The 72,089-nt window shown below is 36.3% G+C and overlaps 1 protein-coding gene across 1 annotated transcript; it reads left to right on the top strand.

Moving 5' to 3' along the window:
* Window positions 1-31,099: 31,099 nt before the first annotated feature.
* Window positions 31,100-52,656, top strand: MS3_00010253 (uncharacterized protein). Its single transcript, XM_012941310.3, has 4 exons — window positions 31,100-31,997; window positions 46,475-47,409; window positions 48,502-48,716; window positions 51,453-52,656. The coding sequence occupies exons 1-4, from the start codon at window positions 31,134-31,136 to the stop codon at window positions 51,521-51,523; spliced, it is 2,085 nt and encodes a 694-aa protein (XP_012796764.2). The 5' UTR covers window positions 31,100-31,133; the 3' UTR covers window positions 51,524-52,656.
* Window positions 52,657-72,089: the final 19,433 nt, after the last annotated feature.

The raw sequence follows: 72,089 nt of genomic DNA, 5'->3' as shown, positions 1-72,089 counted from the left end.
TAAGCAGTCTCAATACTTGATCACAAAGTGGTCGACATCTAATCCTAGGGGACTTTAATGCACCAGCGGTAGACTGGGAAAATCTGTGAACTGAATCGTCAGAAAATTCCTTCGAGCAGGAACTAGTTGATGCGGTTATCACATGTGCTCTAGTGCAACATGTGAAAGAAGCGACAAGGTACGACCCGGGTACTGGATCATTCTTACTAGATCTTATATTGACTCACTATGTGGATGATATTGCGAACCTCTATTACGTGCCATCCGCAGGTAAAAGTGATCATACAGTTTTAATTTTCGACTTCCATATAACAGTCAATCACGAGCACGCGTCAGCCCAATACAGAATTAACTTCTGTAAAGCAAATATACCAGATATCATGCACTCATCATCGTTAGTAGATTAGACAATAGACCCAGAGTCCTCAATTAAAACGGCTTGAGACGAATTTCGAAATTTATACTTAGGAGTTAACACACCCCATATTCCTTGGACTATACCAAGGGGCCGAAAAACTTGTGCCTCGACCCTCCGTAAGTCTAGAAAGCTGTACGAAGAGAAAATTTTAAAGGAATCCATTGAATGCCCTAAACTCTAGTATTCCTATATAAACCGAAAGACAAAAAGGAGAGGAAATATTTCTGCTCTATGGGGAGACAGTACTGCCGCGTCATTAGTGGAGGATGACTTTGGTAAAGCTCAATTGTTCTCGAACTACTTTAGCAATCCTAGACTACTTAAAGAATTATATAACTTCGTTGCGAACCCTTTAAGTATATGCTTTAATCTATCCGTATCGCAGGGTCGTTTACCAAAAGATTGGAAAAACGCCATGGTAAGTCCTGTCTTCAAAACAGTTACGGATCCTTTCTGAGAAGCGGCATGGTTTCAGAATAAGTAATTCTTGTCTCACTAGCTTAATAATGGCTCGTGAAAGCTGATGCGCTCTGAAGGACAAAAAGTTACCTGTAGACGTAGCCTTCATTGATTTCGTCAAAGCTTTTGACAAAGTTCCGCACAACCGGCTGTCATATAAGCTAAGAAATGTCAGAATTGGAGGCAATCTATTGATGTGGATAAAAGACTTCTTAGTTAGGCGTCAACAAAGAGTAAAGGTGAACTCAAAGTTATCGAGCTGAGGAACTGTGTTTAGTGGATTGCCCCAGACTACAGTTTTGGGGCCAGTGCTATTCCTCTTGCATGTAAATGACCTTCCTCGTCTCCTATCATCATCGGTTTTGCTATATTCTGACGATGTCAAGATATGGAGAACGATACGATGTGAGGGTGATAGCTCAGAACTTCAAAATGACCTGAAGAAATTATCTGAATGGTCTCAAACCTGGCAGTTGTCGATAAATACTTCCAAGTGTGTTGTGACGCATATCGGTCGTCAAGGTACAGATACATACACGATGAATAACACTGAGCTACCTGTCGTCCAGACACACAATGACTCAGGAGTCATCGTTAGCCAAGACCTAAAGACTACTGCACACTGCCGTGCAATAGCTGACAAAGGTTTTAGAACCTTATGGTCAATACGTATGGCTTTTAGTCATGTCGACGCCAAAACGTTTTTGACTTTCTATACAGTGTTCGTACGTCCTGAACTTGAGAACTGCATACAAGTGGCTAGCCCCTGCTTAAAATAAGACAGAAAGTTTCTGAAAAGAGTTCAGAGAACGGCAACTAAACTGATTCCCGGAATCGCGAAGCTTCTGTATGATGCTCGACTGGCCAAGCTGGACCTTTTCCCGTTGTCATATCATAGAAATAGATGCGACTTGATTATAGTTCTTAAATTGCCTAATGATGAATTTGCACCTGATATGCCCTCATTTTTCTTGTCTTCCAAAACAGAGAATTTACGAAGACACTCCAAAATGTTCACAATCCCAGAGAAAATTACTTGTCAGCTGACTATCGACTTTCCCACCGAATCATCAACGATTGGAATTCATTAGCTCAGCACGTGGTTGAAGCTCCATCCATCGACTCTTTCAAAAGAAAGTTGAATCAACTGAGAGGCCACCATTGCCAAGACTGACACAGCCCGTCAAGCCTTCTGTCCTTTCCAAACTGAAACTGAACTGGCACGTACTCTTCCCGTAGTCGTGATCATTGCCAACTGCGACTCGACACCGCACTACAACTGGTGAGCCAAATCCAGGAGCACGACATTTGCGGTGAGTCTGAAGAAATACGATCTACTATGATATTAGTACTACTCTAATAATAGACCTGATCCTAAAATTGTGGATTTTTCATGATGTAACTGCCTAATATGTGAGATCTTCCGTGGATGTCACATCATTAACTACCCTGATTCATTCGTATCGTATCAATCACCAATACATGTTGAAGAACAAGCTTAGGCTGGAGATAGAACAATATATTTAATATGAATAAGAGATGTAAGATAACATTCAATAGGGACCACGTCGACGACAGTACCCTACCCGATATGTTGAGACTCAATGCTAGACCCATCAAACCTGTTAACGGGATCTCTAAATCTACTTCGGATCTCACGCTGGATACAAGAGAGACCTCACTCTCACGTCTCGGTCAACACCACGTATCAACTGCATCATCTGCGGACGAAACGTCAATCTCATGTTCAGATAAGCAGACCAGGCCGTCTTTGACTTCAGATGAAGTTGCAGGCTCGCAAAGTACGAACGAGACTACCGTCACACGTTCTGATCACCGAGTACGCTTACTCGTACGCTTTCGCGACTAACCGCCCAATCAACAACGCATACGGTATAGGACTCTATGCCTATACTACATGTGCGCTAAACCATATACTGAGCCCACGCCTCTGACCATCGCCCGTCGACTTCAGTTAATTTTAGCGAAAGCTGACCTGATCACCCATGCTCTTTTCAGTGCACTCAGTCGACGTTCTGGTTTCTGATATATCTGGCATATGTTTTGTCTCGCACTTGGTTGTAATGGTGGCTTCTGATTTATTGGCTCAATGTGGTTTCGTCCTACGTCTGCAGCGTTTTCTGATCAGCACCACTATGAACGCAATCCTCAGATCCTGGATACAAACCACTCCGGTGTGGTACGCTAGCTCGAACAAAAATACAGCACGTTTCTTATCGTAACATTTCACGTAAAAGACCTTCGGTGGCAACTCGAGGATCAACGGTCGCTTCCCACGAACGGAACCCTTACGTATCGAAAGTGTAAACCCTTTCTAGCGGGGGTTCCTGTAGTTGATTTAGATTTTACATTTAGATTTAGATTTGTGTAGTAAGGACAGAAGGCCTACGGCCTATATTATTCCTTCTCTAGTATCCTTATGTGAGTCTCCAGTCTTCTCTTGAAAGAGTCAAGGTGCGGACACCACTGCTTCAGGCAGCAGGTTCCTGTATGCCTGCACATGCCACGGGTATTTCGTTCGTTCTTGGCTTTTCTACTCGCCTGCTATGTCTTCTGAGATGTCCCGATCTAGTGGAAAGAAAAAGAGAGAATAAGTTAGGTCCAAAATCATTTCTCAGTATTCTGTACATCAAAATTAGATCTCCCCCTAGTTTGCGATAGGACAGAGTAAAGAGGTCCAGTTTTTCAAGCCGCTCTTTGTATGATGAACCCCGGAGTTCCGCAATTGCACGGGTAGCTGCTCTCTGTACTTTTTCTAGTATGTCCGGGTCACCCTTTAAGCAATGGCTTGCAGCCTGAACGCAGTTCTCTAACTTAGTTCTCACTAAGGATGTGTTTCGTGCCTTAAAGTAACCCTCGTGCTATTGATAGAAGAAACCAGAGAAGTAGTGAATAGGTGTTTATTTCGATCTCAGCGCGGTAACAGTGGAGCGTGGGACTATCTGTTCAGACAAACAAAGGCTCTCAACATTCAATATAAGATAATAGGGAATATAACGCTTATACAAAACAAGGAAGTGAATGAATACGTGAACAATACTGTTTTGGCATATGCTTGGTTGTTTGAAGTCAACTCTTAACCAACCAACCTAAGCTGTTACATGTGTATGCTGTGGTGAACATGGTAGTATCTAACTTAGTGAATGACCGTTTTAAAGCTTAGAGTGTTCTAAACCCCTAAGCTGCGACCTCCCGATAACGGGCCGTCGTCTTAAGGTTACGACTCACTGTCACTCCTAGATCCTTATGAGACCGGACTACGGGTAATGACACATCCCCTATGTTGTACGTATTAACCTTTGAATCCCCTAAGTGCATGTAGACACACTTTTCCGAGTTGATAGGCATCAGCCACTCTTTAGACCAGTTGATCATATTATTTAAGTCTGCCTGAAGAGTAGGTGCGTCTTTGTCTCCAGTTATTACCAGCCAGATTTTTACATCTCAGCGTATAATAACATTGGTGACTGTACCATACTTGGAAGATCATTTACATACATTACAAAAAGTAAAGGACCTAGGACGGAACCTTGAGGTACTCCACTAAGTACTGGTCTCCAGATGGAGCACTTGGAATTTATTCTTACTTTCTGTCTACGACCTACTAGGATATCCTTAAGCCATTTTAAAAGAGGTCCGGCAATACCAAGGTTTGCCAACTTCAATAGCAGTCTATTAGTTGGCACCTTGTCAAAAGCCTTACTGAAATCTATGTAGACAACATCCACTGAGTTTCCGTTGTCCAGTGCATTAATTCAGAACTCCCTTGCTATAAGGAGGTTCGTTGTGCAGGATAGACCCTTTCTAAAACCATGTTGTGCCATGTTCAGCAAGTTATTGATTATTCTTTCCAGTACTTTAATTACAACACTGGTGAGGCTTACAGGTCTGTAATTCGATGGAACTTGTCGTGGACCTGTTTTATGTATGGGAGTGACGATCGCGTCCTTCCAGTCTATAGGTAACACACCTTGGTCAAGTGACATATTGAATATCATAGTCAGTGGGGCCGCGATATAATGGGCAATATGTCTGAAGATTTTGAGGTGTAGTTCATCTGACCCTGTTGACTTCTCCATGTTTAGGGTGCTAAGAGCCTTAAGCACATCGTTTTGGTCGAAGTCCACGGTGAGAAGATGGTTTGCTGACTCTGTATTTGCGTCTGGTTCTTTGTCTAGAGGAGGTTCCTGAGTGAAAACTGCCCCAAAATATTCAGTCATAGCCTCTGCTTTTTCCTGATCTTGCTCTATCATTTCGGATTCACTTCCTACTTTAATTAGGTTGGGAATCCAATGATGACCTACTCTTATCAAGAGAACGCGATTGGTGTAATGGAAGCAATTATTATTATGACCAATTGTACAAGGGATGTTTTCGCCGTACTTGTTGCTTTAACTGTTCCAAGAACATATATTCTTCCGTTGATTGTGACCTTGCACGAATTCGGTTACCCTCAGTAACAACACTTGTAACCTGGCACGATCTCGGTACTCTTTTGATAACTGAAGAAAGCCAACAAATACATCTCGACGCCACACAACCTAGTCATCACTAACTTTCTGAACTAAAGTTTTATTATTTATTGCGAAATACGTTGTACCCTATAACTCGTTGTAAAAGAGAAGGCTTTCTGAATAAAAGTTCTCAATCTTAATATTCCAATATCTACTTTAAAAATAAGCCAGAATTGTGACTGAATTTAAACTATTGTGCCCACTTAACAACAACTGGTTAGTTGCACATGTACAAACCAGATATATATACAAAAGCGAGCTCTATTTAAAAGGACAGTGGTATTCCTTCTCGTTGAGTTAATTAACTGTTTTGATCGTAAATTACGCATCAAAACTACTGTTTACACTTTAATTGCATCTACCCCAGTTAAAGTGATACTGTATTGAGTTTTTCGATTTTGCTTTTCCGTATTTATTGCATTAAGGCATACTTGGTCGACTTTTACTTGATTTATTTGGTTGATGATGTCACAGGTATTCAGTGTTTGACAACGCTTCTACCAGTAACACCTTCTAATATATTTCGTTCCCGCCCAGAGAAATCAAAAGACAGAGTCGAGGAGATTGGAAGAGTATATTTGGCGATGTTGAGCACGGCGTTACCACACGTGATCTGGTGCAGATGCCTGACCGAGCGCCTTCAGCTAGATGAGTCCACTAAAACATATGGTCAGCATCCAATGTCGAAAACTTAGTGCTATTTATTTTGGGGATTTATTTACCGCTACAGATCACTCCCCCCCTAGTGGGACAGTGACGACTCTAAGACGTGGCCAGCCAGAAGTTTAAACCCAACGAGTTTGTCGTTGGTAAACACTCTTCTGATAGCTTACTAAATTTAGCAGCGTCTGGTCGTCTTTCCTTACTATATGGGACGGAGGTACAACATAGTAAAAAAAGAAAATGTACAATGAAAATTTCGGATCCTCGTAAACGTCATCGTTCTTTTCCAGCCGTCCTGGAAAAGAAAAAAGAAAATGTAAGTGCATGTCGAAGATACACTCGTATGTGCGTGAAAGCACAATGTCGGCGGGAAAAAAAAATGGAAAATAAACTCATGAACACGTAATAGCGTTATAAAAAATTGTTTTTTTTAAATAGAAATAAAAATATATAAGCATGTTAAAATTGTTTTGTTTTTTTTTTAAAAAAAAATAATATAAAATTTCTAGAAGTGCCTTACGTGCAATAGTCGTTTAAATGTTCTGGAAATCTCACTCTTCTTCCAGAACGCGTCGTTTTAAGTTTATTTTCGGATACTGTCGAAGTATCATCGTGTGTGTTGGTTGTCGGGTGAGGTATTATAAGTGTCGGAGTCGTGTCGTTCAATTGTACCGAAGGAAAATCGACGTGGATAGGATTTCCTTCTAAATACGCTGCTTTTAAGCGATCGATGCTGATGCTATCCTTGGTTCCGTTCTTATCGACTATATAGTACTTAGATTCACGTTGAAGAACTTTGAAGGGTCCTTCGTATGCTGATTCGAATGGTCGTCGATGCGAGTCTCGACGAACGAAAACGTGTGTACTATGTCGTAAGTCAGGTTGAACGAAAACATCAGTTGATTGAGGTCGAGTGGAAGCAGGTTTAACTGAACGCATTGCGTTTGTAAGCCTGTTCGTGTAGGAGGTTAGATCCATGTTCATTGAAGAGGATGAAGGATCCACGAATTCTCCTGGTAGTCGAAGTGTCGTATCATAAACGAGTTGAGACGCAGTGTATCCAATGTCAGCTTTCACTGCATCGCGGATACCTAGTAAGACGAGTGGAAGAGCGTCGGTCCACTGTGAAACGTTTGCAGCTGATAGCGAAGCTTTCAGTTGTCGGTGAAAACGTTCTACCAACCCGTTTGCTTGTGGATGGTAGGCGGTCGTTCGGAAGCGAGTGCTTCCTAAAAGAGTGGTCAGGCGACGGAAAAGATCAGATTCAAATTGACGTCCGCGGTCTGTAGTGATGGTTGAAGGGCAGCCGAAGTTTGCTACCCATCGTTCGACGAAGGTGCGGGCCACTGTTTCAGCAGTGATGTCCTTGATAGGTACTGCTTCTGGCCATCGAGTGAAACGGTCAACGCAGGTTAAGAGATAAGAGTATCCATTTGAATCTGGTAAAGGTCCTACCAAATCCAAATGAACATGGTCGAAACGAGCATCGGGAGTTTTAAATGAGCCTAAGGGACATTTATTGTGTCTGATAACCTTAGATTTTTGGCAGCTTACACAGGAGCGTGCCCACTCCCTCACGTCTTTATTCATTCCAGGCCAGCAAAACCTTTCTGCTATGAGCTTGATGGTTGCACGAACACCTGGATGCGAAAGTTTGTGCAATGTGTTGAAGACATTGCGTCGATAATGTTTCGGCACGATTGGGCGATCCCTACCTGTAGATGTGTCACAAAGTAAGGTTTCCTTACCTGTTCCCATCTGTTTGATACGTAGTTTAAGGGTTGTGGACGATAACTCGTGCTGAAGATCACCGTCTTCTTTTTGAAGCTCGGCGAGTTTAAGAAGGTCGATTCCTTGGAAACTGTTCAAGGAAGTTATACGAGATAAAGCGTCTGCAACTACATTGTTTGCTCCAGAGACGTGTTGAATATCTGAAGTAAACTGCGAAATGTAGTCCAGTTGTCGAGACTCACGGGGAGAGTACTTGTCAGAAGGAGAGCTCAACGAGAAAGTGAGCGGTTTATGGTCCGTGAAAAGAGTGAATTCACGACCTTCGATGTAGTGTTGGAAATGCCGTACAGCACAATACATAGCTAGGAGTTCCCTACCGAATGTGCTGTACCTCGATTCGGTGTCTAGCAACCTTCTAGAGAAAAAGGCCAAGGGTTGCCAGGAGTTGTTAACCCATTGTTGTAAGACTCCTCCGATTGCTGAGTCGGATGCGTCTACTGCGATGCTAATGGGTGCTCGGGTGTCCTGATGTGCGAGCATTGTTGCTTTAGCAATCAGTTCCTTAACTGTGAAGAATGCTTTTCGTGCGTTGTCGTCCAAATTAATGGATTTCGCATTTCCACGAAGTTGGTCGGTCAGAGGTTTCATAAGTAATGCGCATTTGGGTATGAAACGTCTATAGAAACTTACCAGGCCGTTAAACGTGCGCAATTGCTTGACGGTGGTCGGTTCTGGGTAATCCAGAATGGCCGCCACTTTGGTCCTAAGAGGTCGAATGCCTTGAGCATCGATAGTGTGTCCTAGGAAGTCTAACGAGTCGGTTCCGAATTGGCATTTCTGAACGTTTACCGTTATGCCATGTTTTTGAAGTCGTTCGAATACAAGATCCAGATGCTTGAGATGTGTTTCTCTGTCCGGACTTGCGATTAGACAGTCATCAACATACGCGTGTACGAAGTTGAGACCTCGAAAAACGTCGTCTATGAATCTTTGGAATGTTTGAGCAGCATTCCTTAGACCGAAAGGCATTCGCAAAAATTCATAGAGTCCGAAGGGAGTTATGATAGCCGTTTTCGGTATGTCGTCAGTAGCCATAGGGATTTGGTTATACGCTTCAACCAAGTCGATTTTCGAAAAGGCAGTTGTACCTTTCAAGGTAGCTGTCAAATCGTGAATGTGAGGCAACGGGTAACGATCGGGAATGGTTTTCGCGTTCAATCGCCGATAGTCACCAGTTGGACGCCAATCCTTTTTAGGGACCATGTGCAACGGAAATGCATATGGGCTACTTGACGGTTGTATGATTCCTAAGTCCATCATGTGATCGAATTCGTTTTTCGCTAACCTTAGCTTTTCAGGAGCTAGTCGGCGTGCTTTAGAAAATACAGGTGGTCCTGTAGTCGTGATGTGATGTGTAACATTGCTGGTTACACACGGTAGTTTCGTTTGAGTTTGTTGTATCTCAGGGTACTTATCGAGTAGTGGTTGATAGAGTGGGTCTATCATATGTTTAACTGTGACTGGGGATACTCTACAACCAGTAAAAGAAGTTACGCAAACGGATAAATTAGTGTTTCCGTCTACTAGCCTCCGTTTGCGCGTGTCGATGATCAGATTGTGGTGTTGTAGAAGATCCATACCAATGATTGGCATAGAAACATCTGCAACAACGAAAATCCAGTGGATGGGTTTGCGTAAACCCACGTTAAGGTAAACGTACCTTTTGCCATACGTAGCGATCGGTTTTCCGTTTGCCGCCTGTAAGTTTAGGGTCGATTCGTGTAGTCGGTCGTTAGGATTTGCTGGGAGAACGCTAACTTCTGCGCCAGTGTCGACGAGGTAGCGAACTCTCGTTGTCACATCTGTGACGAATAACAGACGGCTTTGTTCGCCGGCTACGGTTGCCGTTAACGCGTGCCGGCTTGGAAGTTTCCCGAATTGCTTTTCGAATCAGTCGGTTTCGTGTTGGGAAAATTGCAGGGTTTCCTGCAATTTCTGGAAAACTTTCCATACTGGTTATGATACCAGCACCAGTCGGGATTATCTGTCTCTCGTGGTCTAGAGACAGATCGCTTACGAGAAATGCTTCTACGTGGTGTGCGCGATCTCTTACGGTCGGTACGAAGACTAAGATAACGCGTGAGTGTGTGACATAAGTCGTTTATATCATTCTGAGTCGTTTGAGGTTTTTCTTTGACTGAAAATACCTCGGTAGTAGATTTCGTAATTTCTAAAATGCGGTCGGCAGATGCAGCTAGCTCGTCTAAGGCGTTGTTCTGGAACGAGACCAGAACTGCTTGCACCTGTTGGGGAAGTTTTGACAAGAAGAGTTGTTTGAATAGGCCTTCGTCGAAAGTTCTTGGGCCTATAACCTCTCTCATCCGTTGCAACATGTCTGTCGCAGAACCGTGTTGCAGGTCGATATTGTTGAAGAGTTGATCTAACCTTTGTCGATCGGTTAGGTCTCCTCGTTTAAGAATCGAGCGTTTTAAGATTTCGTAAGGATCGGAAACATCACTAGTAAACATACTAGATGTTACGTACCTGTTGAATTCGCGCGGTAGTGCCTTGACTACTGCGAGGAATTGTGCACGTGTGTCGATCACGCCGTGCTCGGAGAAGTCGGCTTCGGCGTAGCAAAACCAGGCTTCGATGTTGTCGGGCCAGAAAGGCATCAGTTGAAACGAAGGCGGGGACAAAGTCTTAAGCTTGAGTACTTTAGGTGTCTGTTCAGTCATGATGAAGTATGAAGTACGATAATGAACGAGGGGAAAATATATATATCCAGGAAAAAACACGAAAAAATCACAATGTTTAAAAAAATAAAAAAATAAGGCAATGATATATAAAAATCCAAAAAAGGAACAGACTCACAGTTGCAATTAGGTGTACCAGATCACGTCGGTTTCACCAATGATGATGTCACAGGTATTCAGTGTTTGACAACGCTTCTACCAGTAACACCTTCTAATATATTTCGTTCCCGCCCAGAGAAATCAAAAGACAGAGTCGAGGAGATTGGAAGAGTATATTTGGCGATGACCAATATATCGGAATTCTCTGATCTAATCTGGCTAGCGATTGTGGTTGATGTTGAGCACGGCGTTACCACACGTGATCTGGTGCAGATGCCTGACCGAGCGCCTTCAGCTAGATGAGTCCACTAAAACATATGGTCAGCATCCAATGTCGAAAACTTAGTGCTATTTATTTTGGGGATTTATTTACCGCTACATGGTTAAGGTTTGAAAATCCTTTTAGATATCATGTTTTTGTCACCGTTCTAGTTGATTTTCAAGATGGCTAGGTCTACTCATAAATGTGGACAACCATACTGCTTATTTCCCGTGGATGAAGGGATGCAATGTAATGAGTGTAATAAGTGGTTCCATAAGATGTGCACCCGATTAAGCCCCACTGCATATAAAAAATGTTCAAAGCCCAACTCACATTGGCTTCATAGTTTTTGTTGCTCGAGCAAAACATTGCTTATCCAGGAGGCAATTAGTCTCCTGGTGTTGGCTAATAAGAAGGTTGATGAGGGCTGTACTGATAACATTGGTACTGATGCCGAAGATTGCGTTAGTGTCGTAAGTGCTATCACGGCGCAAGTCAGACATCTACCTGTGCAACCCGCAGTTAAACGTTCTCCCCCGAAACGATCAGTGAGTGATACCTCATTAAACGTTGGTGGCCATATTGCTACAGCAGCAACCGGTGACCCAGATAAAACAATTACTGTCCCGAGTTGCTCTAATGTAGACGTTTCGACTGATGGAAAATGGATGACGCGAAAACGCAGAAGAGTAGGAAAGATAGCTAAAACTAATGACTGTTTACTTGATAAGTCCTTGGTGGACTCTCAGACCAATCCGCCAAAGTCCCATAGTAAAGCTTCGTCTGACATTGTTGTGAGTCATTCGCTTGACTCCCAGGGCTCTGTAAAAATAAAAACTAATCGTAAGCTACCAGTAGTCAAAATACAAGATCTAACGTCACGGTCGAAAGCTGTGAACACAGTTTCCAAAGAAGCTAAACCCCTCCCTAGTTTAATTATTTGGAATCTAGAGGAGTCGAAAGACAACAACCCTGCTAGAAGACATGCACATGACCTGCAGTTAGTGGAGTCTGTGGTAAGGAATGTACTACGTGAAGAGGTTTCAGGGGTATATATTACAAAAGTAATACGCCTTGGTGAGTGGGTTGGAGGCGAGACCCAACCAAGAAGAATCCTGAAGCTGGTTCTCGGGAGTTTTGAAGAAAGAGACATATTATTGAAAAGTGCACTAAAAATTCGTGCCTCAAATATCCGTATTCGACCAGATTGGCCGCTTGAGGATCAAATCAAGTGGAAGAATGCTCTTACGAAGTTGAGGACTCGCAAATTAAATGGCGAAAATAACCTTACCATTAAGGGTTTTCGGGTAGTCAGGTCTTGGAAGCCAACGCTTCTGAGGCCAGTATAGGTAGAACGATTGATTTCCAAAGCACATTAAGTGTGTGCTACACGAACGCTCGTAGTCTTAGAAATAAAACGTCCGAGCTAAGTCTGATGGAGCAAGAATTATGTCCTGATATAATCGTTGTTACAGAAACTTGGTTCACCGTTGATATAGACTGTTCTCCTTTCATTGCTGGTTATATCTGTATTAGAAGTGATAGAGTTTCAAGTCGCAAAAGGGGAGGTGTAATATTATACGTTAGGGATCACTTTCATATACAATCAATCATATCGGAGGCTCATGCTAGTAGTACATGTGAGGTAGCATGTTGTAAGATTAAATCTAGAAATGGGTTAGTGACTATAGGGGGAATCTACCGTATTCCGTGTTGTCTTGCTGACGACTTTATCCTAAGACACATCTGTTCTTGGAGTGTGGCAGAATGTTGTCTCATCATTGAGGACTTCAACGCACCGCATATCAACTGGATAGAGCTTACAGCTCCAGGTGGTGGTTTCGATAGCGACCTTTTATCTACCGTTATTCAGTGTGCACTTGTACAATGTATCACAAAACCGACACATATTAATTTGCAACATGATCCGTCACTGCTGGACCTCGTTCTCACCCCCACTCTGAGGATGTCTTTGATATCCAGCACCTTCCCCCACTAGTGAACAGTGATCACGTTGTACTTCGCTTTAAGTTTAGGACACATGGTGTACGATTTGTATCTGCTCCACCCCGTCCCAATATCTGGCGAGCTAATATTCCGGCAATCAGAAACTGTGCTATCCCGACCGATTGGTCGGTCGACGTGGATGGATTGATCGAAGATGAGTGGAATAAGTTTAAGGCTACATTCGAGTCCGTACCGTCGCTGTTTATCCCATGGTCAGCACGTAAGCTATCACATTGCCCTCCATGGATTAATAAGGAAACCAAGAAGCTGTTAAAGCGTAGGAAACATTTCTGGGACTTATTCTTGTTGACAGGTCATGCACCATTTAAGCGTGAGTACCAAAAATACCGTAATATCTGTAAGAAAACCATAGCCAAATCCCGTACCACTTACGAACGACAGTTACTATATGATAGCCGTACTTGTCCGAAACTATTGTTTTCGTATGTTAAACGGCGAACGGAACGTAGTGATGGTATTCCCCCGTTACTGTTACACGAAAATTCAGAATTACTAGCTGAATCAGATCGGGCAAAAGCTGAGTCTTTTTCAGATTATTTTAGCGAAGTCTTCTCTACGTTTATTGTAGCAAATACTTGTCCCACTCACACCGAGATACCAACCATTGAGTCTGTACAGGTGACTGAGGACACTGTCCATCCGTTTATAACTAACCTCAAACCTGGTAAGATACCGGGTCCTAACGAGTTACATCCACGGTTGCTGTCATCTCTTGCGGACATTATTTCAAAACCGCTTGCGACACTCTTTAACATGTCCCTTTCACTCGCTCAACTCCCTAGAGATTGTAAGGACGCTATAGTTAGTCCTATATTTAAGGACGGTCAGCGACAGATAGTATCTAACTACCGGCCTGTCAGTCTAACTAGCATAGTCGTTGAGTTACTCGAAAAGATAATTCGGGTTAGGTTGCTAAGACACATATATTTACACAATCTGTTAGCTACTGAGCAACACGGATTTCGTAACAAGCGTTCATGCTTGACTACCTTGCTTATTGCGAGGAAGGATTGGACAGCAGCCCTAGATAACGGTCTATCTGTCGACGTGATATTCATAGATTTTAGCAAAGCATTTGACAAAGTTTCACACTTAGGTCTTATGTAGAAGCTCATGAGCTTCGGAATAATAGGTACTGTACAGGAGTGGATAGGTAACTTCTTATGTGGCCGCAGACAGAGAGTGGGGGTCAACGGAACGCTATCCGATTGGAAGCCGGTCAAAAGTGGTGTACCCCAAGGCACCATCTTAGACCCTCTGCTCTTCCTTCTCTACGTTAATGAGTTACTGCTGTTACTTAGATCGTCGACATTATTGTTTGCGGATGATGTAAAAATCTGGAAAACAATAAAAAGTGCGGCTGATCATGTGGATCTTCAAGCTGACTTAGACGATTTAGTTAGATTGGCTCGAGAGTGGGGCTTAGAAATCAATGCTAGGAAGAGTGTACTAATGCACATCGGTCACGGTAATAGTTACCGTAACACTATTGAGGGTAATCCTCTTCCATGCGTTCAAGAGCATAAGGACTTAGGAGTAATATTAAGTCATGACTTAAAAACAACTGCGCATTGCAAAGCAGCAGCTGTCAAAGGTTTTCGTGCGTTATGGTCACTTCACCGAGCGTTCAAATCTTTTGACGAGGAAACGTTTTGAATTTTATATCCCATATATGTTAGACCACATTTAGAGTACTGTATCCAAGCAGCTAGCCCGTGTCTAGTAAAGGATACTAACTCCCTTGAGCGTGTCCAGCGTGTGGGAACGAAATTAGTGAAGGGTCTTTCTAGACTCCCTTACGATGAGCGTTTAAAATGCCTAAATCTTTTTTCCTTGTCGTATCATAGGACACGAGGTGACCATATACTGGCTTTTCGTTTCTTTAATTATGATTTGGGTGTTAATATGTCTTACCATTTTGCTCCCTCCAGCACTAATAATCTCCGAGGTCATAACAAGAAGGTTCATAAACCACGATCTAATAAACTTAAAGTGGGGTTCCGTTTTTCTCATCGAGTAGTCAATCATTGGAACACCTTACCCGAACAAGTGGTATCAGCCCCATCAGTGAATACTTTCAAGGAAAATCTAGAATTTCACTGGAAAGCAATGTGTCAGGATTAACACAGGTTCATCAACCTACTATCCTTATTACTGAAGACTGAAGTCAATCCACTGACTAAACAAGAAGCCATTTAAAAGAATACAAACGTTCAAGCTAAAGTCGATGGAAAACCTGAATCCAGAATTAATTTCTACCACTGTTTCGCTGAAATTGAAACAAGACGGCTTCTCACTAAGATATATTAAGAGAATAGTAAGATGAAACGAGGGTTTCGTCAACTATAATCGTTGGATTCCATTGATTAGCGAAGGAAATAAAACCCGTTTTCTCTCTATGTGTCTTAGATGAATATGGATGAAGAACACAACCGACCTTAAACTTAATAATTTTGATAAATACTTGAGGAACATGTCTTTCATCCAGAGGTATTGACAGTAGTCTGGAACTGAAATGTCAAACTAAAAGTACCTCTGATGTTCTAGAGACAATTTTATTGATGAAATTTCAATCTAAACGGGATACACCTACAAAGATCCTTAAAAACCAATTGTTGAAATTTCTGAGAACAGCTTTTGTCTGAAGAAACTCGAGTTTGTGTTTTCGTCGCATATCTGATTCTCGGACATTTCAGGTATGAACTTATACATCGATTTGTCTCAAGTATAATCGATCAGCTTACTTGCTCTCGTTCATCAGGATACGTTGGTTAGAAAAGACATATGCTTCCCAAAGAATGTAGGTTAGTCAACGATAATATTGCTAAACACACGAGTGAAGACCTTAGATCTAATACCTGATAGGGTTGTGGATGTAAAGCTTCGTTGTCCAATACCATAGGAGCAGTATAAGAGTTTGTGGTTGCGTACTACTGAGCTGTCACATGCAAATAGTTGATTATGCAAATGCTCTCAGTTACGTTACACGATGGAACGCAGTCTATTTCAAAGGCTGCCGAAGGAATCCAGTCAATACTTGAAAGACTAGACAAGCATCATTTCGGACGTTAATTGGTAGTCAATCAATCGCGACCCGAATATTTCAATAGTAAAATCTGAAAATATCAAGCTGAATGTTATTGAGAGCATGAGTATCCCCAAAGATTACAATTAGGCTTTCATGTTGAGTGCTGGCCAGTGTGAAACGTGCGTCAAGAAGGGTTTTCTATTTACCAAGTCCAAGTAACTAACAATTCAACTGCCGTGAATTCTGTAGTTATTACTTCCAGAATATAAATTATTATTATTACACTAGTGGTCATATTGATAAGATTCGATGATTAGTAAAGAATTAGACAACCATAACTTTTATCACTACTCAACCGTTATTCACTAGTATAATTCTATTTCGTTAAAAATAAATACTCTTCTACAGAAAGACTAATCAAATTAAACATGGATTTGTGTTGGTTATTTACAGAATTCATCTGAACATTTTGTATGGTATTATTGATCAAGTCGACTTTATCATTCCATAGTTTGCATAAAGATCGTTCAGTTTTGAAAAGTCTGTTAGTTAGTCATTAATCATGACAACGAAACTCTGTGTAACTTTATTTCTTCAAAGGAGTCTTGCTTCAGTTTATGATTCTGTTTTTCTGATTTATAAAACAGTTCACTACAGATTTACATACACTTCATTGTACGATTTGATTATCATGTGTCTCGCTTACTATATAGAAGTCTTCATAGTCCAGTCAACGTTCGAATGAAAGTGAAAAGAAGAGTGTCAGCCGTCTTGTCTGATGCCGGTCCTCACTTGGAATGTGAGCAGGAATGTCAGCTGCCCTCCATGCGGACCTTTCAGTGTAGCCTGTCGTATGAATTTGTTGGGGACGATTGATCCCCAAAACTCAAATTTTGTAATTTACTTATCGATTAAATGTGCAGATAGGTCAATTGATGAACTATCGATTAAATGTACAAATAGGTCAATTGATGAACTATCGATTAAATGTTCAAATAGCAGTCAATTGTTGATTAATGTTCAAAAATCTTCCATGACAATATCGATTGTAAATATTTGTATAAATACGCTTGATTTGTGTGCTTGACTTGACTGGTTATCTGCTGTTTGTCTGTAGAATACACTTTCTACACCTTACAAGACTTCTTGATCGAGTTAGCAGAGTTGGGGACAACGGACCAGAATAGACTATCGAGATTCTGAATCCTTGATCCGATCGATAAGTCACTGTCATATAATCGGCTGTCCAAAGTCAGCCTTCAGCATCCAGATTTGTCATCAGTGTCCTTCAGCAACATTGGTCATTAATCAAACAGTAATTTTCATTACCGGTGCTGAATAAAAAAAATGACTCTCCCTTCCGATCGAGTGCAGCTGCTATTTGAAAGACAGTTGGAGTTTTTAGTCAAATTACGCACGCAGCTGTTAAATCACTCATGCTTTGGAGATGCAAAGGAAGTGGATGGATTGATCTCTCAACTGCACACAGAGCTGGAAAATGTCTGCAGCCCCAATGAATCCCCGATAAACCGTATTTCAAACGGTACAACAGTCACTCAAGATTCGCCCAGTGGTCCAGCGAACGACTTTACAGTTTCAAAGAATTTTCCGTAAGGATTTACCGTCCACACTGTAAAACGCATTCTCATAGTCAAGGGACTTGATGAATAGTGACGCGTTCCACTCAATTGATCGCACAAAGATGTTGGGTAGTGTCGCGATTTAGTCTGTGTATGATAGATCCTTACAGAATCCATTCTTGATTTATTCCCTATCTATTAGTCACTGCCTCCCACATTCACAGACACATTTGGCCAAATATTGTACAAATATTATTTTCTTTTTTATGGTGAGTTGTGGTCTGTTTGATTGTTATATAAACTCAGTATGTTTGGGATATAATGATTCATATCGCAGAGGCTCGGATTGGTGTTCTGGACTCAACGGGCTGGGTTAGACGGAAAGCAGGACCAATCAGAACTGTAAGGTGCTCGCACGTGTTTTACGCGTCATTGGTCTGATCGATAATTCACTGCTCCCCAATTCGAAGTATCATTACTTGTCCATTAACAGGGCACTCAGGCCACAAGTTATAACAGAATATCTATGCATGTCAGAAAACTCGTAATAGTACAATTTCCAGCTGATCACTGGAAACCGTATTATTTTATTTTAGTCGACACCAATTGGAGGTGACCCACAGTTTCTGTACATTTCATTCGGTCAATGTTCCAACTAACTATTGATAACATTGCATATTTATGAATGAGTATTTGTGCATTTCATTCTGTAGACCAATTCATGTTCTCGCTCATTCTTGTGTTCTTGCTCAGGTAGTGATTTCGCTGTTTTAGCTCATATTATACCGTTTATCAGTACTAGATTTTGAACCCCGCACGTCATAACATACATAATGTCTGGAAGGCACTCACCGAAGTCAATTAGAGAAGGCTGTCGTGATTGATTTTCCAGTGCCTCTAGCCTTTCAATACGTGTTTAGCTTGGATATAATATATATATATTCATTTTATTATTACAGTGAACAAATTCTATCGTGAAGATAACATCTATTCGTTAGAGAGGATTACGGTATGAAGGGGAATTAAGGTTTCGTATGACTGAAGGAGTGGTTTTAATCTACATAAAATAAGAATTCGACAATGAAAGAGCAATATGAGAAAATAAACATTAACAAAACAGAACTAATGTGTTAAAATTGAATTGCCAGGGTGGTAATAGTTTTATTACTGTCTCTTTCTGGACACATAAAACAGGTTCGAGTTCTTCATGTCAATTGCTTCAGTAAACTAAAGAGAAACAGTATTTTTATGTCTGCTAATAATTTTGAAAGCTTGAAGAATGTCAATGGTATGTCCGGTATCAAGGAATTCAGCAAATGAAAACCGATGAATGAAGGGATGATTTCAATGTATGAAAATAAGAATTAGTCTATCGAGAACAACGAAGTAAAACCTGACAAAATAATCAAATTGATAATAATAGCAAAAAAAATAACAATTAACCAAGGAACTGATGGGTTGATTACTATTGATTAAATAGGGTTTGGGTTACTTAATTGCCACTGCTGCGGTAAACCGGAGAGATGCTACATTTGTTTGTCTGCTAATAAATTAAAGGATTTTCAAGTGTCGGTGGTATAACCGGCATAAATAAATAACCGACCTATTGCACTATTTTAAGCTGTAAGACTTCTCAGTTTCAAATTCTTTGGAACGTGCATCGAAATGCGACCAAGTACTCTTCTGTCTGTTCTTCCAATATAGGTGCTTCAACAAGTACATGGAAACCGATAAACAAAGTACGAATTTCCACACTTACACATGTTGAAATGTGTGATCAAAATATAAAAATTGTAAATAACATCCCCCCATTTACATTGGACTATCAAACCGTCCCTTTTAGAAATCGGATTTATCAATGTGCATCCTTTTGAATCCCACCCATTTTCACGCTTTCTCATTGGAGGATAACCAATGTTAATCACTTGTGAGTACAAGCTTAATATTGTGCCTCGCTTTTGTATTAGATTCATTATAGATTACGTAACAAACAACAATGATAAAACTCGGTAATTTCTAAATGCTCAGTAGCATGAGAAAGGTTTCTACTAAGCAACTGACTGAAGAATCACTCTCGAATCCTCAACATTACGACGTTGTTTCAACGACATTTGTAACCGTTGTAGAAACAATGAATATAGTAATAGTAATTTAACTATTGAATAACATTTACTAGTGATAACATGAAAGTAAGTTGAACACGTTTGTAGGAGAACTGATGAGTTCATATGATCTGCGAATGCAACTTGAAGTGTAAGTGTTTCTAGTAGTTACTCTAATGTTGCAGAACAATAGAAGTAGATTTATCGTCATCATCAAAGTATCAAATGATGGTGATGCTGAAGTAAAATCGGGTTACATTTACATTTCTTTGAAACAAATACAGTCTTCTTGGTACTGTTTGAACAGCATTTTAAAGTCAAAACAACAATTCATTTGAAAAGTTCAAATGTGTAGGATTAGATCAATAACAGCTCATAAAAAGGAAAGCAACATCAACATGTTTCTTTCTTTTTACGAGAATGATTCTGAAGGGAATCTTTAAATTCTGCATTGAATTAAGATTATCGTCTTCTAATTATTCTTCTAAACACATTTACGATAGGACTGCAACTAACCAGTCTCTTACTGGCGTATGCACGTACTGTGCGTATTTCCTTAATTCACAAGCATTCTGAGCAAAGATGAATAGTGGTTCTCAGAGTAATCCAGTTTAACGTGTGTTTCATCCTATTTGAGACTTGTCAGCCTGATGTACTTGCATCTCAGAGTTGATGTTCACTCTAGAACTCCAACCCACTACCGTGCGTTTCAAGCGCCATCATGTTATCACTTTAGCTACTGAATCTTGAGGCAATATCGAGGTGTAATGTTTACATTAATGTTAACAGAATAGTCACCATACTGATATACTAAGAAATCATATTATCTGTCAAGTTGGTAACATTAGTAATAGAAATTATGATTACAGTTCATTGAATGATCCCGATTAAAATTTGTGAAATATTTTTAACAATCATCTTATTTACTACTCACAAAGGTATTCAGTAGTTTATTATGATTGGTTTATGCTCATAGTTTATTAAATACTCAGTTCATGAGTATCAAGTTAAACTGATATTAAATTATTAAGATAGAGCTCAAGTTGACCATATTCAATTGTTTATCAATAAGAGTTTAAGTATATTAGTACTTTGAATAATTTTTTTCTGGTTAGCGTTTTTAGCATGGCCATCAGACAAATCAAGAGGGTCAGACAACATTAGAGCACAGGCTCTGAAAGCAGACGTAGCGGCAACTGCAAGGATACCCAATATTCTCTTCAATAAGATTTGGGATGAGGAACAAGTACCAAGAGACTGGAAAGAAAGACTTCTGATCGAAATACTGAAGAAAGGCGATCTCAGCAAGTGTGATAACTACAGGGGCATCACTCTTCTCTCAATACCAGCAAACATATTCAAAAGGGTGTTGTTGAACAGAATGAAGGGCTCCGTAGACGCCCAACTTCGAAACCGACAGGTTGGATTCCGTAAGGATAGGATCGTTTACTGACCAAGTCTCAGCATTACGGATCATTGTAGAACAATCAATTAAATGGAATTCATCGCTCTACATCAACTTCATTGATTACGAGAAAGCATTTGATAGCGTGGACAGAACAACACTATGGAATCTTCTTCGACAGTACGGCGTGCCTCAGAAGATAGTCAGTATCATACGGAATTCCTATGATGGATTAAACTGCAAAATCGTGCGTGGAGGTCTGTTGACAAAGTCGTTCGAAGTAAACACCGGTGTCAGGCAAGATCGCTTACTTTCACCCTTCTTCTTTTTCCTGGTGATCGACCGTATCATGATGACGTCCACATCTGGGATGAAGCATGGGATAAAGTGGACAGCTAGGATGCAGGTGGACGATCTAGAATTCGTAGATGATCTGTCTCTCTCGCATACACAACAACAAATGCAGGAGATGACGAACAGTGTAGCGTCAGCCTCAGCAGCAGCAGTAGATCTCAATAAACACAAAAGGAATAGCAAGATTCTCCGATACAAAACAGCATACACCAATCGGATCTTAATTTACGGAGAAGCTTTGACGGATGTAAAAACATTAAAATATCTGGGCAGCATCATTGATGAACAGGGTGGATCTGATGCATATGTGAATGCGCAGAGTAAGAGGAACATATTTACACTTGAAGAACATCTTGAAATCCAAACAACTGTCAACAAACATCAAGGTCACAATTTTCAATGCAAATGTCAAAACACTTCTAATGTATGGGGTGGAAACTTGGAGAACTACCACAACAATCATCCAGAAAATACAGGTGTTTATTAACAGTTGTCCACACAAAATACATCAGATCCGTTGACCAGACACTATCAGAAACGACCAGATAAGGAAGTGAACAAAGCAGATCCTAGCGGAAGAAGAAATCAGAAGGAAGCGCTGGAAGTGTATAGAACACACATTTAGGAATGTCACAAGACAGGCCCTCACTTGGAATCCTCAAGTCTAAATGAGAAGGAGAGGAAGACCAAAGAACACATTACGCCGAGAAATGGAGACAGACATGAGAAAAATGAACATGAATTGGATGTCTCTAGAAAAAAAGGTTCAGGACAGAGTGGGTTGGAGAATGCTGGTCGGCAGCCTATGCCGCAATGGAAGTAACAGGCGTAAGTAAGTAACTAAGTACGTTAGTACTTTGTATTTTACAAGTTGAAAAAATTTAACCAATTTTTTGCCTTCTGGTTGATGTGAAGTCCTGCAATTGACTAGTCTCTTTTTAGTGTATGCAAACATAGGCTTTCAACATCATTTTGATGAAAAAAAAAACAGTACAAATGAATTTCACCACACAATATTGTAGAAGCTATTGAATATCTGGACTCAGTAGCTAGAGGGATAATGCAATGGTATTTGAGGCGAACAATAGTGGGTTCGAGTCCCTGAGTGAATATCAACTCTGAGATGCAGTTGCACCCATTTGATGAGTCTTAAACAGAATGAAAAGTGTTTACTGAATATCGGTACTAGCCACCATTCATCTCTGTTAATTATTTTCATTGTTTACAGCTAAACAAGAAGTATGTCGTAAAGTTATCGAATGATAATATTATTCTACAATTCAGGGATTTTGTAATCTTAAACAGTGCAATCCAGAGTATCTTTAACAACTACTAGTTGGTAAATTAGTTAGTTTGAGGTAGATAATTTCTGAGTGATCTGGTAATTGTGTAGTATCACTTCATGTCTTTGATTAACACTCATAATGAGTTTGTGATGAAGACAAAAGAGCTGTCTTATGTATCTACATTTGAGGGAAATCCATCTGTCTCCACAAAGTTTTATTACAGAACTTACATATACGACGTTAGTTTAAACAAATAACTGTTTTCATTAGAATTGTTTAAATGTTGTACAATGTAAAATCCATGAATATTGTAATACAGTGGCTAACATAAGATGGAAACAAACAGAGAGTAAATATATTATTCTAATTTATTTAAACCGGAAAAGATTTCTATTTTTAGAAAGGAAACAGTGGAGGCATCATTGAATCTACTTACTCATAATGTCAACCAATCAAACATACAGTTGATAAAGCTAGTCTGTGAACCACTGAGTGAATCGTTTTTATGAGTAGTTAAAGTGCTTTACACATATTGATGAGCCTGTAGCTGTAAATAAATCCCCAAAATCAATAGCTCTGTAAGTCTTCGACATTCGATGCTGTCCACATTAGTTTTAATGGACTCACTCATCCGGAGGTGCTCGGTCATGCATTCGCACCAGATCACGAGGAGGAACACTGTGCTCAACATCCCCTGCAATCGCTAGCCAGATTAAATCAGACGATCCTCGATATATTGATAGCCTATCAGTTATATCTTTGAACCTGCTTGCTTCTGTATTTTGATTTCACGCTTCATATAGAAGGTGTTACTGGTTAAAGCGTTGTCAAACTTGAAATACCTGTGGTATCTTCAAGCCTTTCATCAGTAGCTGATCCTTTAATCACTACATATCGGAATTTAACGTGTGATCTGAGAGTATTAAACATTCTTTCAATAGACATATGAAACCGATATGTAAAATGTCTCTGATATTACTAATGGATAGTAGACATATCAAAACATGACTTGCCTATGTATACTTTATATTGACTTGTTATTACGTAATTGTAGGATTTTCATAACTGTGGAGTTCAAAGACTGGTTCCTTGAAAATAACCATAGGGATACCTTAATTTCAGAATACCCACTATATTTAATCTTTTGATTTAGAAAGTAAAAATTGTTATTACCATACGGATTATTTCTAATGCGGATGAATACAATATTAATTTGAACAAAACTATGCCAATAAGAGATTGATCACTTGCAATCCTAAACATCAATTGGAAGATTCAAGTGAACTTACACTTCACCCCATTGCACAAGCAAATGGCTATCAGGAGTCAGTAGCTAAGTGGATGAAGTGATAGAGTTTGAAGTGAACGGCAGTAGGTTCGAATCCCAGAGTGAACATCGATTCAGAAATACAGGTACATTCAGCTGACGAGTCTCAAATAAGACTAAACTGGGATCCACTGCTAGTCGCGATCCATCTTTTCTAATAATGGGAATAATTTGTACATGTTAGATAGGCTTGAAATGCCCAGTAAATATTATAATTCTATAGAAGGATAGAAATGATTGCATCATAAATTGATTCGAGTCTTTTATAATCCAATATGGTTACACAATAATCAAGGGATAAGAGAAGAATATAAGGATGGAAATAATTAAGGGATCTGAATTATGAAAGATAATTGTTCAATTGACAGATATCAAAGGAAAACGACGAACATAAAGGTCATAATAATCAACATGAAAAACGGGCAATAATAACTGATTACAATTGAAAATTACAAAACACTCATTTGGAAAAATCAATAATTATCAAATAAAAATTGGGAAAAATGGAAAAAACCCAAACATTCCGATAAAGTGATCTAAGGCCAAGGAAGTTTGAGAAGTTGGACGAATCGTTTTTGCACGTAGAGTTCGAGCTTGAATTGATGGAATGCCAATGACAAAGATATGGATCCAAACTTCATTTGATTCAATTCCTTTGAATGAGTAGATGGAAAAATCCCAAACATTCCGATAAAGTGAATTAAGGCCAATGAAGTTTGAGAAGTTGGACGAATCGTTTTTGCACGTAGAGTTCGAGCTTGAATTGATGGAATGCCAATGACTAAGATATGGATCCAAACTTCATTTGATTCAATTCCTTTGAATGAGTAGATTATTTTAAAAGAAGACTCCTTTGAACCGATGTATCTATAGTTGATTAAATGCTTTTGTATTAAACTATTAACTGTTACGCATTGCCTTTTTAATAACCATTCTGGATAGTGTTATGAGATGAGTTTTGAAAGTGATCGCTTTCTGCGGCCAATGTAACCTGCCTATATGAACAAACAAATTTATAGATGCATATTAAAGTATTAGGCAACAACTCAAACCGAAAACATCAAGTGCTATATATTCGAGGAAATCTTTAATGAAGAGATCAAAAAGCGACAAATTCCTGTTTTTTCATCCATAATCGTATTTACAAATTCTCATGTACTTGACAAAGTATATTCAGATTGGATGAACCGAGAGAAGAATATGTATGCTCATTGGCGAAGACATTCTGAAGAATCATTAATTCATGTGTTCAAAATTACTCGAAATATCATTCACATGAAATCCGATTGACAATGAACACGACAGCAAAATACTAAGGCTATTTAACGTAACTAATTGACTAAATTCAATATCATGAAATTGAACTGCATTGCCTATTATCAATGCACTCAAACGCAACGTATTCATTCAAAGGGTGAATCAAGGTACAGTTTTGGGATCAGTGCTGTTCCTCTTGTGTGAAACAACCGTCTTCGTCTCCTATCATGATCGATCTTGCTATATGCTGACGATGTCAAGATATGGAGTGCGATAAATAGTAAAAGTGATAGCTTAGAACTTCATAATGATCTGGAGAAATCATCTGGATGGTCACAAACTTGGCAGTTGCCGATAAATACTTCCAAGTGTATTGTGATGCATATTGGTCATCAAAGTACAAATACATACGCGGTGAAAAACGTTCAACTACTTGGTTGCTAGACACACAATGATTTGGGAGTCATCGTTAGCAAAAATCTAAAAACTACTGCATACTGCCGTGCTACAGCCGCCAAAGGTGTTAGAACCCTATGGCCAATACGTAGAACCTTTCGTCATGTCGACGCCAAAACGTTTTTGATTTGTATGCAGTATTCGTAAATCATAAACTTGGGTACCCCACACAAGTATCTAGCCCCTGCTTAAAATAGACATTCAGATTCTAGAAAAGGTTCAGAGAACAGCAAATAAACTGATTACCGGAATAGCGAAGCTGCAGATTGATGCTCCACTAGCTAAACGAAACCTATCCCAGTTGTCATATCACAGAACTAGAGATGACTTGATTACGGTTTTCAAATTACTCAGTGATAAATTTGCACCTGATACATCCTCATTTTTGTTGACTTCCGAAACAGAGAATTGACAAGGACACTCCGAAATTGTTCAAAAGCCCAGAACAATTTACTTGTCAGCTGACTATCGACTTTTCCGTTGAATCATCAACGAGTGGAGCTCATCAACTCAACATTCAGTTGAAGCTCCATCTGTTGACTCCTTCAAAAAAAAGTTAGATCAACTGAGAGATCATCATCGCTAAGAATAACACAGGCCATCACACCTCCCGTCCTTTCCAAACTGAGACTGAAACTGGAAGAATCATCAATTTCATCCTACCGTGTTAAATTGAATCTATCAATTTTTCCACTTGATTACATTATCTGTATACTTAACCTCATTATTTATATTTAACACTTCAAGTACACATGATCGCCAGTTTTATTTCAATGAAATTGTATTATCTTTCATCTTGATCATTCATTTCTTCATTCTCAATTCTAATTAGATTGTCTTCAAATGAAAATGTTCATGTGATACCACTTCTGGAAATTAATCATTTTCTTATATACTACTAATAATAATGTACTATTATTACTATTATTAATGGTTCTACTCAGTAGTATACTTTTGGTACAATATAGAATTCTCAGCACGAAGTATTTAAACATGTTTCTATTACAAAAACAAAAAAAATAGAAAAGAAAAATATGAAAAAGATCTGAATCTGTACAACTTTCGAAATTCGAGACATGTCGATGAATAGAAGTTATTGACTAGGTCGGCTCTAACAGCCTGTTCGTCACAGAGTATATTTGCTAGATAAGGTATTATAGGACATTTATACCTTTGCTTGAGTGCATAGATTTTAATGTATTGACGTCACGTTCTACCAGAAAATTTACATGGAGAAAGAAATGAATTAAGGGTGTGATTAGTGTCTGATAAGATAACACCTACTAGGAGTTTGTAAGACATTTAATGTCTATCCACAACCATATTAATAATGAATTCGAAAGATTCACCACACATCTTGCTAACTGCCTTCAGCACTCTCCGGAATACTGCAACGACTTCTCTCAAAAGCCAGCGAAAAATAATGCAGAACAGTAAAGAATAATAGGCAATATGTAGGAATCGAAAAATTGTAAGAGTAGAAGTCGAGTAATCCCGAAAGCATTCAGTCTCTTTATGCAGTAAGTCAGACAGAAAACTTTCATCCATAGCAGTAAAACATGAGAAGATCAAGAGAGACTAGAGGAAAAGGTAACACCAAGATAATTGACCTTCGACACTGTGTTTATCAAAGAGTCTTCAATGGCATAAGCATTATAAGATTCCAATATGGTGTTAAGATGCTGACAATGTCTCAGGCTAAAGCTAACAACTTGATATTTAAAGGGATCAAGTATGAGACCAATAACAACAGACCACTATTCAACACGTGACAAAAAGTCATTCACATCTTTGGGATGTAAAGAGGTAGAAATCGGCATACATACTGTGAGACCGTAGTCATATTTCACAAAAGTGTTTTCTGTGGAAATTGGCAGATCGTACAGAAGAAAAGAGCAAAGAAGAGGTGAAAGAACAGATTCCTGTGGCACATCATCATGAGACAGTAGAGACGCTGAACACTTTCTTCCAAAAACATTCACTGTTCTCTTTCAGAGAGTTGGGAACATAGCCACTTGGTTATCCAGCTGTCAGTGTTGATGCTGATTAACGTGTTGATTAAAAGTCGTCTTGGGGCAGAATCAAAAGCAGAAGTATAGTCCAGGAAAGCGCATTGAACATACTTCTTACACTTTTCTAAGTTGAACACTATGTTGTGATGCAGAACAGCAACAGCATCTAAGGTGCTTTTTGTATTTTTAAGCAAACTGATGTGGATCAATGCCAGTGTGCTCTCTTGCTGCAGGTTGTAATGGGAGTGTCAATAATTTTTCTTTTGTTTTGAAGAAGGGTGAAGTTATTGCTATGGGTCTAAATTTCACATTCTTATCTCCAGATACTTTCTTAGTTGTACGGGTTATCTTTATATTTCTCCATATTTTCGGTATGAGAATAGTTGAAAAGGATCTGCCAAAAATACAGGTGAATAGATAACATAGAACGTCAGCACATTTTTAAAAAAAGGAGATTTGGCATTGTTATATCCTAGTGAAGATTAAATTACAGGTAACTTACGAGGATTAATAATGGATTAATATTCTATAAATATTCTTATTGTATAATTATTCACTAATTACATTATGGGTATTTATATTCCTCTTATTATAAGCTTCATTTTGACCTATAATTTATTATTATACAATTTACTGTCCCCAAATTATTCTCAGTTTATTAACTACTGACTTCCACGTTCACAGCCACTTTTTGGCTTTATTGTGTGCATACTGGAAGCTGGTATTTGGTGTTCTGGACTCAAGTGGACGGGCTAGGCGGACGTAGGACCGATAAGGACGCTAGACTGCCCATACCGGTCGAACGTCATTGGTTTTAGCACAGTTGCGAAGACTGTATAAGTTGTATTTTGATTGGTGGATAAATCACGTGATAAAAGCCGGACATAATTCATAACAGGCATTTCATCAGGTCCTAAACATTGAGATGAATTAAGTGAGTGGAGACATTTTCGGACATCGGTTTCAGTGAGACTAGGAAACAACTATTCTTCAAATCTGTGGATATAGGGAGCATTCCATCAGATGAATGACATACAAAAGACTTAATCAAGTCACAAACATTCCGCTGATTATCGGTTCTAGTGTCCCTATCACCTGTAACTTCTTTAAAGAGTTTCCACATACTTGGAGAGATTTTACAAGATAAGAGTTTCTCAGTAAACATAGGATTGAGACGTCTTATCTCTAGGCTTATTAGACCATTTAGCTTACGATCTTAATTAGAGTCTCCTTCCTTGTGCATTCTTTCTTTTGCCCTCCGTAGTCGTTCTAGTTGTGAAAATGTAAGTCGATCAAAACGTAAAATCATGTTTTCATTAGGACAACATATATCAAAACAAAATTAAAGATAACACTTGATAACATCGGTAGTGTTTTTTAGTGATTCATCTGTAAATAATTCCCAGTTAGTAGTATGAAACATGTTTTTCAGTAGTAGAATACTTTTTTTCTGCGTAATCGCTATATTTGACTTTCTTGTTCTGATGTAAGAGTGTACTCTTTCCATGCTTTCTATATACTTTAATTAGAACACAAATTATACAGTGATCCGAGCTATACAATGTAGCACGTTTACGAGTCACCTATATACCCATATTATTAATGAAAACAAAGTCCAAATGAACATCTAAACAAGTGGGAAAATCTACTACGTTTTGGTGACCATGTGATCAAAGGAAGCTGCAGTCACGTGAATTGAAATCACCATATACAATTGAAAGCAAATCATTGAAGGCGATAACAGCGAATTTATCAGTAAAAACAGATAGCGCAGATGATGTGCAATCTAAAGTCATATAGATGTTGGTAACATAAACATATTTGTATTTACTCAGATGTATCGGACGGCATCTTGAAATTAAACAGTTAATAAAGTCATTTTAAAACATGAAACATGCAAAAATAGATCAACACTCGTTCACGCTTACACCATCGTCATACCTTGCTTGATTGATCCTGACTATAGATATTGAAATCACGTAGTGATACTAACCAATCGTTCTGTAAATCAGTTTACCAAGATTATGAGTTATGATGACATCACAATTCCGATACATGTTTTGATTTAGTAGGAATTGAAGGTAGCCTAATTTATTAATTAGTGATCGGCAGTTAAAATTTAGGAGCTTTGGAATCGACATACGATTAATATTCATTCTCTTCAATACACATTGTCAACCACCACAATATCTCTTATTGTACTTTTTGTGTAATTTGTTCAGTGAAAGATCGTAAGTTTTTGATTGAGATCATGATTTGATTGATGTTAGATTACCATTGAAAACCTGTCATCACTGGATGACCGATTCGTCATATTGTGGGGGATTTTCTGAAGTGTCCACTCACGATCCCTCTCGCAGGATTCGAACCCAAGGCCTTCCGTCTCACACGCGAACGTTTAACCTATAGACCATTGAGCCATCCGGTATCCAACAGTGTCAATATCTAACATCAAATAATCCATAAAATTGCGCGACTCTCTTCCATTGTACAATGAAAAATCGTAAACTTTTCATAAACACACTTGTTGTATAAGTTATACAATTAATAAACATAATGAGATGCTTAAACAGAAAAAAAAATATTTTATTGAAAGATTTCAATGACAGTTATAGATAGTCCAAATCTTCAATCAAACTGCTAATGTATTTTCACAGATTGAACTCATGAGTCAGTTGAAGCTAGACCACTATTGAAAACCTGGAAGCACTGGATGGCCGTTTCGTCCTAGTATGGGACTCCTCAGCAGTGCGCATCCACGACCCCGCACCACCCGAGGCTCGAACCCACGACCTACTGGCTTCACGCGCAAGCACTTAACCATTAGACCACTGAGCCGGCATCCATGAGTTCATCTGTGAAAATTTCTAAAAAAATCTCCACAAAACACATTCTGATAATGCTAATGTATTATTGTTTTATAGAATTATTTCTTTGAATAAATTCTTATAATGGTTTTTTTTTTGCTTGTCGGTTTATTGATTGACATCTTCCATATCTATGAAAGATGTCAATTACTTAGCAACTAAAAGAATGTTTGATTAATTAATAAAATTTTCATTGAATCACATTTTAAAATAATGAAATGAATTACTAAAAATAGTAATGAATAATAATCAGTCTTTCATTCCATTAAAAATTAACCAATCAAAATTGAGTTTGCTTAAAATAAAATGATTGGTTAGAAAATTATTTTTTTTTTTTTAATTTTTTTATCAGTCGGCATAATAGTTGGATGTTGCTCAGTTGGTTGAAAATATGACTAGTCATTTTTAGTAGTATATTTATATTTATATATATAACTAACTATTAAGAATACACATATGTAAATATCTTCTTCTTCTTCTTCTTCAATATTCTTTCTTCCTATTGACAATGTTACTATCATTTATACATTTGTCTATATTATCATTATTCAATATGATATTTATGATTATTACAACTAATGTGATGTTGAATCCTTTAAAACCTATAAAAATAACATTAAATCATGGTGGATCAATTATTGGAAAAGAAGAAATTGTACAGATTGATGGAAAAGAAATTCAAGTCAATAGTTTCTTAGGTATACCTTATGCATCAAAACCAATCGGTAAATTACGTTTTGCTCCACCAATAAAACATCCCGGTTGGAAAGGTTTATATAATGCAACTAAATTATCAGCAACATGTTGGCAATATATATTTGTAGGATTTGATGCTGTTAATGTTGCTGGTAAAATGTGGATTAACAATACTGAAATGAGTGAAGATTGTTTATATCTTAATGTATGGACTCCAAAACCTAGTGGCAAAAATTCACGGTTTCCAGTTATGGTATGGATATATGGCGGTGGGTTTACTTCAGGCAGTGCTAATCTACAAGTATATAATGGAGCTATACTTTCAGCTACACAAAATGTAATTATTGTTTCTATGCAATATCGTGTCGGTGCATTTGGTTTCTTACGATTAAAGCCTAATACTACCGATCAAACGCAAACTAGTGCTCTAGGTAATCAGGGCTTATTAGATCAATTAATGGCATTAAAGTGGGTAAAAGAGAATATAGAACAATTTCATGGTGACCCAGATCAAGTGACAATATTTGGTGAATCTGCCGGAGCAGTCAGTGTATCAATTCTATGGATGTCACCAATTGCTCAACCATATTTTCGTAGAGCGATATTACAATCAGGTAGTCTATATGCTAGATGGGGTTTAGACACTGCAGATGAAGCACACGAGAAAGCAGATATAGTAAGTTAATATCTTGCAAAATGAAATAAATTTTAGATTTGTTTATTTATTATTCGGAATTATAATTGAGTGTTGATTAAATAACTTTTCATTATATCTTGATTGTACATTCATTTTCATAAACCTTAACTGATCAATCTTTTATTAGCATATGTGCATTCTGTGCGTATTACCTCGATATTATATTAATTCAAAAGTATTCTAAGTAACGTAAGATAGTGACTACAAGTGGAATCCAGTTTGATGCGCGTTTCGTCCTATATTGAACTCGTCAGCTGTTGATATTCACTCTGTGACTAAACATCAATGAAAAGATTTACATTAACAATACCAAGTGAATTTAAACTTCAATCTATTGCACAAGCAAGTGGCTATCAGGACTCAGTAGTTAAGTGAATAGAGCGATAGCATTTAAAGCAAACGGCACTGGGTTGAAGTCCCAAAGTGGACATGAAGTCTGAGATGTAGGCACATCCAGTCAATGAGTCTCAAATAGGACTAAACACTCATTCTTGATTCCACTGCTAGCTACTAGCTATCGTTGATGTAATGTTCACAAAGTTTATATATTTAGTAATCTATTATAAATGATCATACAACACAAATTTTAATGAAATCTATTGCGTCATACGTTTCGAATATAGAAACTTAATTGGTCTTATTATCTCCTTCTACTAAACTTGGTTTCAACAGCATTAAGTTTTAATCAAAGTGTTACTTAAGATCAAGTCTATAAACGTGTACTGGGTAAATGACTTGGAAAGTCGATTGCAAATGACTGTAGTGTTTAAAACAATTCAAATAACGAAGAAAAAACACTTCAAAACCCATACAAATACTAATATATAAAGTCTGTCTAAATCGAGCCAGATGGAATTAAGTTTCAACAAACTCATTAATAGTTAAAAGTTTATTACCTTAACTACTAAACTTTTATCATTGAGGATTAGGGAGAATAAGACAAAATAGCATGTGATGAGAGAGTGAATACATGAAGTGATAATGAAATGGAGAATTAAAATATACTTAATGGTTGAATTTATGATTCACTTGAAGCTAGACCACCAGGAAAAACTTGAAAGCACTGGACGGCCGTTTCGTCCTGGTATGGGACACCTTAGCAATGCACATCCACGATTCCATCTCTTGAGATTCGAATTCAGGATCTTTCAGTCTCGCTCGTGAACACTCAACCTCTAGACCACTGAGCTTGCAGGCATCTAACGGTGTCTAACTTCTAATTATAATAAAAATGAAGTTTATATACTTTTGGAGTTGAGTTGAAATTAAATTCTATATGACCTAGTACATTCCACTATCTTACTAATTTCAATATGTATGGTGAGAATTTCTTTAAACAATTCCACTATAATCAGTCTAGACGTTTGATCAACATACTTTAACGTAGATAAACATTAAATAAATTCAAAATAGTCCTGATCCATCCATAAACTGCATCTCTGTGCTAATGTGGTGTGGCAACTCGAACTGATGTACGTACGTACGAAGTTCTACGTTGTTACTGACTGACTGACTGACATAAACTCTTTCTTATTATGGTTCGATTCATGTTATTTAGTATAGAACCATATATATTCAATGTTAACATACGTTGTCTATGTGTACATTGAATGGTACTACACGACTGTCCGAATTGGTGTACGCCAATAGGATTGAGAAGATGAAACTTTAAAATAAAACAAAAAACAATCATAAATTACTTTTACCTTTTGTACAATACAATGTCAGTAGGATCTTGTCCAACCATCTTACATACTTTACATTCTATATAGTTGATCATTACAAATTTATATAAAACTAAGATAATACAATTTGTAGTATACAATAAATTCATTGTGTTTCTTTCTTAAACTTTACTTATCAATCATTTTTATGTTTAGAAACAAGACTAATATTCTTGTTGGCTTTACATCCTATGCTCTTGTAAATCGTAGTAGGGGTTATATTAACTTTGAATGAAAGCAATGAAATATGATAGATTTGTCATATTCTGCAAACACTAACCCCCTTTTGTTGTATACAGATTCTGTTTTATATGTACAAGGCTTATCAAATATATAGATGAATTGTAGTGATATACTATAATATTCTTGCATTGCATTCTCCTGTGAACATACGAATAAACATTGTGTCCATAATACAGTGATATGATGTGACCTACTTCAGTTTGACCACCTGAGCAGTATCTCAGGCCTCACACAAATCGAGTGATTTATGGAGTGTATATCTAGTTGATACCTATTTGTATCAATGTTTATGTGGTTAAATAAATAAATAAATAAGTTATTCAGTGAACATTAACCAATTAACTTAACATAGTTCAGAATGATATCTGAAATCAAAGTGTAATATTTGATAATGTCCAAATGAACATGGAAGGTGTTCTTGATAAGTCATGCTTGAAAATATTCAATAACGAATATTCTATAGTTCATGATTTCCAGTGGTTCGTTTGTTGATAACGTTTAGTGATACAGCTATTGACAAGTTGTGCAGAACATTCAGTTGATAATCATTGTTAATATGTGTATATCGTTAGCATGACATAAGCATACATCATTCCAATGCTAGTCGTGATTTATTGGAGCTTCATAATAGGTGTATGATGTTAATATAATGATATTTATTCATTTATTATCCTTTTTTGAAAACAAACATTCGTACAAAGCGGCACCAAAATATATTTGTGCCATACACAGTTGTTATCATTCATGTTGTGTAATGGGATAATGCACGGATGCTCAAACAGAAACAAGCGTTTTTCTTAGGGAGCTACTTCCTTTGTTTTTGAACTAGATATCTGATCTATAAAACAGTGAGGTTACGATTGATAATGCAGTCCCATAATAACCAGTGACAAACAATAGCTTAATTCGCAATTTGTCTCCTTAAAATCCTGAAAGCCATGTGCACCACTGATTTGGGATAAGTGTTCTTCAACTTCTCTAGTTAGATCTTTCCGTATCCACTAACCCGGTTTAAACGCTGGACATTCGCTTTTCGTCGTCTCAATTTTGTAAACAATACCCCTCCCTCAAAATGGCAGTGAGTAGGATTTTTCTGATAGTGACTGTCTACACGTGGCCACGTGGGAGCATCTACAGAAGAAGAGTTGACTCTTCTCATCCTCGGCCGTACCAGGATATTTGGGGGCAAATTTATATGTATAATTAGATATACAAGATATTCTGATATTACTGATAATGTAACTATCGAACTTAACAATGAAATGTTCATAAACATTTAGTCAAAGTTACATAATATTGACACTGTTATTTTAAACTAGAAATCTCATTTGTTCAATATACATATATTCCATATTTACTTGAATTTTTAACAATCGATACTTTTGACCAAGAAACCGCTAAACAAAATGATCTGTCACAATCAACATGAGTTATTAAATGTCATGTTATTTAGACTTTAGTTCACACAAAGTTTACAACAGGATTACTTTATGCGAAAATTTTGACGTTCCAGAGTGTTGTGTTTACTTTTAGAAGCGACTAAACATCAATATTTCTGTTTTATGGTTTCTATGATTGATCTTATTAAATGACCACTGAAAGTATCATTGTATAGTCAGTCAGTCAACTACAACGTAGGATCAGGTACATATGTACATCGGTTCAAGTTTTCATACCTCATCAGCACAACAAGATGAACACCAGAATCACAGAACTAGTTAATTTAATGGCGCTAATATATATAAGAATGATTGGACATAGTACAAGAAGAAAAAATGATATAGTACAGTAAAAGTAATAATAAATGTCATATGCTACATTTACTAAAGAGAGTTGTAGTGGCTACCCGAATATCGTCCAGTAATGATTAGTGATTGTTAATTATTTGATGCATTTCAATCGTAAGTTACTTCTCCATCCACGTCACGATTTCAAACTATGGGATATTGTGAGACAGGTAGACTAATGTATAAGAAGTGGTTTTTGTGGATATTATAGTAATTTCAATAGTTGAGATCATGAGTCAATTGAACCAAGACTACCATGAAAAATCTGGAAGTACTGAGCGATAAGTCCTGGGTTTGAATCTCACGAGTTAGGATCATGCATGCGCACTGCTGAGAAGTTTCACACTAGGACGAAACGGTCATCCAGTGCTTCCAGGTTTTCCATAGTGGTCTAGTTTCAGTTGTTAACTTACAATGAAATATGACCATTTCATTTATGAATGTTTTTACAATTTACTTGACCCATAACAAAAATTGCTGTACGTATAATTTCATTCATTAAAATATCTTTTGAAATCTGACATCGATCATGGTTGACGAGTTCATCAGATTTCGGCGAATTCATTTTCTGGAACGAGAGTCGATAAAGCATTCACCACCTAGTAAAGTTTGCATTAGTCAACCATAAGTGGAACATCATTACGATTACGAATATTTTAACTAGACAAAGTCATTTTTCAAGAGTGAATTTCTAAGTCTCTGAACAATATATTATTTACGATTGTTTGAATAATGTTTTTGTGTCCTAGTTGACCAACTCACCTTTTAACTGAGTTAAACGATGAAATTGACGAAGAACAGTTGAATAATTCAGTTAAACTGTCTAGTAGCAATAGCATAATGAATGGGAACGCAGTTATCTATCTTTCTAATTTTATTCGTTGAATTTACGATTCAATTGAAGCTAGACCACCATGGAAAACCTGAAACCACTTCTCAGCAGTGTGCACTGACGATTCCACCTCGTGAGATTCGAACCCAGCACCTATCGGATTCGCGCGGAAGCGCTCAACCTGTAGACCACTGAGCCGGTCAGCATCCAACGGTGTTAATGTCTAACTTCAACTAATCCACGAAATTATGCCACCACCCACCATTGTGATTAGTAAGTTACTATCTCACAACAGACCCATACTAGAATAAAACGTCCATCTAGTGCTTCCAGGTTTTCCATAGAGGTCTAGCTTCAACTGACTCATGAACTCAACTATTAGAATTACTATAATATCCACAAAACCCTTATCTGGAAATAAATATTTTACTAGACTGTGTGGAATAGTTTATTTCAAACAGTATAAGATTTAAAGAGAAATATTATTGATAAATATGTAGATGATCATACTAAATCTCATTCTTTCACAAAATGATCTATGAATTTACAACTTCGATAAGATGAAGGAATCATCAATCCTGACATAAACATAGAATTCACACAATATCGGGATCCTTTTGAAGAACTTCTAAGAAATATTCGATCTAGATTTCAGTTTTCTATTCTGATTTCTTCATTTCGTTGCTAATTGTGACAAAAAATCTTGAGTGTAATTATTTCCTACACTTACTCTTTGATTGTACACTTAAGAAAATAGTATGGTAAACCATATCTAAGTATGAACGTGTACAACAAAATGATTAGTGAACTTATTGAATGATATTGTATGCATAGATATGAATCACTACTTGATATTAACAAGCGACTAATCTGTAGGGTAATGATTTAGAACTGAATTGTTAATCTACACATTAGAAGTTCATAATCCTATTTCATACACTTGCATTTACACGATTGAATTACACTATGAATACTCACAACAACAACAAAAAAAAACAGTATGGTTCAAAGCGGTGCTCATCAATGTGAACTTCAATCGATAGGTTACCTTTTAATCGATCTAATTAACAAGTGCTATGATTAACATATTTCAATTCAAAGTTGACATTTCTTTGACCTTTCATGGTACAATACAGAAATGCATTAGAAAAAATCATACATATCAAGTGAATGTCTAAATGATACATATAAATAGGATGAATCTATATTACACTCTGTATTGTAGCAATATGAGAACTGACTGAAAACTCATTGTCAATTTTGATGGAGTTTTGTTCTCTGAGCTGGATGGTTTGGTCGTGGAGCTTTCATCGTTCTTCTGAACGACATCATCAGCACAAACTCCACCATCTCAAAGTCATTGTCAATGTTTATCTAAAAGATCATTGTGAAGATTTTATTGTTTTACATTCTACCTTAAGAATTTCCTTATCTATTCAATTAATAGTTAAAGAGTTGAAGCAACTACCATTACTACACTATTCAAATAAACTAAAACAACAAATGGAGTGATTTGATATACATTGGTCTCAATAGATATGAGAAGAGATAGTTGTTGATTGTTGGAGCATTTCACATTCAACGAATTATAGCTGGTTTGAATTCAGCCTCATTTGTTATGACGTAGTGCAGATAGGGATGTGTTATCATCAGCCTTTATAAGAAAAGCATATCATGACTAAATGCTGGGTAACCCTTTTAACGGAGAACTTTTTCGCTCTCCATCTCTCTCTCTCTCACACACACACGCACATTTACATCCAGATTACTGTACGTAAAATAAAGGTTAACCGTAGGAATTGTTTACAAAATGACTGATGTATGTTATTTTATTACTATTTATTTGAACATATAAATATTGGTACAAAGGGGCAGTGATTACATCTGCACCACACAAGTCACTTGATTTGTGTGTGTGCATTGTGATACTATCCAGGTGCCCAGACCGAAACAGGTGGTTTTCTGAAAGGGGTCAGACTCAGATCTTTCAACCTAAAGGTCCAGTTCACAAGCCATGGGAGAACGTAAGGAGATACAGTCCCATGGTAGCCGGTGACCAACAGTAGGTTCTTACGACATTTGTTGCTTCAGGATACTGGAGCTCATGTACACCATAGGTTTTCCAACTCCACCAGGTGGACAGTCCACATTCATCAACCCTATCAAAGCACCGGATATTCGGTTTCGTTCTCTCAATTTTGTAAACTACACCCCCACTGCATGAAGGCAGTGAGTAGGACTTCCCTGACAGTGATTGTATACGCATGATCATGTGAGAGTGTTTCAAGGGGAAGAGCTAATTCACCTCACCCTCAGCCTTACAACGGCATTTGGGTGCAATGCATTGAATTTAATCAATTTCCCATATAAAATAACATTGTATCTAATACTAATCATCAAATTAATCAACTTTCAATGATCCATTGAAATAAAATTTATTGATTTGCTAATCAGATATCGGTAATACATAAGAAAGATGACAAAATTATTACATTTTATATTACGCTAAGATACATTCATCAGATATCCATATACGGATGTATATTGGAAACTAGAAAATTTTAAGTTTTTATGTAAAATGACACGTTTATCAATATTCAATTTATCGATCTTCTAAAGAAGAAAAAATTACACTTTTATTGATTGATTCGATCACGTCTAAATGATTCAACAATCTACTATTTAGTTGTGAATATGCAATTTCTATGAAACAGTATCTCAATAAATGAAGGATATGTGTTTGTGTGTGCATGTGTGACAGTCATATTAAAATACCCCAATTTTATGTCAGATAAACTTCAAAAGATTAGTTGATGTTCGACATTAACATGATTGGATGTCCGACAGCTCAGTGGTCTACAGGTTAAGCGTCCTGGATTCGAATCCCTCGATCAGGTGCTCACTTCTAAGGAGTTCCATACTAGGACGAAAAGGCCATCCAGTGCTTCCAGGTTTTTCATGGTGGTTCAACATCAATCGGTTTATGATCTCAATCAAAATATAATTTTTTTTATATTTTATGTATTTGTCTGACAAACAACACATTGTGGTTTGTTTTACAAAGTGAAGGTATGGACAAATTAAGATGAAAATCCCACAATAAAACTGTAGTAATCTTATTTTATTAACTGAGCACTACTCATTTTATTCCTATCAATGTTTACTCATTATGTAATCACTTGTTTCTGGCCGTTTGAACTGTTGTCATAATCAATCTTGTAGAATGTTCTTTCACGATATTCAGTCTATCAGTCTATTTACACCGTTGCTATACTATACTAATGTGTCTTCAATATAACTTCTAACCAAAATCTCTCATTTAAGTATTATAAGCAAAGATGGATAGTGGCTAGCAGTGGAATCCAGGACGCACGTTTCGTCCTGTTTGGGACTCGTCAACTGGATGTACCTGCATCTCAGAGTTGATGTTCACTCTATGACTATCCATCTTTGTTTATAATGCTTGTAAAGTAAAGCAATATCGAGGCATACGCACAGTATGCACATATGCCAATAAGAGACTGATAAATTTCAGTCCTAAAACATCAGTAGGAAGATTCAAATAAAACAATACCAAGTGAATTTCTCATGTAAGTAGTTTAAATTCGTTATGTAATTCCCAGATTGTAAGCAGCTGACAAGAACCAGACGAAATAAAATGAATTCATGCTGTTCTGCTAGAATCTTTATTCTTGCTCTATCCATAATGTGGAGTAATATGAATCTGGATAGAATGGTTTAGTTTTAACAAATGGGTGATGGAGAAGATTTGTAACTCATGTGGATGATTTTGATGGAGTTTTGACGAAAATCATCCAGCTCAGAGATCAAAACCCCATTAACAAATAGGTGTCACAATTTATACACAAAACACACCGTACATTATAGTCACAGTGTATTCTAATAATTTTTTCAGGTTAGCGTTTTCCTCATGCCCAACCCTCCCTCTTTATCCAGGCTTGGAACCGGCAGCAGCCTCAAAGGGGCTCCAGGCGGAGTTCTATTCTAACAATTGATCATATCAATTGTATGTTAAAGAAACAATTGAGTATCTGCCATTTCCTGTTATATTAATTGATTTAGAATCTATCAATAAGACCTGAATGATTTGATCTAACGTTAGTCAGCAATTAAAGTTGCTAAATATCAAACTCTTACTCGTTAACTCCAATGTCTTGTTACTAAATAGGTTTTCCAACTGGATATATATATATATCCATTTTCCAACTTCGTTTATTTGATCAATTGCAATCAGTTGGTGAATTAGTGTTTAATTCATTCGGCTTTCAACCCGTCGGTCAAATTGGTTTAAGCAACTTGGTAGTGTCGTTGGGCTTGACATTAACTCTATAAAATAAGGCTGACCGCATGAAAACAGAAAGATGATTAACTCCAAATATTCTCCTTGAGTGAATAGTATTCGTTAAAATGATTATACAATTTGCTATGTATGTTATATCTGCATAGATACAGTTAAAATCGTTCACCCTAACAACTATGGTTAAACGCCATAGTGAGTGTAAAGTTATAATGATAATCAGAATGGGTTTTGTGGAGAGTTTTAGAAATTTCACAGGTTGAAATCATGAGTCAGTTGAAGCTAGACCACCATTGAAAACCTGAAAGCACTGGACGGCCGTTTCGTCCTGGTATGGGACTCCTCAGCAGTGCGCATCCACGATCCCGCACCACGCGGGGCTCGAACCCAGGACCTACAAAACAATTAAAGCAATTAGTCCCTTTGATAAATCTCGATAGTGTAATGAGAAGACAAAGATTATCAGAATTTTCTTACACATAGTTCCCTTTATTATCTTAAAGTGAGCAAGAATAAAGATTGATTCAGAGTAATAAATGAATTCATTTGATTTCGTTAGGTTCTCATCAGCTGTTTACAACCTAAATTATTTGAAATTCAACATTATTACAGATATTGACATGCTTAATACATAAGAGGGTGATTAATGGGTGAATAAATGTGTATCATGATGTAGCGAAGATTCCGATAGAGTTGATGAGGGGAAGTTCCAGAACATTCAGATAGTGATTAGAAGTCATGAAAATAGATGAATAGTAATAAAGGAAGATATGAATTGAAATCAGTCAGTTATGTACGATGTAATTAAGAAGAGTTTGTTGTAATGACGCAATAAATAATTAAATAGAGAAATAAATGAACTGTGTGATTAGGTCAATATATTTCGAACAACAATCTGATGACATATTTCTATCTGAAGAATAAAAAGGTCAACTAGACTAGAAATGGAGAGTAAGAGAAGAGAAGGATCATGTGAACACAATTTGAAACCTCATCACTTTGGATAATAATAATAATAAGCTAATATTATCAGGATAGATTTATGGGTGACAACAAAATGGGTTTGAATGCTTGTTTATGAACTTTAGTATACGCCATTTTGCACTTTTATACAAAACATTTAACAAACATATCGAAAGCATTACATATTACTGAGTTGTGATCATTTACCATTATCTATGATGTTCTTTTTAGGTACTTTCGAATATTAATTAGTTATATAGATACTTAGATTTCATGTGCAATGTGTAGTGGAAATATATATATGATTAGTATCACAAGGAGTTTTGTGGATATTATAGTAATTCTAATAGTTGAGATCATGAGTCATTTGGAGCTAGACCACCATGGAAAACCTGGAAGCGCTGGATGGTTGTTTCGTCCTAGTGTGTGACTCTTAAACAGTACACATCCACAATCCTGTTCGCGGGATTCGAACCTAGGACCTATCAGTCTTGCGCGCGAATGCTTAACCTGCAGAACACTGAGTCGGCCGGCATCCAACGGTGTTAATGTGCAACTTCAACCAATCCATGAAATTGAGCTACACATCCACCACTGCATTCAGGGAGTTACTATCACAACAGACCCGGTTGAACACCACTGATCACTGCTTCCCATTAGAACTCCAGGATATACCTCTTGAAGCCAGTCACTAGTGAACATAGGTTGACTCGTATCAGTAGGGGTAACATATTCTTCCTCTTTAACGTCTCACATCAACTCGGCGCCCAAGTGCTATGAAACTATTCGATCAAATTTAGACGAAATTTCTTAATTATGAAGTTCATTTCTTGAAATGTTGACACTTATTCATTAAAGCCGAGTTTAAAGAAATGAAGAATAAGAAGGTTAGCAGCTTTTAACAAGAATTTGAATGTGGGTCATTTACAATTTAACCATTCAGCTCAACAACTCTAATATATATACATTATTGTAAAGTCTCATACTCAAACAAAATGGTCGTCCAATGGTTCCAGGTTTTCAATGGTGGTATAGATTAGTTCGACTGGTGATTTGAATTATGAAAACGAAGAATCATCTAAAAAGCTTGAATAGTGTAACAATGAACTTTTAAATTTATTTCTTACGTATATGATAGTTCCGTTGTTGTTTTTCTTCACATTACCGACTTTCATTTCTAAGCGAAATACCTCCAATGAAGAATAGGCCGTCGATCAGCATTCTCTAACTCAGTCTGTCACATAATCTTCGTAAAATGAACTATTTCATGTTTATCAAGTTCATTCGAAGTCAATCTTGTAACAGATTCCTCTGTTGTAGTGATCGTAACAAATTTTCAGTCAATTAGCATTGATTAAAAAAACCATTAAATGTTTCATTACAGTATAAAGTTTTACTGATGAACTATTTTCCTACATACATACATTAAGCTGAAATTCTTTCAACAAACAAACACTCAATCAACCATATTGGTACTAAGAAACCACATCACTTAATTTATTCTAAATGATTCTACAATACAAAATCACACTGATTTTGTATATTTGCCATATTACTAATGTGTTTGCTACCTTTGTAATGCACAACAGAGAGAGAGTGTGTGTGTGTGTGTGTGGTACTTTCATTACAACTCCATTAATGAATGAACTTTAGTAAGTAACTCCTATCCTATAAATGTAAAGTGTTAGTTATTTATTATACGACACAGATTTTAGTTACAATCTAATAAGTAATTAAGTAATTCAGTAATGTAATACTGATGTATTTGTGATCATATAAACTAATTTCGATATACACATATATATATCCATTAATTTAGGGATCAATGAAGCTCCATGATCTGTAATATATTGTCTTAAAGTGTGTTACAGTTAAATGGAAACTTCAAAGTCACATTATGGAGTTCATAGATTTCTCTCATTATCAAATTGTGACATCGAACACTGGTTTCATCTTAGAAGGAATCATCAAACTCTGAAGATAGATTCTTATTATGTAAATATGAATTCCTAAAGTACTTAGCTTTGAATTATCGAATCACAAGTTGCAATCCCTTGATATTTGCTTGACTTTAGGGAACTTGGTAGTATTGCTACTCATCACGGAAACATGATGATTCAGAATCAAGTACATAAATTTGTACCAGATCATTGAATGAAGTATATTTCAAATGTAAGAGACCTAGTGATTTCTTTGAATAAAAAAAAGAATAAACACTTCAGCATTTCAATCATCATAACTACAACTGAACTATTCAGATGATAATGGAATATTCTTTTGCACACAATTCACTGGTTGATGATTAATCTGCGGTTGTTCAGTTTGTAACGTTGACAGAATATTATCAATCTTTAAAAGTAGTCAGTACATGAAGAGAAAAGTGGACAAAATCTTCATGAAAAAAAACTGATCATTTTAGTTACAGAAACTGTAGACAAAGTGGTGGTTTCGAAAAGACATTAGTTAGTTATTCTATCATATCAAATTAGACTGTAGATTTAATATCGGATAACATGGTTCCAATTGTTCATTGGAAAGCAAGACTGATTACAGTGTTTTGTGAAACTATGTAAAACTACCAAAACGTTTCTTCAAAATCATTAATATGAACGACAGTTATGCTGAACAAGATAAACTTTAATGGACTTACAGGTATTACATGGATTCTTTTATCATTTTAAGTAGTTGAAGTCACCATCAATCAAGGAAAACGCATAATGAATTGAGTGTGTATCAATGTAACATGAATTCATAAATCCCTTTTTAATTGATATCACGGATTGTATTTGGATCATTGTGGAATAAGAGGGAACACTAATCAGCTGTTTCATTTTAGCATAAAACTTATTAGCAGTGTAACCAATTCTCACTCACCTCACTAGTAATAGAATTCAATTCAAAGACGAAATAGCTGCCTAGTGCTTTCTGGTTCTCAGTGATTATTTAACCAAGGTCAGTGTGTGTGTTGTGTAAACTTCAAGTGCAAACAATCTATACAAACCCTTTATATTGAAGAGAATCAGTCCTTTATTAGAACACTGTTTCCTCAAAACCATCAATAATATTCATTAAAATGAACTTGGTTGTTTTGTGGTAATAACAACAACGTGTATGTATTGTAGATAGCAGATATAGTAATCTCATAAACATATAATATACATGAATGACTATGTTTGTATGGTAATACAGTGGTCTATTTGTTTCCTTTGAATTTGTAACTTTTCTTTGAGTAGTCTATACTACTAATCAGTAGTAGAGATAGAATATACGGTATGAACTATAATATGGGAAATTATTCATTATTTTACCTGGAATGAGGGAGAGTGGGGGGGGGTTGAGTTTGATATTTCCCATAGTTCTGATTGGCTTCGTGAAATGTATATAGAAATGGTTTGTGTAATAAAAAAAGATGTATAATTCAGTTTAAAAGTCGAGTTTGTGGTGGTCGGTATTCGATATAATCTTTAAACTTCGTATACAGTTCGTCTTGATAACCGTTCTATATAACGTCCCAACGGTATATTAATCAGAAGGCAAATACGAAGTGTTGATTATGTTTATTGCGAGACCACACACATATATCCAAATGTACAGATGCGTTAAACAAGCATAGAAGAGTTATGCCGAAAGGAAAGCAAGCGAGCGGGAGCCAGAGCAAGAGCGAGACGAGAGTGTGTGAGTGAGTATGAATAACATGGACATATATATACCATGTGAAATGAATGAGTAATCGAATCAAATAAGTGGTTAGTAGTAAGACTAGCAGAGTGAATAAATGCGTAGGCCGTAAGCAATATTGAAGCATACGTATTTCATACAAGCACAAAATAATAAGGGTACAATAAGTTGTTATAGTGCGGACGACTTTGTCCGTTAAATAAGTTAGCAAAAAGGCTTAACTGAGTTAAATGAGAATAAACCCATTTGCACGTGAGTCGCTATAAGTTCACATTTGATTGAATACTTGGTTTACAAAACATTGACAAATACAATCACAATCCGATTTAGGATAATAGGTCTTCAATTTTGACTCGAAGTTCACTCATTCACCCAATTAGCGAAACAGAGTTTTTGGTATTATAGCTGATGTTAGTTCGTGATGAAAACCGTAAATCTGATTCTTGACCCTAACCATCATCTCTGAATCGTAATCTTTATTCTTCAACCTACTTTATAACCTCAGTGAGGAGGTAGACACTCTCAAAGTCAATCTAGTGCCGCTCAAACTTCATCCACAAATTATTGTCTCACCACGATTAGTTCCTATGTGAAAAGATTTGATTTATTATTTACATTATGGTTTTCTCTATTGTATCAGTTAAATAATTAACATTAAAACGTGACCCTGGTTTAACTTCTTATCTGAACTATGAATTGACACCCTTTGTAACTTTCAACTTCTAAAAGTTGTCTTTTGAATAGTATTTCTTGTGTTTACAAATAGCTCGATGATGACACTATGACCATGATAAGGTCACAAAAATTCTTTTAACCTCGACCACATTGCTTCTATATTGTCGAGATATCAACGTGTACGATAAATTTTAAAAGCATCACAACCGTTTTTTTTTCTTTCCTTCCTGCTTCAGTTCACTCAGGAATGTGGCTGCCAATCGCCTTCTGTAGACCGTAAAGCTAGTTTGGAATGTCTTCGAAAGTTGGATCCATTAACACTTGTTAATCAACTGGATAGCATAAATGTAGCTATTGGTAAACGTCGTTATGATACTGTTAAAAAATATCTACGACCCAAAAATCATCAACGTGAACCATTCCTATTAAGTCAGTCTACAAGTACTCGATTGTATTTCGATGTTCCATTGCAACCAGTTATTGATGGTCATCTTATGCCGAAACATCCTGATCAAATTTTTCATGACAAAAATGCATTAAAAGATAAACCAGAATTATTGATTGGTGTTAACACCAACGAGGCAATGTTTTTCCTCCTCCCAGGTATTTCAATAAAAGATACGCAATTCCTATTCCCAAATGGTTCAGTTATTATGCCTGACACTATAGGATTGGCTGGTAAGAAACAACCATTTAAACAAGGAGAAGAAATAGCCGATTTCTATTGGATCACAGCCACACAGATAATAGAAGAATCTCATATGAGACCTGGTCTAGCAAAATTACCATCATATTATTATAATTTACCACTCATTTCCAGTCCAAAACAAGGTTACTATGATCCGGATACCATACACATCAAAGATGAAGAACTTCTCAGACGATTAGATAAATTTGCCGGTGATTTAGACTTTGCTTGTCCAACTTTAAATTTTGCTGAACAAGTTGCTAGATTACCAGATGCTAAAGTATTCCTATATCATTTTAATAAACGTACTGAATCACTTCCTATGCCTACATGGACAGGTGTTATGCATGGCTATGAAATTGAATATATTTTTGGTATACCACATGATCCAGAATTTTCAAAACAATTTTATAGTTTTACAGATCCTGAAAAGAAATTCAGTTCCAGAATGATGGAAATGTGGACTAATTTTGCTAAAACTGGGTAAGCCAACTATGATGTATCACGTAGTTGTAGTGTGCTTAGTTCATTATCAATGATCAGCCTACTGTCTTCCTATACAACACTAAGCATACAAATAATTCCAGACTCTAAAATTGTTTCCTGTCGAATAATTTACGCGAGAGATTTACTTTTGAATGTTGCCGATATATTAATGTTTCACAGTAATGCATTTTATATTATTGTCAATGATTTAATATCTCATTCAAGTTACTCATAAAATAACAATGCAAATGATGATCCTAGGAATCGTTTTCTTGACCAGGAGTCATGGATACCAATTCATGCTGTCTTAATCACTTCGACAGTCTGTAAATATAGATGAAAAGTTGTAAATATGGTTGTTCTACAAGAAGAGATTCCAATCCAGTTTAACTTGTCACGTTATTTTGTAGGGTGAAGTGTATATGTTGACAGTTCACTCTGGTTTATGAGCGTTTCAAACACTGACTGGACAATATGGCATCACTCATGTGCTAACTGCAGTTGTTTGCTGAGACGAAAATACAATGTCTAGAGATTTGGTTTGTTCACCATATGTGCATATCCTAAGATTTTTCATGAATCTAGACTTCTATCACAATTCTGAGAAGTATATATACAGTCAACAAATATTTTATACATGATACCTATCGTCCGTCTGTAGCACTTCTAGGGATACTGCCGATCCCAAGTCCGGGTAAAGAAAGAGTGTTTAGCGTGTGGTCATCAACCTCATCCGGTAAAAAACAGCCTCGCTAAAAACCCCAACCAGAATAAACAAATCAAACCATTAAACCTCTTTACCCTGAGTTTAAGGATTTTCTATCAGAACAATTATGACATCTCGTAATCAAAGCCGAGATCTCCACAGCCACGAGGCTGATGTCTCTTCTAACTACCACGACAAAATAGCATAACATAAAATCGTATGCATCTTCAAGAATTTTGGTGGTAATCTTGTAAAATTAAGGCATGATGAACACATTTTTAAAAACAAAGTGATATTATTTTACTCTGTAATCTTGTTTTTAACTTCATTAATTGTTTACGCATATCTGAAATTCTTTTGTTTGACTTTGTTTTCGTTTTTAGACATCCATCTAAAAGTGATGATGGTCACGTGTCTATACCAGAATGGCCTTTGTTTCGTCGTACTGATGGATTTATATCAAGCGACCCTGATCATTTGATTCTAGAAAATGAGACTAAACTCGGCAGTGGATTACACCGTGATCGTTGTGCGTTTTGGTTACATGAAATGAAAGACATGACAGATATATTAAACGATACATGTGAATGTTCTAGTGGTGAGTTATGTTTTATAGTCTTTCTCTGTAAAGTACAGCGTTCCGCTGATGGCCAGAGATAATCTGACGTTTGGAATGAAGAGTAGTGAATTTGAGTTGCAATAGATGCATCAACACTCGCTGAAATGCACGTTGTTGGAGAGGTCACTTTCTGGTTTAAACTCGATTATCATTTATTGGGTTAAGCAGTCCTAACACTGTTTCAGCATTTTTATTTCTTTTTGCTAGCTCTGGAAGCACAGTTTCTAGATGTGTACTTGATTGCTGGATTACTTTGAAACTTCAATTTTTAGTCCTTCAATGAATAATTGAAACTTGATTATTTTCACCATGGGGTTACAAATAGATCAATATACTTTCTTTTTAAATACATTCCTCATTATTAAATTATAATACTGATGAAAACTTTCTTCTAACATCTTATTTGAATGAGACGTTTCAAGCATGGTGAAATCAGTCCACGTCCTGTCTAACAAAATATAAATTATTTCCACTATTAACGAAGATGGATAGTAGCTGACAGTGGAAAACAGGACTCACGCTTCGTCCAATTTGGGACTCGTCAGCTGGATGCACCTGCACCTCGGAGTTGATGTTCACTCTGAGACTCGAATCCAGTACCGTTCGCTTCAAACGTCATCGAGGCAATACGCACAGTATGTGCATATGCCTACAAGAGACTTATCAATTGCAGTGCAAAACATCAATGGGGGAGATTCAAGTAAACAATACTAATTGGATTTAAACTTCACCTCATTGTACAAGCAACTGGATATCTGGACTCAGTAGCTAGGTGTATAACCTCATGTGTTTGAAGCGAACGGTACTTAGTTCGACTTCCAGAGTGAACATCAATTCTGAGATGTAGGTACAGCCAATTTACGAGTCCCAAATAGGACGAAACGCACATCAAACTTGATTCCATGGCTAGGCACTATCCATTTTTGCTTAGAAATGAAAACATACTTCAAAATATTTTATTCCAATACAGAAAACAAATCAATTGTTTAATGATGGTGTATCACAGGAATGTGCTCAAAGTAATCACGATAAATTTGTCACCAGTTCTTGAACAGCCTGTGTAAAAGGACAGTTTTATTAAAATGATAGCAACAACACGTTTACTCCGTGGTAACAAAAAGCATATTCTAATGATTATTTTGGAAGTCTCAAGTAGTATGCAAATATATTTCTAATGACTCTAATGAACTAAGATAACAAATCTAGTTCCGAGTGAAATTGAATAAATAATTGGGATACTTTGTAATAATTGAGGAATATTCTAGAGGTTAAACGTTCGCATGTGAGACTGACAGGTCCTGGGTTCGAATCTCGAGAGGTGCGATCTTGGTTGCGCACTGTTGAGGAGTCCCACAATAGAACGTATATATATGTTAAACTCTTCAGGTCGTAAACATTAGTTTTGACATCTTTATTATGCAATTGAAAGTTTAATGGGTCGTGTTTTCATGATGCTAATGAAGCCTATCTACATTAACATTCCTATGATGTAAGGATAATGCTTCTGAGAAACATAAATATTCCCTGGAAATGTGTACTTGGTGTTATGAACTAGTATAGAAATATAATTTACCGTAAATCAACTACTTAAAGTTGGAACATAGCTCGAGTCATTTAGATCGATGTCTGCATTGTAACCTGACAAATAGAATTCGATCAGTGTTAAGGGATTAAACAAACATGACATTGTTATTAGAATGGGAGGTTTGTGGAGATTGTACAAATTTTTAGTAATTGAATGCTAGACCGCTACTGAATGGCTGGAAACACTGTACAACCGTTTCGTTCTAGTATAGGACTGCTCAGCAGTGCGCATTCATGATCCCGCGTATGGGACTTGAACCCACAATCTTCGGTCTCGTACACGAACGCTTAACCTTAAGTTACACATTAAAATTGCTGGATGCCGATTCAGTAGTCTACAAGTTGTCATTTCTAACGTTTCATTTAGTACTTTTCATTTTCATTTCTCGTATTCAGATTTCCACTTGAAGGCGAATTTTCTTTTTTTTTTAATTTTCATCTTATTCATTTTCTCCATCTGTCCCTGTTTTTGTATGTTGATATAAGTTATACTGACATTGATCCCAAGTTCTATATCGACAATAATGACTAAATGATAATAAACATCTTCACTATTAACAAACATTTACAATCTGAGTATTTTTTAACTTTGAAGAAAGTACACATTTATGACTGAAACAGTAAAATACATCCGCTCAGTATAGATACACACTACCAATGTAGTATAGGCTGCCGACCAGCATTCTCCAACCCACTCTGTCCTGGGCCTTCCTTTCCAGTCCTATCCAACTTTTGTTCATTTTTCTCATGTCTGTCTCCATTTCTCGACGTACACATATAGATAACATGTGATTTTCAGATGATGAAGAAGATTTATACTTCAGATGAATGATTTTGATAGAGTTTTGTTCTCTGAACTGGATGGTTTGATCGTAGAGTTTTCATCGTCCTTCATACTACATATGAAGAAATTCAAACACTTCACTTCTACCTGAAGTTTGTACTGATGATATCGTTCAGAAAAATATTGAAATCTCCACGATCAAACTATCCAGCTCAGAGAACAAAACTCCATCAAAAGAATAGACAACAACAACAACGACAACAATTTGTCATGTAAATACAACGTATCATTTAATGCTCATTTTCCATGAATAAACTTTTTCTTTCTCTTTTTGTTTTGTTTTCAAGGAATAAAACCAACTGGAAGTTATCGATTCATCATTGGATTATGGTTACTTCTTTTCATTGGATATTTATAGAGTAGTTTTTATATTGATGAAAATGTTTCTTTTTTTTCTTTTTCTTGTTGTTCTTCTCGTTGTTCGTGTTGTTGTTGTTGACGTTGTTGTGGGAGACAGTTTGCAACGACAATGAACAGAAGAGATTGTTTTAAATCTATTCAAATTAGTGGAATTAAAATTGAATTGGTGATAGTTGGGCAACTTCTTCTTTTTCATCTTCTTCCTCTTCTTCTTCTTCTTCTTCTTCTTCTTTTACCGAATTTGACATATATATTCATAGATGAATAGATAGATAGATAGATCTCCTCTTTCATCGTAATTCAAATAAGCATCTCAGTTTATTCAATAGAGTTTTGTTGGTTGGTTGGTTAGTTCTACACTTTCACTATAACGGAGTTCATTGTATACACGTTCATATTACATCTAGTGTATTGTTTACATTTCTCATGATCAATATTGTAAAGTTAATTCATAAAAATGTTCCATTGTTCCATAGATATTTACCTCTGTTAATTTCTCTGTTGTTGTTTTTTTTGTTTGTTTGCATAAATCTATACTTTGTATAAAAACAAACAAACAAACAATCGATAAAACTCATACTTATTTACTTACTTATATATCTGTTACCTTTTGTGGGGGGGGGGAGAGTACAGTTTGCCCAGCAACTCAACACATCATATACATTTCATATATTGTGTAGTAACTAGTTCAATTTTTTATAAAAATGATTTCACAGATTTAGAATGTAAAAAACAAATCAGTATTATTTTAATGTTTTTTCCCCCTTTCAAATTACCATTAACCGACTAAATTGATTTTATATTTAAATATTGTAGACTTTTTAACATAAAGTTAAAGCTTATTCAGTGTTTGGTTCTCCTGTGATGCAGGATTCAGCTATACTGTTTGAGTTGTCATGTGAAAGTCTGTATGATGCCTGGTTCTTTTGAAAACCAATGTAAAATTACCCTGACCCATAAGGGTATATTATATAACTAGACATTTGAACTAATTTGTTGTGTATTTTTTTGTGTGTGCTCAGTTTTGTTGTTTTGTTGCTTGTTTTATTCACTACTAATAACTAACTACTAACACATGGTAACAATGAATATTGTTCATTCTATTCTTGTTTAATGAAATAAAATAAGAAGTTTATTAATTAATTCACTTATTGTTTGTTTGTTTTTTCTTTATAAGAAGGATCTTTAGTGATATGAGATACATTAATATGTATGTTCTTGGTGGAGTTTTGTTCTCTGAGCTGGATGGTCGTGGAGCTTTCATCGTTCTTCTGAACGACATCATCAGCACAAACTTCTATCTATCTGAAGTTTGCGCTGATGATGTCGTTCAGAAGAACGATGAAAGCTCCACGACCAAACCATCCAGCTCAGAGAACAAAACTCCATCAAAATCATCCACCTGAGCTATAAATCTTCTCCACCATCTCAATATGTATGTTCATCTATACACTAATAGTTAATTCACTTGGTATTGTTTGCTTGTATCTTCTCAGTAGTTAAGTGGATAATCCGATGGGGTTCGTAACGTATGGTATTAGGTTCGAATCTTGGTACGGCCCTGATACGTCAGAGGGTAGGAAGAGTCATCTTTCCCACATAGAATACTCTCACATTGCCACGTGCCTACAACCACTATCAGGGAAGTCTTACTCACTACCTTCTCGCGGCAATACTGTTGTTTACGAAATTGAGAGTACGAAAAGTGAATATACGCTGGTTGACACGGAAAGTTCAACTAAGGGAGTTGGAAAATCCTGATTCTAAACAAATGGCGTATAAACCAATTATTGTTAGCCGGCTACTATACTGAAATACAAGAAGTCATCCCTAAGTGTTTGAAACTTTTGTAACTAATTCCAATCTCATATACTTAACAGAACTTCTGTGATGGGGTAAGGCAATTGTTGGATTCTCTGTGAATGGAATGTAATTCCTCATTCTTTCAATCATGTTATATTTATCTTATGTTCTGCAAGAACTTCAATTAAATACCGGCTTCATAATTAAGATATGAATAAATCCCAATGTTACGAATCTTAATAGTTCACATTCTTCCAAATGGTATCTTTCAGATGTGTGCTTGATACCTAGTGAGAGAATAACATCATATATCATTAAATTTTGCAAAAACTCCTATCATTTTTATGTAAATCATGTCTTTAAAGTTTCTTGCTTCTATGATACCATGACATGACAACTGTTGTATGTAAAGAAAGCTATTTGTATATAGTTTAGGTGCCTAAAACTTAGCATACTCCGTCTAGGTCTTTGGAAAACGGTGACTCATAAGGTAGATGTGGGTATATCTGTTCTGAAAAAGAAAGAATTCTTTATGGTGTACAATTCAGAGAATGCTGGTGAGCGGCCTATGCTCCTTCACGAGGAGTAACAGGCGTAAGTAAGTAAGTAAGTAAGTACAATTCAGAAATTTTAGTCATGTAAGAAAACATGAAGTGTAAATTGGGTTCAGGTTGGACCTTATAATGAATTGAGTCGATGAAGTCTTGAAACATATTAAACTGATAAAGCTGTTTATCGTACTATTGATATGGTTTCAGGTTTCATTCATTTGCTAATACTTGCAAAAATGTCACTTTCAAATTAAAGAGCATACAAATATATGAATGTTACAACGGCAACTCAGTGGTTAAAGCATTTAGCTTTGATTCATAAACTCTCCACCTTGTTTGGTCTCACAAGTTATGTAATATCACAAGCGATATGCTTCAAACCGAGTAAATAATCCATTGATTTATAATCAAGATATTGTACTATACAGATGTGTTTGAATGATGAATTAGTCAGTCAGTCAGTCAGTCAGTCAGTCAGTCATAAGCAACACAGAACTTGTCTCATAAGTATGCTTGCTCAAATTGCTATACCCCATCACCACAGCTAAATGAAATGTCAGGGCAAATCTCAGAGTAGTAGAGGTAGTAACAGTGTAGTGTCGGTCGCAATGTTAACACCACATAGCTTATTCTAGCTTCCGAACAAGCCAATCTATTCGTTCATCTCGAGTCACTCTTTATCACTTTCGAATACGTATATTTCATACAATCGTTGATCTCAGAGTAGTGAAGGTAGTAATAGTATTAATGGTAATGCAATAGATCAGATACCCAAGATATAATTTGAGAGGAAAATGCAAGTTGGGGAAATAATAAAAAGTAGTTTATGAGAAATTCAGAAACTATGGATCTAGTCGAAGAAGAAGAAGAAGATGATGATGATGAATGAGTGCACCTGAGTCGTTGAGAAAGATTCTGAATCACGTTACTCTATATCTCTAACCATTAGTTATGTTACCCACACGGACTACAACCAGGTTGTTTTCACTTATTAATATAAGTATCTGTTACCTGCTGATATCAGGTCAATTGAAAACAGAAAGGACTGTTTACATGTAGAGTCAAATTTAATTCAAAGATAAATCTTAACTTCTCCTTCTGTATTCAGTTTTGTAGTACCAGAATCTAGGATCTAACAGTTTTTAATATCAATCATATCCTTACCTACCCTGTTGTATGATGTTCGTGAACATTAATTCATTGAATATTGGCTAACGTTACTTTCTATTTAAAACAACTGAACCTTGAAGTGTAGAAAAGGCGACAAATTATACGATACATCTTACAGTCTCTATCTCAATGACAGATGTGTAATCTTCCCCAAATGAAATTTATTTCAACAATTCTGTGTGACTTGTAAACGTCAACTTAAGACTATGTAAAACGTAACGAATGTATTTGAAGCTCATTTATTCACTAATACTAGTCCAGTAGGTTAAGCGAGACTGAAGGCCCTAGGTTCGAATCTCAGTCAGTCAGTCAGTCAGTCAGTAACAACGTAGAACTTCGTACGTACGTACATCAGTTCGAGTTGCCACACCACATTAGCACAGAGATGCAGTTGTCGATTCAAACCCCGTAGTGGTAGAGGTAATAAGAGTATAAGCAGTAATCGGGAAGATTAGGGTTTGGAGATGTTATTTAAAAAGTATAATCCAGTGAAATAAATTTGGAAAGAGGAAAAAAGGGACATGAAGAATTCAGAATTTGGGAGAACACAAAGAGTGGATGCACTTGCGCCATTGCAAACGATTTTGAGCCATGTCATTCAGGGTCTCTAACCATCGGTTGCTATCATCTGGCGGTCCCCAACCACGTAGTCTACACCTACAAACATGACTCAGTTCACTTGTCAGTGACTTCATGGACTTGTGCCATGTTTTGGTCTGGCCGCCCCTAGCTATCTTCCAACCTACTTCTATAACACTGAACATAGCACGTCGAGGTAGTCGGTCGTAGGGCATACATGTTCGAATCTCGCGAGCGGGATCGTGGATGTGCACCGCTGAGGAGTCCCATAATAGGAAGAAACGGCCGTCCAGTGCTTCCAGGTTTTCACTGTTGGTCCGAAATCAATCGGTTTATGATATCAGTCATAAACACAAATATTTTTCATATCTCTGTTTAAAATGTATGACTTACTTACTTACGCCTGTTAATCCCAATGGAGCATAGGCCACCGACCAGCATTCTACAACACACTCTGTCCTCGACATTCCTTTCCACTTATACTCAATTCTTGTTCATTCTTCTCATATCTATCTCCATTTCTCAAACTAATATGTTCTTTGGTCTTCCTCGTCTCCTCATTTGGCCTTGACGATTCCATGTGAGGGCATGTATTATGATGCAGTTCGGTGCTCTCCTCAATGTGTGTCCTATCCACTTCCATCACTTCTTCCTGATTTCTTCCTCAGCTGAGATCGGGTTCGTTCTCTCCCATAGTAGGTTGTTTCTGATAGTGTCTGGAAAACGAATCCGAAGTATTTTGCATAGACAACTGTTAATAAACACTTGTATGTTCGGGATGATGGTTGTGGTAATTCTCCATGTTTCCGTCGCATACAGTAGAAGTGTTTTGACATTTGTATTGAAAATTGTGACTTGGTGTTGGATTGTGGATAGTTGTGTTGATTTTCAGATGTTCTTCAAGTGTAAATATACCGCTCTTGCTTTACCGATTCGCGCCTTCACATCAGCATCAGATCCACCATGTTTATCAACGATGCTACCCAGATATGTGAAGGTTTTTACATCTTCCAAATCTTCTCCATCCAGTGTGATTTGATTTGTGCATGTTATGTTTTATCGGATAATCTTTGTTTTCCATTTGTGTAGATTGAGACGTACTGCTGTTGAGGCTGCCGCCACACTGATCCTCTTCTCCTGGATTTGTTGTTGCGCATGAGATAAAAGAGCCAGATCATCTGCAAAGTCTAGATCGTTCTGCTACATCCTAGATGTCCACTGTATCCCATAAAACTGTATGAAGTAGTCAAAGCTGTGCAATACATACTTTAATCTTAAGTTTTGTCATATTCAATAATAATGATAACATGAATAGAGATCCTTCTATGAATAAACGTCTTTTATCGGATGACAAACAATCTAAGATTATTGAAAGTATGATGGTCACATACCATACTAATAGACTACTTTTAATTGTAGTAGTTTATCATCTAGACTTTATCCATTTTGTTTTCGTTTCTGAAAGTGAACTATGTGATGAACTCTTAATTTAGCAGTGAACTAACTATTAGAAAAAACATTTTTATATTTTGTTAGTGTTCTAAGAAGATGGAGGTTATGAGAACTATGTGGTAGGAATGATGACATTGATGATGAGGTTAAGTTACTAAATAAAATATTAATGGAAAGTGATTAACCTCATAGATTCATAAATAGATGGATAGTTTATTGTACACAGTGCGATCTACTATAGCTTTGGCAGATATAAAGCTTGTCTATATCATCTTATCATTAAGAGGTGATTGAAATAACCATTTATTGAAACAAAGGCTTCAATCAGTCATTAACAAGATGTATTACACAGAAAAGGTCATTATCAAGGAAACAATAAGGTTTGTGCTTCATCGAAAATCTAAAAAACAAGAAAACGATCACGTCATATCGCACTGTGTTTATCATGATCTCAATATTAGGGTTTGTGAAAATGTACCTAAATGGTTGAAGAAACAAATAGAATCAAGTGACCTAATAGGAGTAGATGATAAACATTCATCATCCTCTTTAGTCAAACACATAATTGAAACAGGTCATAAGATTGGTCTTAACTCGGCTTTTGTGTTGTTGTATAAAAGTGTAAAATGGCGTATACTAAGGTTTATTGAAACCTTAGACATACGAAAATTCAAACCCTCTTCGTGTACTCACAGAAAAAAACAGTTTGTTCTCATCCATTAAAACTATCCTGATAACACTAGCTTATTACTATCCAGAGTTATGAGGTTTTAAATTGTTTTCACATTTCGATGATGTAATAAGAAGATGAAGATTGAGATGGTGGAGAAGATTTGTAGCTCAGATGGATGATTTTGGTGGGGTTTTGTTCTCTGAGCTCAGAGAACAAAACCCCACCAAAAAGAAGATGAAGATTATCAGAACTATGTGATATATTAGCGCAACAATCTGATCATAAATGTACTTGTTAAGAACATTTATATCTAAAAAATAAAAGGTCAACTAGACTGGAAATGGGGTAAGAGGAGATAAGGATAATAACATCAGTAATAATAATAATAATAATGTGAACACAATTTGAAACTTAATCACTCTGGATAATAAGCCAATATTACCAGGGCAGGTCTAAGGAGAGCAAACTGTTTTGAATACACGAAGAGGGTTTGAATTTTCGTATGTCTAAGGTTGCAATAAACCTTAGTATACACCCTTTTACACTTTTATACAACAACACAAAAGCCGAGTTAAGATCAGTCTTATGACCTGTTTCAATTGTGTTTGACGATAGAGGTTGATGGATGTGTATCCTCTACTCCTATTGGGTCACTTGATTCTAATTGTTTCTGTAACCATCAGATTGTTCAAAATGTATTGCACTTAGTTCTGATCATCTTTGTTTTCTTATTACATTATCGAAATTTATCAAAGGGACTAACTGCTTTACACTTTACTTTACATTAAACGTTCCAATTCTTGATAAATTTCTTTTAATTCCAATCATGAATTTGAATGGTTAGTCCAATCCTTTGTTTTCTATACTAACACATATGATGAAAGATGATTTCGTCCTAGTTACATAATTCAATTAGGTCTATTCTTATATGGGTAACTAATTCATAATCTTTGACTGATTGAATGAAGTATCTACTGAACAATAATCGATAGATTGAACCTAATCTGAGCTGGGTTTCATCATCAACATTTCTCACATATCATCTAATAACTCAACCATTAATTGAATTCTCTATGGTAACTACCAATTTCTTCTACTGTTCATCTATTGATCAATATAATCTACTATTCACTTGATATTCTTTACTTGAATCTTCCCATTGATGACGAGTCCCAAAAAGGACGAAACACGTATCAAACTGGATACCATTGCTAACCACTATCCAACTTTACTTATAATAATCTACTATGATGCGAAATAATGATGATCAACTTCTTAAGACGATTTGTAGTACAGATTAGTTACTAGAGATTTTGAATTTATTGTTTCCGAATAAAACATAACATTCTATTTCAAATTGATTAATCCTTTAATGTTTTATTATCTTGAATTAAAGAAAATGACAGCCGAATTTCAACCGACTGTCCCTGAATACTAAGACTCTATTTACTTTGGTTACAACCAAGAACATTATCATCTAATTATTAGCTTTGATGTGGGATATTTCTTTACGTCCCCAAATGCCCTGGTACGGCCGAGGGTGAGGAAAGTCAGCTCTCCCTAACGAAATACCCTCACATGGCCACGTGTATACAACCACTACAAGGGAAGTCCTACTCATTGCCTTCTCATGATGGGGGTGTTGTTTACGAAACTAAGAGGACAAAAAGCGAATGTACGGCATTTTATCCGAGTTCGTGGACACAGAGAGTCCATCTATTGGAGCTGGTGAACCCTGATTCAAGACCAATGCTCCACATGGGCTCCAGGGTCTTGCGGGAACCAATCGTTGATCACCGGCTATCATGGGACTGCATCTCCTTACGATGCTCCACTGCCTTGTGGATCAGACCTTTAGGTCGAAGGCTCCAGATGTGGCCCTTCTAAGAAAACCACCTATTCCGATTTGGGTACCCGGACCGTATCCCAGCCCTCACACAAATCAAATGATTTATGTGGCGAATATCTATTTCTTGCCTTCTTGCACCAATGTTTATGGATTTAAATAAATAACAGAGTTCTTTACAATTTTCAAAATCGAACTTTTCTTAGATTATATTAATCTAACCATATGTTGTTGTTGTTTTTTTCTCTCTCATTATTATTCCATACATTTTTTTAGTAAACACACAATGTACAATAGAAACAATTAAAGTATGTTTTTGTCTTTTTATTGACTTATTCTAGATAACAGGCTTCTTGAACCATCAAACAAACAACAATCATCATCAACAACATCAACAATCACAACTGCACCTTCGCATAAAACCATCATATTAAATATTAAAATGTTAAATATAGATTTGAATATCATAATCTCCACATTGTTTTTGTGACAACAAATATAGTAATTCAATAGTTGAGATCATGGAAAAACTAGAAGCACTGGACGTTCGTTTCGTGTTACTATGGGACTCGTCAGCAGCGTGCACCCACGATACCGTCCCCCGGGATTTGAATTCAGGACTTTCAGACTTGTGTACGAATACCCAACCTCTAGACTACTAATTTCTCACTTAAACTACTCCATGATATTGCCCAAACACTTCACATTGTCTTCGGTGGCCAACTACCTCACACCTCACACGGATTACCTCCACTGGTTACAGCTACTCACTACAACTCCGAGTATCACCTTATCAAGCTAATCACTAGTCAACCAGCACATCATAACAATTATCAGTATAGAGTTGTGGAGACTGTTGACTATTTTCATCATTCAGATCATCATCAATCGGTCAACTTGATGCCTGGTAGTGTTAGATTATATGCTAGCTGTATCGAAATACACTGCTCACGAACATGAATAGGGTGATGGAAATGAAGGTGTTGTTGACATAGGGGATTCGAACCCAGAACCTGCCAGTTTTGAGGGCGATGGCTTAAACTCTAGACCACTAAGCCAGAATCTAACGGTGTTAATGTCTAACTTCAACGATCCCACGAAATCGAGCCATACGTCTATACAACTATCTTCATGCTAAGTTATCAGTATTTTCCAAAGGTAAGTTTGGTTTCCTATTGAGATATTGTTAGAAATGCAAAATCAGTGAATTTAAACTGCATGGCCGAAAAGTTTCTGGCTCTTTCCAAGAGCCCTCAATATATTGAGTTTGTTTCTTAAGGGTTTGTGTGTATGTATTGCTAATTGATTTGTACTTGAATGAAACAGTTGTCCACTATTTCCTGACTTTTAATGTTTGTCTATTTATTGTCAGTCAGGGACATAAAACTTCAACATAAGACAGCATTACTTCTCATATCACACTGACTGTAAGGATGTAAATGCATTTAAGTTACAGAAAAATGCGTGTAGATTAGCCAGTCAGATGTTCTACTTCTAATATTTCATAAGTTATCTGGAAAACACTTCAGATGTTGCGTGAATACCGCTGGAAGCGGTTTTCTCTTTAGTTTTCGCAGAACGCTTAATAAGATTAAGCTATTGAGTCAACATCTATTGGTGAATACTTTTACAGTTATTGAGTTTTTAATACAGTTCATTCCTCATTTATTTCATTCAAAGGTTAAATATTTCACTCTTTCTGTCTCTTACTATTCACTTGTTTTATATGGGACGCTTATCGAATTACTTACTTAAGTCGCCCACCAGCACTCTCCATCCAACCCTGTTCTGCTTTATAAGGGATAGTTTCACATAGATTCAGTTCAAATCTGATCTTAAGTTAATAAGAGTGCGTGCAAAAGGCAGAGATTCTAAAGAACCAACATCCATAAAAGTGATTACTATTCATGGAGACTTACATAATTGAGAATCCCGAAATTGAGCTCACAAATGAAGATGATCATCAAGATTGCGTTAATCAGAAACAACTAATAAATAGCTGTAAAATGACTTAACTGAGTGTTCAGTATTGCTCTGAGTAGAAGAAAATATAACATATTTAACTAAATGAAGGCTAACTAATTGTGGTGAAAGTATGATTGCAAATTTTTAAAAAATTAGTGTCTGCTCGTTTTACATTAGGTTACCTGGACAACATTCAAAATGTATTTGACGAAGGCACATTAAATTCCCAGTTCCTTTTGTTCCTGATTGGTATCGAATTAGAATACCTAAAAAGTAACAAGGGTGTTGATTTATCTATACTGAATGCCTAGACCTTAAGGAAAAAGCAAGTAATGAATAACAAGAAGATTCGAATTTGTACAGAATATCGTATGACAAAACATTGTAGTACAAAAAAACAACGTTATTACAAAACAGTCAATGAAACACAATCATTATCAGACATACTCAAGGTAGATACAAAACACTGAGATTGATTAACTTTATTAACAATAGTGGCGTATCTCAGTTTAATGGATGTACTGTCAACTGATCTTCCAGCTATAATGTAGATATTACTCCACTGAAATAACAGGGTTTAAATGTATTAAGAATCAAGCAGTTTGTTATGGGCATTCAGGAGCATTTGTGGGACAGAATTACAAATAAATAGTAGTGTGGTGTAGTAAGTAAGTAGCATATATCACCAATGAGAAGTGTAATATCTGGGAGCGGAAGGTTAAGAAGATCTAATCAAAAAGAACGGCAACAGAGAGAAATTCTTATGGCCATGAAGCAACAATGAAATGTAAGACAATTGATGGAGGATTTTCAAATAAACTACTGAACGTATGATTTTTACATTTGACGAAATAACTCTGTAATTTTATATTAAAGTGCAATCGACTGTACCCATTTGAGTTCTCATGGACTACATTGGAACTTTTTAGGCTTGCAGTGAACGAATACGGAAATAGATCGATGCTAGACTCTGTATAGTGTGTGAGTTCATTTGGAGATAGAATTCAAAACACATTGGGCGATCGGGTGAGGCAATAATTCATTGAAGTTAGGAATTAAATAAGACAAATTATATGATAATGATGGAAGTTGTGAAAGGTTTGCACAACATTACTGTAATTAGAAACTGATTAGATAATTTGCGTAATAACTGAACAGGATTTGAAGAGTTTATATTAAGTCTAGACAATTAAGAAGATGCTTTGGTAAGCCGGAGAGACGTTGTGTTACTTTGTCTGTTAATAAATTAAAAGATTGTCAAGTGTCAGTATTATATTACCCGGTATCAATTAAAAGCTGAGCTATTGCACTGTTTAGTGTCGTTACACCTCTTAAAACCATTAATAGTAACTATGTGATATAAATAAGTTGTTGCTATGTAAATAACTCTGTCTATTAAAATAACTTAATAAAAGGGCTTAACCAAATTACATATTTATGTGAACTGGTATAATTTTTTCATTATCTCTCCATATTACAATTCATTCTATATTTATCTTAAAAAAATTATTCTTCACATTGTTTTTCTTTTCACCATTTTTTTTTCTTTCTCATTAATGAATCTAAAATCCTGACCTTATTTGTTTGTACTTATCATAGTTTCATTTATTTCATTTATATTCTCTATATTATTGTTTAGCCTTTACCATGAACTAAGCATAAACAGATTATAATCATAATTATAATAATTATTATTATTATCATTACTAGTAGTAATAGTGGTAATGGTAGTAGCATTAGTAGTAGCAGTGGTAGTAATAATGATAAAGGTGGTGGTGGTGGTGGTGGTAGTAGTAGTAGCAACAGTCGTAGTAATAATGATAAAGGTGGTGGTGGTAGTAGTAGTAGTCGTAGTACTATTATTATTATTATTACAGTAGACAATAAAAGGGAAGTCATAGATTTACCCATTTTTATTTAAATTTTATGATAATCAATTCTCTTAAAAAATTCTCATTTTATAAATAGACAATTATGATAATTTAATATTCCCCTTATTGTAAACAGACATAGGGGTGTAGGTATCATTATCAAGGTCTGACTTGATGATTTCGAATAAATTCAGCATTGGATAGATTGATAGAAGACATGGAGGGGGGGGTGTGCATATATATCCTCATTATAAAAAAACAAACTTCTTTTCATTTTTATATCCTCATTGATTTTTCTTTTATTTTCTTTTCTTTACTTTTTGTTTGCTCATTTCTTTTCTTTTGTTTTCTTTTTGATTAATTAACTTCAGAAAATTTTATTATTATTATTATTGTTTAGTTTTAATGGGGTTTATTCAAACAAATGAAATAGAAACAATTCATACACACAATGGGCTTCTTTTCTCTTTCCTTTTCTTTTTCTTTTTCTTTTTCTTCTTTTTCTTTTCCTTTTTCTTCTTTTTCTTTTCCTTTTTCTTCTTTTTCTTTTTCTTTTCTATTCAAATTACATTTTCAGTTAATTAGACAATTTCAATTTGAAAGAATAAAAAAAAATATCAAATTTTTAAACGATTTTTATTTGTTTATTTTTATTATTATGGAATAATCATTAAAACAAACATGACCTGAATGAAACATAGAAAAATATTCATATAAGCGAACAATATTGATTTCGATTAGATACTCATCAGGCTTTACTCTAATATACAATCATGTATTTATATTGTATATATGGAATGAATTAAACTAAACATGGCCATTTTATGAGATGGGTTATCCACATTGTTTACTGAAGAAACAATTGCGTGTAACAAATAAAGAAAATAGAGACATTAACAGCTAGTAAGAAACCTATCTCTCTCTCTCCGCGTGATAGACTGACTAAAGCAGTGAAGAGAAAGTTTATTACAATCAACCACTATCTATCGTATTCGACCGGATCTATGGTGATTCCCCAACTAAAGGATAAGTTACCTGGTTATGCCACTACTATGTGTAACTACGAATTCAGCTACTCCTGCGGAGAAAGTTATATTGGACGTAATAACAGATAACTGAGTCAGAGAGTTAGTGAAATCCTCCCTTCGTGGTTAGGAAAAGGTACTGTCAAGACAATACACAGCTCATTTCTATCACACTTGATTGATAACGGTCATGTAGTAGACAGAAATAAGTCGTTTAAAGTTATTTATTGTATTCTTACTAGTTTTCTTTATAGGGTTCAATCTCATTTCTTACACATAGCGGAAACTATAGGAATTCCAGCCAACAATCCAAGTCTTTGTGTTTATAAGAAATTTGTAACACCCTTAACTCTCCCTTGGCCTTAATAAATCGTTTAATTTATTATTAATATTTTCCATAGTCTTTCTTTTTTTGTTCTCTAATCCCTCCCATTCTTTTCATTTCTCCAATATACTTTTCACTATCCAATTAACTGAACACTTCTCATTATTATCAGAAGGGGTTTTATGGAGATTTTAGTAATTTTATAGTTGAATTCATAAGTCAACTGAAGCTAGACCACTATGGAAAACCTGGAAGCCCTAGACGACCGTTTCATCCTTGTATGGGACTCCTCAGCTGTGTGCATCCACGATCCTGCCCCATGTGACTCGAACCCAGGAATTATGCTTAAAGTTCACATTACATAATCTCAAAATTTTTATGAATGTTATTTTAAAATCTATGTTTTTCAAATCACTGACCTATTTTCCATTATGTAACATTGATTCAAGCATTTGTTATTGCTTATCACAACTAGTACACTTGTTTTCACACTATTAATTTGTACTTTTCACTTATTTATGTAGTCTATTCCATTGTTATCATTGACACATAAACTGCCTTGGTTGGTTTAATTCATTTCGTATATGCATTACAAACATTACTGTATATTCGAGTAAAGCCTGATGAATATCTAATTGAAAACAATGTTGTGATAATTTTTTTTCAATATGATAGAAAAAATAAACAAATAATCATGCACATTATGAACTCCACCTAGAGCCCCTGTGAGATTACTGCCGATCCTAAGCCCGGATAAACGAGGAGGGTTGGGTATGGGGTTAACGACCTCATCTCGTAGAAAACTAACTCGCTAAAAAATAGCTAACCAGAAAAATAAATGAACAATAGTATTCAACAATTTACTTAAATGAGTTTCGTCTAATATTTAACCATAGTTCATTAATATTCATGAAAAAAAAGAAGAGAATATGTAATGTGTATTTGTATCTTTTCAAATAATTTCAGAAGGTATTATCCTGATTATACAGTTAATTATTCATAGTTATAATTTAGTATGTACTACTGATGTCAATAGATATAAGTAGTATGTATCATCAAACGAAAATGAAATGTCTGGCAGCAGAAAATTAAAAAGATTGAAGAAACGAGAATGTGAACAGAGAATGATTGGTGTGGGAATGAAGGAACAATGAAGTATGAGACAAATGATTAACACTTTGGAAATCAAGTATTTATTGCATAGTTCTCAGATTTTACCAAAAAAATTCTGTAATGCTGTATTAGGGAATGATAGTAAATCGGTTGATGAGGTCGTGAATCTTCATCATCTGAGCTGGTTAGGCCACATGTTGCGTATGCCTGTTAAATGGTGTTGGAGACAGTTGCAAAGACGTTAGAGGCGGTCAATCCAAAATGTGGCATCAGTGCTTAAAGCCGCTAACTTCTAGTCTCGGCCATGTTGATAAATGCAGACTACATAGTTGTAGTCCGTGTGACTATCGTAACCAATGGTTGTCGACTGTGGGTGACATAGCTCAGACTCGATTGCGGTGGCATCGGTGTATACACTCTCTGTCTTCCCTTAAACTATGAAAGTGAGATTGCTTTATATCTTTCCTTCTAAAAACTAATTCTTTCTTTCTGTACTATGTCCTTATATGTAATCTTTCTTTTATATATTACCACCATCGAATCAACTATTTCTATGAATTTGGTGTTGATCTTGTTGTGCTAATCAGTTATGTCAACTTGGATCACCGCACATATATGTCTGGTCAGCTAAATTGTAGCTGACTGACTGAATGAATGTTGTATTAAATACATTCGATCGTCCCGATTTCTCGTTCACTATAATTGTAATGTAAAAAAATTCAATTCTAGAAAACTGTCAAGATCCCCATGAAAGGCTTTTTATTAAATGGAGGTACAAATGATATTCTATAGTAGATAAATTTTTATTTTATGTTACCATAATTTATGTTTATCACTTTGCTTACTCTCATGAATTAGGTTATATTAACATCATAAAGCGTCACTAGCTTAATACATATTTAACCAATATACTGAATGACTATTGAACGATGCATAAAAGTCAGTCGACAACTCAATTATTAAACTTATAGTTAACCCTGGACACGTATCACTAAAAGAATCATCCATCAAGATTATCTATCAATTCATAAGAACTGGATCAAAAGGTAGTTTGAATCAAAACTTCGATTACTGTTGAAGCTATACCAATTCAACAATTCAAGCTTAATGGCTGAGTACGAAAAAAACATCTCTAGTCGATTTTTACTATGTTCTTGATATCAGTCCTTATTTCATAAGTTCCTTTTATTACTTACCAATTTAAAGCAATTAGTCCCTTTGAGAAATTTCGATTGTGTAATAAGAAGACGAAGACTATCAGTGAAGATGCCACAAGTATTCAGTGTTTGACAACGCTTTAACCAGTAACACTTTCTAATATATGAGTCGTACCCACCAAGAGAAATCAAAAAACAGAATCGAGGAGATTGGAAGATATATTTACTGTCTATCAATAAATCGAGAATCGTCTGATCTAATCTGGCTAGCGATTGCATTAGATATTGAGCACGGCGTTCCCACTCGTGATCTGGTGCGGATGCTTGACCGAGCGCCTCCAGATAGGTGAGTCCATTAAAACATGTGGTCAGCATCCAGTGTCAAAAACTTACAGAGCTATTTATTTTGGGGATTTACTTACCGCTACATGAGAATTATGTGATGATGTATTAGCGCAATACATTTCAAACAATAAGTGATCACACATTATATTCTTGTTAAGTCAAATAGACTAGAAATGAAAGGTAATAGAAGACAAGGAGAATAAAGAAAACAATGTGAAACCTCATCACTTTTGGATAATAAGCTAGATCTCACTGTACCATGAACTATCCATCTATTTATGAATTTCAGAGGATAACCATTTTATATTAGTTTCCTTTTAACAACGTAACATCATTATCAATAGCATCATTCGTGCAAATACGATCAAGCCTGTTAAATAGGTGTCTTGTCAAAACCTGTTTGTATTGCATAGGTCGATAACTAAAATAACTAAGGTAATGACCAGTTCATGTAGTTTACTACTTAAAAGTAAATCTAGAAAAGAAAGTTGGTTGTTCTTCTCCTCTTCCCATGAGAGACTAATGTGGTTTTGGATAGTGTTAAGTCTATTCACAGACAACTAAGATATCGTCCACATATCTCAATTTGTTCTTCATTATCTTTATGCACGTCAACTGGAAAATTATCTTTTACATTTCTCCTGTAAATTTCTGATTCCAGTTATCTCTTGAACTATCATCTACCTTCCATTTGATTTCTGAAAACGTTTCGTCATTTTTGATAACTGTGTTGAACAACCTCACAGTATGATATTTTGTTATAGACTATTATGCATACAAATTAATGATCGTCCAATGCTTCCAGGATTTCCATGGCGGTCTAGCTTCAGTTGACTCATGAATTCAACTGTTAAACTTCTCTAATGTCCATAAAACCCCTATCTGATTATAACTATAAATGTGATTCACTTGGTGTTGTTTTATTTATATTTTCCCACTGTTATGTAGAACTGCAATTGATCAGTCTCATGTTGGCATATGTGCATTCTATGTGGATTGCCTCGATATTGCCTTAATTCACAAGCTCCTTAAACAACGATGGATAGTGGCTAGCAGTGGAACTCAGGACGCACATTTCGTCCTATTTGGGACTTGAGGCAATATCGAGGTAATACGCACAAAATCCACACTTGCCAACAAAGGTCTGATCGATTGCAGTCCCTAATAACAGTGGAAAGATACAAGTAAAACAACATCAAGTAAATTTAAACTTCACCCGATTGCACAACCAGATGGCTATCAGAACTCAGTAGCTAAGTGGATAACGTGATGGTGTTTGAAGAGAACAGTACTGGGCTCCAGTTCCGGATTGAACATCAACTCTGAGATGCAGGTAAATCCAGCTGACGAGTCCCAAATAGAACGAAACGCGCGTCGTGGATTCCACTGCTAACCACTATCTATCTTTGCTTATAAATATGATTGTATAATTTAAGCAAACTAAAAGATTGGAAAGAATGTATTTTTAATAGAACCGTCTCCACTTTTTTTAATAATAAAGTTTTGTTAACAAGATATGACTTGTAGAATCCGTCAATGCTTAGAGTTAAAAAAAGATATTCAATAACCGTTGTAAATAGGGATTGCTATGTACTATTAACTGACCATCAATCTATCAACTGTTGACCGAATTACATCATGTCAAACGTAGGATTTGAAAGTGCTTGATTTGGCTCTCTCTATATATATGTACGGTTATGAGATACTGGAGAAAACTTATAGTTCAGGTGGATGATTTTGATGGAGTTTTGTTCTCTGAGCTGGATGGTTCGGTCGTGGAGCTTTTATCGTTCTTTTGAACGACATCATCAACACAAACTTCAGATAGAAGTCATCTACCTCTACCATCTAGCTCAGAGAACAAAACTTCATTAAAATGTACTGTTATAAATGTATATTGATGAGTAATTCACTTGTAGAACAAAACAAATGAGTAGTATAGAATATTCTTCAATAATTATTTCTGCCCATAACAATTCATGATAAAGACCATTTTTAAATATAAAAACGTACGTATCCGGATCGCATATTTCCAATCAGTATTTCATGAGTAACCAAATACTTAACTCTTCTACAGCAATCAGATTTGAATAAAATTTAAAAGAAAAGCAAGAAAATTTAAGGATACGTCCGAGAGTGAGGAGAGTCCGCTCTCCCTCTCGAAATTCTCTCATATGGCCACGCGTATATAGCCTCTACCAGAAAAGTCCTACTCACTGCCTTCTCGTGGTGGGGATGTTGTTTACGAAACTGACAGGACGAAAAGCGAATGTCCAGCGTCTTAACCGGATCCCAAACCAAATCAATGGTGCACATGGGCTCCAGTATCCTGAGGGAACAATTGGCGTATGAACCAATTGTTGGTCACCCACTTCCATAGGACTGCATCTCCTCACGATGATCCACTGCCTTGTGAATCTGACCTTTAGGTCGAAGGCTCCGTGTGTCGCTCCCTAAGCAAACCACCTGTTTCGGTTTTGGCACCCGAGCAGTATCACAGCCCTCACACATATCGAATGTGATTTGTGTGGTGCATATGTCATTATAAATGTGGGAATATTTTAGAATTAAAAAGATTTGTGTTGACTACTTAGTTTGAAAATAATTTTATTTTTATAGACTAGCTGTCTCTTCATAAGTGTTGATAATCAGGTAGTAATGAATAGAAACTTTACTGAAGTTTTGATCTTTTCAAAAATGTTCACATAGATCCTTCGATGAGAACCCAATCGTTTCTAGATCATTGAGTTCTTATTGAGTTCATAATACACTACATATAAAATTTGAATGAAGTTATAGATTATTTCTATTTTAACATACAATGTAATATCAATCTTATCTAAATACTAATGATAACAAATCTTGGTAGAAGTTGTAACGGTAAATAAATCCCCATAATCAATAATTCTGTAATTTTTCGACATTTGATGCTGATCACATTAGTTTCAAACTCGCCTGAAACCCTTCTGAGGCTACTGCCGGTCCCGAAGCCGGGTAAAGGAGGAGGGTTAAACATGAGTTTAGTGACTTCATCCTGTAGAAAACTAATTCGCTAAAAAACGCTAACCGGAAAAAAATAATCCAAACAATTTAAACTCTGCCTTGGGAGTTAGAAGGTCTTCATTTAGAGGAGTAATGACACCTCATGATGAAAACCGAGTTCCTTCGGAAGTCACGAGGCTGATGCCAGAGCGACCATTAATTTAGGTACATGGAATTCTCGTACAATGTGGGAGACTGTGAGAGTCATCCACATTGCTGCAGAACATTAATTCTAATGGACTCACCTAGCTGAAGGCGCTTGATTATGAATCCGTGGAAACACCATGTTCAACTTCTCCTGAGACCGCTAACCAGTTTAGATCAGTCAGTCGATCCTCAATATAATCGAAAGCCTATCAAATACATCTTCGAACCTCCTCGCTTCTGTCTTTTGATTTCACTTGGTGAGTGCGCTTCATATTAGAACGTGTTACTGATTAAAGCGTTGTCAAACTAAAATACTTGTAGCATCTTCAAAGTATTTTTTTATTAAACAGAATACAATGGTCACAAATAATACCAGCGATTGACCAGTAAAACCAAAACAACAACGACAATAGATTATGGGGGAAAAAGTCACAAATGCAAAGTGACAAGATGTCGTACACATCTAAACAACAATCAATCTATATATTCGGGCTAAAAAAAGAAAGAAGAAGAATCCACAGCCAAAGTCAAAGTTAAATATAAACACTATAAGATAGATGAATATTTTATGCTTATAAGAGATATGAAAATAAATTACTTTATTCATTCTGACATTTGCAAATCTTTCAACCAGATTGAAATCACAGATTATGAAGAAAAAATCAACAATAATATAAGTCAATTAAATCTAGACCACCATGAAAAACCTGAAAGCACTGGACAGCTGTTAAATTCTATTGCGGGATTTCTCGGCAGTGCGCATCCACGATCCCGCCTCATGAAATTCGAACCCAGGATCTTGTTATGTCTTTATGACCTGCTAGTTATCACGTCATTTATTCGCTAATCAAAATACGACTTATTCGCCCTTGTACTGTACTAAACTAATGACGTTCGTTCAGTCTGATCAGCCTAGCGTTCTATTGGTCCGTTGCTCGCCTAGCCCGTCTAGCTGAGTCCAGAATGCCAACAACAGCCTCTACTATGCGAATCATTTATTACAGACATATTGGGTTTATATACCAAACAAACAGACCGCAATGCACCATAAAATAGGAAATAACATTCATACGCAATAAAGTTAAAAAGTGGCTGCGAACGAGGGAGGCAGTAGTCAATAAAATGAACATAGTTAAAGAACAGTAAACCATACATTAATAATATATAGGTCAAAATAAAGCTTATAACAAGGGGAACACAGATATATATAATCTAGCTAATGAATACTTATACAATAAGAATATATAGATAATATTAATCCATTGATATAGGTCTCCGAAGATCCCCGTAATTTAATCTTCACTATGATATAACATACCTATCGGTCTCGCGCGCGAACGCCTAACCTGTAGACCACTGAGTCGGCCGGCATCCAACGGTGTTAATGTGCAACTTCAACTAATCCACGAAATCGTGCCAACAACCACCATTGTCTGTGGTGAGTTTTTATCTCACAACAGACCGGGTTGAACTCCACTGGTCAGTTCTTCACACTAGAAC

This window comes from Schistosoma haematobium, chromosome 1 (genome assembly GCF_000699445.3).
Source record: "Schistosoma haematobium chromosome 1, whole genome shotgun sequence".
Taxonomy (NCBI): Eukaryota; Metazoa; Platyhelminthes; class Trematoda; order Strigeidida; family Schistosomatidae; genus Schistosoma; species Schistosoma haematobium.
Note: the sequence above shows the minus strand (reverse complement) of the source record. Positions and strands in the feature narration are given on the sequence as shown.

Excerpts from the sequence above, each read along its gene's own strand:
- MS3_00010253 (XM_012941310.3), top strand. The coding sequence starts at position 31,134 with ATGTTACTATCATTTATACATTTGTCTATATTATCATTATTCAATATG. Across the intron at positions 31,998-46,474 it reads CACACGAGAAAGCAGATATA|TTCACTCAGGAATGTGGCTG; the intron begins GTAAGTTAATAT and ends TTCCTGCTTCAG. Across the intron at positions 47,410-48,501 it reads ACTAATTTTGCTAAAACTGG|ACATCCATCTAAAAGTGATG; the intron begins GTAAGCCAACTA and ends TTTCGTTTTTAG.